The sequence below is a fragment of the Manis javanica genome, chromosome 12, assembly GCF_040802235.1.
Source record: "Manis javanica isolate MJ-LG chromosome 12, MJ_LKY, whole genome shotgun sequence".
Taxonomy (NCBI): domain Eukaryota; kingdom Metazoa; phylum Chordata; class Mammalia; order Pholidota; family Manidae; genus Manis; species Manis javanica.
Genome location: NC_133167.1, coordinates 100,139,732 through 100,211,820, shown reverse-complemented (window position 1 = coordinate 100,211,820; position 72,089 = coordinate 100,139,732). Strand labels below are relative to the sequence as shown.

Here is a 72,089-nt window from a genome sequence, read left to right as displayed (position 1 = left end):
TGCCTGGGTTTGTGATTTCTTTACTATTGTTATATATTTACTAGTCACTCATATTTCTCTTGTAAATTACCTTGTCATAACTTTTGCCCAATTTTTGAAAACTAGTGTGCTTTACTTCTCCATATTATGTCATTTTTTAACAAGACCAAATAACCTGCCCAACGTCTTGGACACAGGGGCTAGTGGGATGAGATATAACATATATTATGTTGTGGGATAACATATGTAACAGTGCCTTAATACACTCTCAAATACGATACAGACAAGCCTACCGTTACCATCATCACCATCAGCAGCATCCCTGTTACTGAGTTTGGAAGATAAGCAAGAACACCTACGAAGACTTTCTGTCCAGTCTGCTCCAAAGTTGGCATATTTCTAGTTGCCCTTTCCATAGGCTGGGTTATGCGACAGTTCGCAGAAGTTCAGTGGCAGAATGGGAACCCCCAAGTTCCCACTGGCCATTGTTGGTACCCACGTTTGTGCACTGGGATGGGGAGGGTGACTAATTATGAGTCAGCCAAAATACTAGTTGTCTCAAACACAGGCCACTTTGCAGTTTGCATGGTCGCCGGAACAACTATTCAGTATTCTGGGAGCATAGGAGATCCAGGCCTATACCCTTGGCAACTTGTACTCCCAGAAACTTTCACCTGAAAGATCTCTGTACTTTCTAAATACAAACTTTACCTAAGGCTTAGTCATCTTAGCCACACCTCTGAGAGGGAGAGAAGGATCCTGGGGGGTTGCGTCATCATAATGGGGCTCAGCGCCATAATCCCCAGAGAGGTGGGATCCTGCAGATAGAATTTTAATCCCCAGTGTTTAATGAAGTACATGTGAATAAGCTGCCCATCCCCTGAAAGGCAATACAAAAATAAACCGTATTAAAACTGAAGCGTGACTAGTGCCCTAGGAGACAGACGAGGTTGTCATAGGAATATCCTGTGGTTAATGAACAGTTGACCAAGTAAAGTGAATGCAATGCCTGCACTGGAGGAGGTTATTAATCTGACTCTGAATTGGGTCTTTCAAGATAAACCCAAATTCCTAGGTTAAATTAACACTTTAATATATGAAACAGTAAAGGTAGCACTTAATACTATGATAATATGTGGGATACAGGGTACTTCAGAGGTGCAAACCACCAAATAGCAAACGGTTCAAAGTGGATTTCCAATTTGACATATGCATGTATTTGCTTAAACTATGCAAAACAAATGAGTCTGTGGAATCTGAATAAATACCACCTCCTCTGCACTCATCTCAGCAATACCCAGTAACGGTTAGTTTGCTTGAATTAAACTAAGCATGGGGAACATTTTACATTATCGCACACTACAGAAGGGGGCAAGATTAGGAGTCAGAAGAGCTGGGTGTATGTTCCAGGATACTCATTACCCATGTGGATCCTCGGCAAGTTTGTGCTGCCCTGAGACCCAGGTACTTAACATCTTTCTTTAAAATAAAAAAGTCAGATGCATGTAATAAAGTCTGTCTCTAGCTTCTCTTACAGAGTAACTGTGAGAATCCAGTGGGAATGTTTGTTTTGAAAATGTTTTGATAAAGAAATTACACATTGTTATTTTTAAGGCATGATATTTTCATAGCACATTAGGCGATGGAGAAAGCAAGCTAGGACTGTATTTTCTTGGGGAAAAATTTATGTGCAAATTATTGTATGATTTAATAAAGGTCAACGAAGTTTCTTGTACAGAAGTACTCATAGGAGGTCTTTAGATGACATTATACATTGTTCAAATAGTCACCATGTTTCATTTTACTTCTATAATTAAAGTCATGTCCTAATGATCTCTGGGTAATAAGTGGAGGAAGTAACAAGGTTCAGAACACAGATATATTTCTATTAAAATATTTGCATTTGTACTAAATTAATGTTCTTTTTCCCCAATGATTGTATCTCAGGATGCCTGACTCAACTGTATGAAAATACCTTCTTCAGAGGGGGGGATGTAACCGCCATGTTTACCCCAAACGCCCAGTACTGTAGGATGATGTGTACCTTCCACCCTAGATGTTTGCTATTTAGTTTTCTTCCTGCAAATTCAACTAATGACACAGACAAAAGGTAAAAGTTGGTATTTCATTATTGGAAAAGCCTGTCAGTTTTTCACAATGAAACCGGTTATATGCAAAGGGGTGTAGCATTTTAGGGTCACATCAAATAGGGTTCAAAGACCAGCTTTGCTAGGATCACCTGCAGCGGTTCTTACATAAGTAGATTCTTAGGCTGCAGCCTAAGAACCAAACCATTCAGCCCATCGAACCAAAGTTCAGGGCCTGGAAGTATGCATGTTAAACAACGGTTGTATTCACTTACAGTAGTGGAAGCAAGTCATTTCTATGCTAGGCCTGAAGGAAAAAGCTTGAAAATCACTGGGTTAAGAGATTGTCTCAAGAAAGGGTCTAAAAACGGGTGGGTATTTCACCCAAGCAATTAAACATACTTGCTGCCTGTCTCGTGATTACATTTGTGGCTAGCACAGTCCTAAGAAAATGTAACAGAAGGTAAGCATTTTGAGGATATCATTAAGATCTAGACAGAGTTTGTGACCTTGGGAAAGGGTGGGCCTTACTGGTGCCTATAGTGAGCCCATTTGTGAACCCCTGGTGTACATAGTGTGTGTGAGTGCCTGTGAATGTATATTATTAACTGGCAGTTTGGAAACAAGCATGTGATGTACAATCTTCATAGGTCATAAAGTTGCCTAAGTACAGCCACAGTTTCATGATTTTAATTTTGATCAATATCCAGAATGAACATTTCTTCATTGTGCCCCTTTCCATATCCACAATTCTTTTCTTTTATCTTCTCTCTGTTTGAATTTAACAACTGGGAAGTAAACAATCGCCCCCTGACTCTACATGTTAAACCTGTGCAGAAAACCTGGACCATATGTGTGAACCATCAACTTTTTAAAACAAAATGCTGTTAGGTTCTAGAATCCTTGTGGATAACGGAAGTGTCATTAAGGTTGATATTAAAGACAGGAAAGAGGTCTTTCAAGTAGATGTAGACTACAAGTCAATAAGCATAGATCCAACTCTCACAACTAATTTAATTTCTTAAGTAAATGAAAGTACTTATAAAAATAATCACCAGGTGGGAACATAATTCCCCAAAACATAGGAAAAATCATTACCTCTTTAATATGACAGACTTTCTGTACTAAAAAAGTTGACTGTAAAGGAGAGCAATACTGAAGTTAGGGGTTACAGACCATTAGATATTATGGAATTGCCTCTAAGGATGTTCTTTCCAGCAAGTGTCAGGGAAGCTATTATTATTCCCACTATTATTTTCCTTATTTATAGCTCTATTTATTAGTGTATAAAAATGCTATACATTTCTCCAATGTTTGTTTATTATCCTACTTCCTAAGATAAGCTACTTTTAAAAACAGGTTTGGTTGCTTCTTGAAAGACAGTGTTACAGGAACCCTGCCAAGAATGTCACGGACAAATGCAATTTCTGGACATTCCTTAAAACAATGTGGCCAGCAAATAAGTGGTAAGGTGTGGATTCTTTAGCTGAATTTGAATGACTAATGGGTCTACCTACGGATGGCTCTTGCTCACACTGTACTGTCCTTTGGAAGGGCACACTCAGAAAGATCAGAGACGGGGCAGTATTCTGGATGTATCCCCTTGTGTTTATCAGTTAACACCTGCTTAACAAGCCGCTATTGTTCAAGAGGTTAGCACTAGAGTGTACGATTTGCAGAAAGTGAATACACATCCAAACAATAGCATCCCCTTGATTCCAGGTAAGATCTTAAAGAGAACAACACAGAGAGCATCTCTACCTGTTTCACTTGAGGGTAATTTGGACATCAGTGATTCTCAACCAGGGACTTAGTTCTTCCTCCAGGGGGCATTTGCCAATGTCTGGAGACATTTCTGGTTGTCACAACTTGGCACCTAGAGATCAGAGATGCCGCTAACATTCTATAAAGCCCAGGGAAGCTCCGAGGACAAAGGATTTCAGGTCCGAAACGTCGATAGTGCCAAGATTAAGAAATCATGTTAAGTCCCAAAACTGAAGGAGTGGGCTCTGAAAGTCTTGCTGAGAATAAAACTTCTTAGAAAAAAATGTGAGGACAAGAGGCCAGGAAACTAATTCTGATGCTTACTGCTACTAATGTCTTGAGAAACAATTACCAGCCATATCCTAAAAAAAATTTGAGGCAAATGAACTATTTCTCTGACATGATTGATCCAAAGTGAAAAGTACTGAAAAAGATTCTCTCAATTGATGGGCTGGTGGAACCTTAAAATAACCATGCTGTGCTTATATGTAGTCGCTACTTTACCTTTACTATCCACAGTTAATTTTGCACTTTCAAACTTCAGATGTTTTAAGGTTTTTCATCCTTTGCTCCCTCATTCATACCACTCCCTCAATGCACACACGCTCTGTGCCTGCCGGCTGTGTCATAACCAGTCCTTAGTTAAAAACATGGGGGCCTGACTTAGTCAATACGTAGTTTACCTGAAGAGTACATTTCTTATTTTGTAAGATCAGACTTACATCTTAATACAATTTAGTGTAAATTATCCAGTTAAGTGTTCTTTCCAGTTACAGTATCATAGTAAAATGTAAAGAAAAATGTGCCTTTCTCAATACACCTTAGTCATTGTTATTTTTTCCAAAAACGTAGTCTTACACAACTTAATGTTCCCTTCTAACTCTCCCCAAGTATTTTAAATTAAAATGAAAAATTCCTCGCAGGCACATAAAGTCTTTAAACTCAAGACCAATTTTAGTTTAAAATATTTAGAGGTAGCTTTATAGCTTTCAACTAATCATAAAGAAAAGTCTTAGTCTGTAAGTATCCCATCCCAACTTTGCCTGTTTCCTGTCTCACATGCAGCAGAATTGGAGATTTCTCATACATATTCTGAAAATCCGTGTGTGCACGAACCACTGTGAATAATCAACTCAATATATTGTTGCCCTACTAATTTGTATATTTTCTGTCATTCCCACCATTAAATCTAGTTTTATGACTTCTTCAACCGTACCTCTTAGGAGTAGAAAATATACATACAAAAGATCATGGCTTATACTGCTAGTTTCCTTAACCAAGGGTCTAACTAACAAATTCGACTCTTAAAAATAAAGAGCCTAAGTCATAGATTTGGATCACCATCTGTCAAAATAGCTACCTGTATTTTTAGAATAGAAGATAAATTTCAACTGAAAGGGTGCTTAAGTGGAATTTAGCACAATTTTAAAGCAAGAAGGAAAAGGTTTCATTGTTCATATACAAGTTGATATAATGACTCAATACATAGATGAGAGTGACAGATTAAATGTCAAAGACATGGGCTTCCAGATGCAATTTGCAATCAGACAGGTGTAGCTGAAGGCTGAGAAATAAGCAAAGAGGTAGAGAAGCTCCTTTACTCAATGCCAGGGGTTGAAGGCACTCTTTGATAATGCAAACCCCTAGCACACATCAGCAGGGGCCTTGTTACTATTACCCTGCGTATCGTCCACGCGCACTGACAAATTCAGCTTGCAGTATTACCTGTACTGCTGCACAGACTCTGCAGTTTGGAATGCCAAGTAATCCCTTTTCCCGGCGAGTGCGCGCCAACACATACTGGAATGTGTGTACTTCAAGCAGAGCTTTATAATTTAATGATGTGATAAAAATTCTACATCTCTTCATTAGCAGGGCAGTTGCCAAAACCAGAGTATTATCCTTTAAAACCACCCTGCCCAAACTGACGATCTACTTCTACAAGGGAAACTGACCGTGCATTTTGCTCTGTGCATTTTATTTGTACAGCTTGCCACCAAGACATTCATGAAGGAATTGATATGAGAGGAGTCAATTTTAATGTATCTAGGGTTAAAAGTGCTGAAGAATGCCAGGACAGATGCACCCATCACATTCGCTGCCAGTTTTTCACATACGCTACACAAACATTTCACAATGCGGAGTACCGGTGAGTGGCGCTCATAGTGTTTGTTCTTCCTAACGTGCTTTTAGGGTTTAACTGTACTTTTCATAACCTTTATTCACCCAACTGAAAACCAAACAGGGCTTTTAGACCTGACCCCCTCATTATTTCTTTAGTCAATTTTGGTGTCATTTTTCCAGCAGAGAATAATCTCCTTGCATGTGGAATGAGGGTTTACTAGAATAATGTCTCCTTTCCTTACCCTTCCCTCTGCAGAGGGGAAAGATGTCTTTTTGATTAGTAATACAAAGCCCTACCATTTATTATCAAAGTCTGGTTGCTTTGTCCACTGGCCATGAGTCATTTCAAGGCAAAATGCACTGCTGCATGCACCCCATGATTTAGGAAGCCCAGTAACCTCTTTGCTTCACATTCAGGAACAAGTGCCTATTAAAGTACAGTCTGCAAGGAACACCCACCAGTATAAAGGTGGTGGCTGACGTGGCATCTGGATTCTCTCTGGGGCCTTGTGCACACTCAAATCTTGGTAATTGCATGGTTACTATTTTGCTCTGTGATTGTAGTAGGCAGAATGAGAACCCCAGAGGTGTCTACATCCCAATGCCTGGAACCTGTGAATATGTTAGCTTCCTAGGAGAAGGGTTTTGCAGATGTGATCAAGTTAAGGATTTTGAGATGGAAGATTATTCTTTGTTATGTGGATGGGCCCAGGGAAGTCACAAGAGTCTTTACAAGAGAAAAAGGAAGACTGAAGGGTCAAAGTCAGAGAGAGAGAGAGAGAGACTTGAAGATGTTACATGCTGGCTTTGAGGACGGTGAGTGGATCCGGGAGCCCAGGAATGGAGGTGGCCCCCAGAGAAGCTGGAAAACGTGGGGCAACAGGTTGTCCCCCAGCCTCATGAAGGAAGACAGCCCTGCCAACATCCTGATTTTAGGCAAGACTTATTCTGGACTTCTAAGCTCCAGAATTGTGAGATAAAAAAATTGTGTTGTTTTCAGCCCCGAAGTTTGTGATAATTCGTCATGGCGCAATGGTGAATGAGTATAGTGATGGCACTGTAGAGAAAACTGTGAGGTCATTTCTTGGGGGTGTCCATTATCTAGTGACATGACTACCATAAGGAATCAGAACACTGCAGTTTCAGACACATAGGTAATTTCAACTTGGTTATCTAGAAAACTGCCATGATATTCCCCTTTAGTGGGCATTTCAGCATCTTAATAAGATGCTATTGAAACCAAACACCAACAGCCAATCCTACAGAGCTCCGGGTGCCAACTCTGTGCGGAGCCCCAACTCGGGCGCTGCGCTAGGCCCCCACTGAGCAAGGTGGCAGCAGTGCACCACACCCCCTCTTTGCCTCCTCTCCCCGCCCGCACACCCCAGCCGTGGCACGTGCTGCATCTACTGGTTCACATTTCCTGATCATTTAATGTTTAATATTCATATTTGGTTCTTTTTTAAAAATGTAATTTCTATACTTTATTGATATTTCTCGATTTGGTGAGACAGTGGTCTCGTACTCTTCTTCAGTGTTGTAGATGTGGTTTCCTTTAGCTCTCTGAGCCTATTTCAACGAGCTGGCAGTGTCCTGGTATGGCAGGTCCCATGTCTGGCCTTCCTCAGCAACAGTTGATACCGACTGCCTCTTTGCCTGTCCAAGGACCAGACTTTGTCTCTTTGCATGTCTTGTAATTATTTGGGGAAACTATCAGAACTCTTAAATACCAACACATGGCAGCTCTGGAAGGCAGATTCCCTCCTTCCCTGGGGTCTGCTGTTCCAGCTGATGCTGTTGCTGTCATGGCTGCTTGTTTGGTGACTTTGCCGAACTAAGTCTTTTTTTTTCCCCTACAGTTTTAACTTCAGTGGGCACATGGCCTGCTTTGGTTAGCTACAACATTTTTATTCATCTCTTTTTGTTAAAAATATTCAGGAAAACATAACACAAAACCTCATGTCCCTAAGGCCTAGAGTGTAGGGTGGAGGGCAATATGCACATGTCAAGTAACCAAAATATTTTGCACTTTTGGGGATGGAGCCAGGGGGCCTAGGTTAAGCAATCCTAATTCTCTGACATAGGAATCTCTCTTTTATCAGAGGTAGACTAATTTTTCCTTCTTCCAAATGGTCAACAAGTTTGAGGAGATGTTAACTGACGCTTTTTCACTTAGGATGTTTAGTGCTATGAATAACAAACAGTCATAATTTGCTTAGTTATGATGACAGAGCACAGGCAAATTTAGCGTAATGTCATTTACTGAGGGACATCTGCCCTCTGTGAGCTCACAGGTTGCCACAGGGACATTTTCCAACATCTCGCCTTTTCCGACGTGGACGTTGCCAGAGTCATCACTCCAGATGCATTTGTGTGTCGAACCATTTGCACCTATCGCCCCGACTGCCTCTTCTTTACTTTCTACACAAATGCACGGAGCCCCGAGTCACAGCGGTAAGTGTGAGTGCGTGACGTTTGCGGCTGTCCCCCCCATCACTGTGATTTTACAGTTTGAGTCTTCGAAAGGCTTTGTTCATTTTCCTGAAAACGTCTGAACCTGTAGTGTAAGTAGGTATTTTTCTGCCAGGTGCAGATTAGGTAAGAGCTTAGTGGACTTTTCCGCCTATCTTCTCTTGCTCAAACTTACCGCTGCACCCACGACCCAACAGCCAGGGGAAGAAAAGGAGCTGGTACCTTTCTTACTGATCGTCACGTTTTCCACGAACGTCAAGGAGAACGCGCTTGCTGGCAGCACATCCTTTAAGCCTGCTGGCTCTAGCTCCGTTTCAGAAACTAGATCCCTGTGTCCTCCTGCTCAAGGTTCTGGTGAGACCTTTTCACCCTTAGATAATCTGCCCTTTCCTTTCTATATGTCTATATGAGATGGAGCTACGAGAAGGGTAATATAATAGTATCAGCAGCATAAATCCTCAGAATTTGTTCTTTGCTCTTTTTTCTCTTTCAATTAAAAGGTGGAACTTTACCTTTCTCCTCTTTTCAGGTTATCTGTGCCTATCAGTTTTCTTCACAAGGAGATGTAGCTTGACTTACATTTAATCTCCATAATTTATTAGAGTCCTGTCATCTGGCTGACTTTGAAGAGAGTTTCTCAGGAGAAAAAAATGTGCAGGGGTGCTTTGTTGTTATGAAGGGCTTTTGTATTTGTCTTTAATGCAGTTTGGTTTCTCTCTCCTCCTTTATTAAAACAGAAACGTTTGTGTCCTTAAGACCTCCCAAAGCGGGACACCGAGTACCCCCACTCCTCAGGAAAACGCCGTATCTGGACATAGCCTCTTAACGTGCAAACAAACTTTGCCTGGTAATGTGACTCAGGGATAATATTACATAAAATGTGATGAATGTTATGACCTTATAACATGTCATGACAAAATAATGATACAATCCTCGGTGTGCCAGAAACTCGTGTGAAAGTGGTTTATTGCTGTTTTCATTTCGTATCTTTTTGTTTCTAACTGGCACAGAGCCCTGCCACTCCAAAGTTTACTCAGGAGTTGCTTTTGAAGGGGAAGAATTGAATGTGACCTTCGTTAAAGGAGTGAATGCTTGCCAGGAGACTTGTACGAAGATGATCCGCTGTCAGTTCTTTACTTATTCTTTACTCCCAGAAGACTGTAGAGGAGACAAGTCAGTGAAAATTTATTTTTCAAACACCACCAGCAAGACAATTTCACGAGCTTTCCCGTTGCATGAAGCCTCGATCTTTACACTGATCGTTTTCTCTAGGTGTAAGTGCTCCTTAAGATTATCTCTGGATGGTGCCCCAACTAGGATTACTTATGGGACACAAGCGAGCTCTGGTTATTCTTTGAGGTTGTGTAAAGGTCAGGACGACTCTGGTGAGTAAACCTCACTTTTTCATAGAACTGTAAGGGGATGTCCATGTCCTTTCGACAGCTTGCATAGTCCTGTATAATGGAATCATGCATCTTGTTTTCCTTGGCTGAAGAGGACTCTGATTCACCTCTAATTCCCACCCTCTTTAGTCTGCCCCAAATCAGACACACGCATCGTTGGAGGAACCCACTCCTCCTTGAGAGAGTGGCCTTGGCAGGTCAGCCTGCAAGTGAAGCTCAAGGAGCAGAGCCACGTGTGCGGAGGGGCCATCATTAGACGCCGGTGGGTCCTAACTGCTGCCCACTGCTTTGACGGGTAAGGTTTGGATGTGTCTTATCCAGGTCTTACCCGGCATTTTCAGTTTGAAGAATCTGATCACCAATGTCTCGATCATCATGTTAGTTTATTAATAGAATATTACTGTTTTAATAAGAGTCATTTTAAAGCAGGATGGTGTTCACAATTTTGAGCGACTAGTAGGGCCTCTGTGAAACTGAACAATCTGACCTGTCAGAACCTTGTGTGACCTATCTGCAGGTTTGACACTTCCTGGGGGACATTACTCCTATTTAAAGAACAATGAAAAAATGCCCCTCCTGCCCCTCTTTCACCCACCACTGCCCATATACTCCCATGGCTTATTCTTCAGGCCCATGGAGACTTTACTTTCAGCTCTTTGATTCACACATATACTAATATTAATAATAAAATGAAAATGCTGTGATTTATTGTATATATTATCCTACATATTTCAAAGAATATAATCTGATATAATATTTCTACTTTATCAAACAAATAGTGTATATATATGTCAGAGTTTTAAAGTTTTAAATACTTAGACCAGAGCTGGAGTCACAGCTCTGCCACTTACTCGAGGTATGGATGGACTTTGGGTGATTATAAGTCTCTCTTAGTCTTGTTTTCTTATCTGTAAAATATGAATTATAATAGTATCCTATTTGTAATATGATTGGAAGGATTTAACATTATTGGAAGGACATCCTTAAAATGTATACCACTATATCTGGAACATAAAAATTACTTTAAGAAACGTAAGTTGTGATCAAATAAGAAATGTAAAAATAGAGGAGATGAATATGCATAAGAGATACTAATAACCCTAAAATAAGACACTTGGTGTCTCTCAAAAAGTATTTTCCTTTCTACAAAGTTCTGCTCTTCTCTGTCTAAAAGGAACACAGAAACACTAATTTCATATTGGAAAGAAAGCCACTTTGTACCTGATATAACCATTATTTCCTCTAGCATTTTGTGAGAGCACGTCTTGCACCACACACGTAAGGATGATAAAAATTTCCAAATCTTTACACACAATAAGATTTCGATTTTGCTCATAATTTGATTTACATTGTATATACTCATATTTTAAATGGTTAATTTAAGTTTTCATGCTTTCCAAAATATAAATAGATAGAGTTTAAGTAACTCTGAAGTCCTGATAGGGCTCATGTAAGATCAGTCTGACTTCTCGGTAATTCTGAATTTCATGGGAGCAAATGCTTTCAGCATCAATGAACTGAGTAAGATTTTCCTGTGATAAATGTCTAGAATCTCTCCAGACCACAATTTCTCTCAGAATGGGACAGCAACCTTCTTGTATTTTTAGTTATAGTAAACATGAAATAATTATATAGATGTACATTTTTCAACTTCTAAACTAATCTGCAGAGATTCAGTACTGCTCCTATTGGTGATGACAAATTGCTAGGAAGAGTAATTAGGTAAGTAAAAATATGTCACATGTAGTATTTTCTTCTTAGTTCTTTTTGAGGGAAAAAATACCAGCATCAAAGGCCAGTCTTTCTGGTCTCAAACCAGTATTTATTTTTCCCTTCTAGGCTTCCCACGTTGGATGTTTGGCGCGTTTATGGTGGCATTTTAAATCTGTCAGAGATAACAAATGAAACACATTTCTCACAAATAAGAGAGATTATTATTCACCAAAATTACAAGCTCTCAGGAACTGGTCATGATATTGCCTTACTAAAACTTGAGCATCCTTTGAATTATACTGGTATGTAGCATATTTAAAGAGAAGCAAGCTGCACGGCTGAATTGCATGGGTTTAAATCTTTACAACAGTTTGAATGAGAGGGCAGAATCTGGAGAGACTGTCTTTGTTTTATGGTAGTGGAATTGGGGAAAAGGTGAGGAAAGGTAAAACATGAGTGTAAAATCTCTTATAGTTAAAGGGCAAGAAATGTGACTTTGTTCCTTTAGGTAGGACTACAGCTGCATATACATTATTGAAATAATAGATATAGGAAACATCTTTGCCATCTGGGAAACATGGCTTCCTTTGACATGAGTAGCAGAATTAGGACTTTAGGCACATTAGGAATATATGAGGGCAAATGGGCAGATATTAATTCCCAGGTGTAACCTGAGTAGAGAAGAGACCCTTGCAGAAGGAAGCTCTGGAAAGATGACAGCATCAAGGTTGGAGGGGTTGCACTGGGAGGTGAGAAGAGCCATAGGTGCTGAATGCCCAATGTGTCCATTAATGATTCTGTGACCTTAGGCAAGTGGCTTTTACCTCTTTGCACCTCTAAATTCCTCATCTGTAAAATGGGCATGATAATTACCCCATTGGCTTATTATAATAACTAAGTCAGTTGATAAGTTAAAGCACCTAAAAAATAGTGCCTGAAACAGTAGAGACACTCTGCTATTACTCTTAAAAGTATTACATACAGAGTAACACACAGGAACTTCTAAATGCTTTTGACAGTAAATTTCAGTTCTGAGTTTTAAAATATAATACAGAAATCTTAACACCAAAAATGTCATGTGAGAATGATTCTTATGGTGAGAAATTTTCTTGAATCATTCTTAGAAACTGAGCAAAAAGCAAAAGCATTTTTTTTTGTGCTACTCTATAGAAAGATACTATTGGAAAAGGAAAGTATGTATTTTTAAAGTCAATATCCAAAACTGTCTAACCAAACTCTAATTTTCTTTTCTTTTCTTTTCTCTTACCTTTCAGAATTCCAAAAAGCAATATGCCTACCTTCTAAAGATGATACAAATAGAATTTATAATGACTGTTGGGTAACTGGATGGGGCTTCACAGAGGAAAACGGTACCATGTGATATTTTAAATGCTGTTCCTAAAGCAAGTCTTACATGTTTAAGTACATGGAGTAGATCAGTTTAATTGGCCTCTGTCTAAAATGATATCCAAATTTGCGATCTTTCCAACGTATTCCTTCTCAAAAGTTTATCCAGGGATTCTTGAGAAGATGTATTTTTGTTTAGGTCTGGAACAGTTTATAAGGTAACCTTTTAAGCATATTACTTTAGAACAGAGGTCACTTATTTGACTTAAAGGATTGGTCCCATACAGGGCTAACAAGCCCACTCAAGCCCATCCCTTCCTCAGTACTAGTAGTGGTCCATGTGCCAATGTTATTGTTCTGCCTTGATATTAATGACCAGGTGTATAGGCATATCACCTCTCTTTATGGCAGGCTCTTAATCTTTTTTTTTTCATGCATCCTTCCTGCAATCTGATGAAGCCTATGAACCCCTTCTTCAATGATGCTTTTAAATGCTTAAAAACAACACACAGGATTACAAAGGAAATCAATGAAATTACAGTACAGTTATCAAAATGATTTTTAAAAGATGTGATATCTTTTAGATAAAAAAAGATTTTAAAACATATGTAATACACGTGTTTCTTCATTAATGTATTTTGTTCTAATAGCTACCATAATTTTGAAATTGTGATGAGCACAAATGATATTTTCAGTTATCTGCCATAATTGTTATGTGAAAATATCACAACTGAGATATGAAAATCTCATATAGGTGATCTCTACTGATAGGTAATGCTAATATCCCTGTGTACATGGTGGCCTCCATCCGTAGCTGGGAGGAGTGCTGCATACACTTCAGTTGGAGATTGGTGGAAATTAACGTGTATTTTGTTTTCCTCTCCAAGTTTAGGGACCAGGTGAATTCCTTCTGTGGACCCTAGGTTAACAGCTCCTGCTTATGGATACCTGGGGATGTTTCAATTGCCCTTGAGTTTTCCAGAAAACAGACCATTCTGCCTTTTCAAAATTATTCTCCTGATAGACACTACAAGGAACAATATTTGCATGATTCCTTACAAATCTGAGCTGACCAAGCTCTCTCCATCTTTCCTGATTCAGTCCCTTATTTGATGGATTCATATTTTTCCAAATTTTGGACTAGTACCATGAGAGGAAAAGAAATGAAAGTAACCTTAATTAAACAAAGAAAGCTCCCAACATATATCCAAGAGGAACCTGGCCCCTGATGGAAATGGAATTATTTGTAAATAAATTCTTCACCATGGAAAATATATTTATTTGAGGAACAAAATATTTCTCTGTTGCCAGAGGTTTGGGGTTTTTTGTTTTTTAAAAAAATCATGTTTTACAATGATCACTTTAAAAATATAAAAAACTGAAAGGTAAGACCTTCCAGGCTTTTTGTTTGTAGGTGAGAAGAGGTAATTCCTGAGAGACTTCTGAGATTAAGAGGATAGTAGGGAACTGGTCAGCCTAAGATGCTGGGGTTACATTGCATCAGAGGCCGACACAGAGCTCTCTGTGTCTGTCTCTGTCTGTGTTATGTGTGTATAACTCTACCTTCTCAACCTTTAACATTTTTATCCAAAGTTCATCATTCTGCTTTGCCTATAAGACTCTAGTCTTACTTCTATATTTATTGTATTTCCTCCTTCTGAAGCTATATATTGGTTACCTCATAGGTACAATCCAAAATACCCTACAGAAGGCAAATATTCCTTTGGTAACAAATGAAGAATGCCAGAGAAGTTATAGAGATTATGAAATAACCAAACAGATGATCTGTGCTGGCTATAAAGAAGGAGGAAAAGATGCCTGTAAGGTAATGTATTCAATTACTAAAAAAAAAAAAATGCAATAGGTTACTTGAGAAAGTTAGTTTCAAAATATTTTCTATAGTATATTTCCTTATAGTTTATTAAAAAATTCAGAGCCAAATGATCTGATAATTTTGTAAGTAACCTTTAACAAATTGAATATATGTATTCAATTATATATATACCATATATATATATAATTACATAATTACCATATATATATAATTATATGACAATATATAATTTTTGTATTTATATATTATATAATGTCACAGTCTTGCAGGGACATACTATATTCAAGGGAAAACAATTATGCATACAATAATGGTACAAAAATATAATAGCATTCGATTTTTTTGGCATTGGGATAGTGATGTCAAAATGCTTTTGTTAGAATTAACAGAAGATACAACCATACACTATGGAATTAAATAATTTTCACCATATCTAACAGCTAATGAGGCAAATGAGATACCTGAAGAACTATAAGAAATTGTATTGCATGACGTGTGCAGCATGCTGACTACAGAACTGTAAAGGCACAACTGTCGTAACTTTCTGTCATTTTATTTATCCACCCACTGTGACACAGGGAGATTCAGGCGGTCCCTTCGTGTGTAAACACAACAAAATGTGGCATTTGGTGGGCATCACCAGTTGGGGGGAAGGCTGTGCCCGCAGGGAACAACCAGGCGTCTACACCAAAGTTGCTGAGTACGTGGACTGGATTTTAGAGAAAATACGGGATGGTGATGACTGACGGAGTCGCCAGTGTGAGGAGGCTTTAGAGGGGTGGGGAAGAGCCAGTTTGTAGTATTAACTTTTGTAACCTGGTTCAATTCAAACACTGAGCCTGGGGGTCCTCATCTGCAAAGACTTGGAGAGCAGTGCTACCTCGTGTCCTTGTCGTGAGGTTAAAGACACTGCATGCAAAGCTGCTGGGGGCAGGGACTTGCAGAGGCAGGCTTCCAGCACTCAGTAACCACACTCATAATGGGAGACAGCCAATGAACATCTCCACGATTGTTTATTGTGAAATAAAATGGCAAAAGAGTATGATTAAAAAGTGTTTTCTTCTGATTGTGAAATAGAATGGGTGAGAAGGGACTCCGAACTAGCACAGTGCCTGGGAGCATTCTAGTCTTCCAGCTTCCTCGGGAACTCAATACATATTATCTCCGAGGTAATCATTTCTTGCCTGTGCCTCCCCTGCAGGGTCATTAAATCCTCCTACAGCCTTTGTCATTTGGGGTGAAGAGCCATGTAGGCTTGGGTTTTGTTCTGCCAAGTGGAAGGGTAACCTGTGTAACACTCAGTTTTCCAAGAAGGAGATGGGTTCCCTGAGCCTGGGAGGACAGCAGGGTGCCCTTTCATTCTGGCCTCCTACCTCGGTTCCCTGGTGTTGCCCAAGGCTCCTGCGGGGTGGCAGCTGTCTGGTTGCAGCCTCTGCGACGGGCTCATCTCACAGCCTTCAAAGAGGGCCAGGAATCTGCCCTGCTGGGGGTCCAGTGGATACTGGGTTCTGCAACAGTAATTCAAGAAGCATTATTAGGTGTAAAGTATTTCATCGAATTCAGTCTTGTGAATTCATGGCAGTAGGAAGTAGCCCTGGAATAAATGATATACATGCATATGCAACAAAAATTCCAAACATGCCAGTGATTACCACAACCCACGCCATCCATTTCAGTTAAGCTGACTTAACACTCCCAGGAACTGGCCACTTACAAAATATTGTAGCAGGTAAGTAGAAAAATAGAAAAGGAAGGCTTTGGAAAAAGATCCAGTTTTTCTCTCCATACTCAAAGACACACTGAGCGGTGGAAAGGGATAAAGACGGAGGGGCCTGACGGAAAGCCGTGAGGCTGGGGTTATCCACAAGCCACACAAGAGGAAACTGCGGGGTCAAGACTTCACTCCAGAAGAAAATTTCCAGATTTTGTAAAATCTGGCTGGATTCCATGAAGTAATTAAAAATAAACACAACCTCAACTTTTACCTTGCCTTGAAATAAAGAATATTAGTCTTTTTCTGTTTGGTGTTGTTTTATATTTAAAAGGAAAAAAATGGTTTGCGATGAAAATCATTTATCTCCAGCTTTTAGTATTAATTCTAAAAGGTGTTTGAACAAGACTTGGGAGAGCCTGCAGGGTAACCACTGGTCAAGGAATGACTTTGTTTGGGCAGACTGGGAGGAGAGTTTTGAAACGTGGAACTCCCAGGGGGTATAAATGATCATTTTAAAGTTGCCAGTCAGAGCCAGTGGTATTGGAATGGTTTTTCTATTACTCACCATGTCTCTGTGCACAGGGGTGAACAGAGAAGCCCTTCACACATAACTCAGGCCTCAAGGGACTGAGAAGTGTCTAAGAGGCTCTGAAAGCAAGAGGTTGGAATGACTACACGGTCCTGGGAAGAGGGAGGGCAGGAGGCACGGGTGTCCAGCAGTGCCATCCGAGACAGGGAGGTGGCAGCTGTGAGAGGTGTATGTGGGCACTACACAGCACGTGTTCACACTGGCTACAAGGTTAGCCAAGGGCTCCAACCTCGGTCTCATTCCTCACCAAGGTGTGGGAAACCTCTAGTTCAAACTTAAAACTTATACTTTAATTACTGGTTATCTCTCTTTCCTCACTAAACCATGAACACCGAAGGAGGCTCTTTTTCATTCACACTGCACATAAAAGGGCATTTGATAAACGCCTAGCAAATAAATACATCTTTATTCTAAAGATGAGGCAATGGAGCCCAAAGAGGTGGAAAGCTTAGCTCCGGGTCACTGGCAGGGACAGGGCCCGGATGAAGCTGGGCAGTCAGGACCCAGACGCTGTCTTCCTTGCCCATATCATGTTGCCGCAGACTATGAGAAGGATAAAGGATGGCGGGAGCATTTACCGCCCTCATTTGTTACTTTCAGTATCATCTAAAGAGACAACTGTACTCTCCATCCTCACCCAGGGGACATCTGGCCACGTCTGGAGACATTTTTGGTTGCCAGACCCGGGCTCGGGGTGCTGCCAGCACCTAGTGGATAAAGGCCAGGAATGATGCTGAATATCTGACAGTATGGAGGAAAGACCCTGATCTAAGGCCCACGTTAAAACCTTAAATGAAAAGGGATATTTCAGGGACAGACAGGGAGGAGCTGCAGGACTTGGGAGGCTGTGCCCCTTTCAAAGCAAGTCTTGATGAGAGAGCAAAGGCGCTTCAGGAGAAAATTTTGGGTGTTTGAACAGGACTTTGGAGAGCTTGCAGGGTAACCACAGGCGAGGGAAAGACTTTGGGCAGACTGGGAGGAGAGTTTTGAAACATGGAACTGCCATGGGGTATAAATGATCATTTTAAAGCTACTACTTAGAGCCAGTGGTACTGGAATGGTTTCTAGGTAGTGGAATAGTATACAAGGCAGGATGATGTGCGCAGTAGGACTGTGGCTGTGATGGACAAGGGCTCTCCCTCAGCTGTGTGCCTGTGTGGTCTTCCCGACAGAGGACTTTAGGTCACCCAGGCCTCTGACTTCTGACCTGCACTTGGGTCTCTGCAGACTAAGTTCTGGATTCTTCCTGAGATTTTGTCTAGTAACTTCCCATTTTCATTAGGCTTCAGAAACAGTTTATTTCACTGGGAGAAAACAAAACTTTACCTTTAAGATAAAAGTAGTTGGCATCAGAATTCTAAACTGCAGTAGCATTAGTTGGAAATGTTTTTAGCATCCTTATGTCAGTTTGAAAGGAAGGTCAATTAATCTCAAAGAGTAGCTATGCAATTAAGACTCATTCCACTTTGATTTGAGTAGACAAAAATATTTTGGAATCCTGATCTTATTTCAAAGGCCTTAGAGATTTCACTGACAAGCTAAACCACACTTAGGAAAATATTATTTGGTTTCCCAATGAGGTATTTCTCTCAGTAGAGCTTTTCTGTTTCTCTCAATACGGTTGGAAGGTTATCATTATAGTCTTTTTACTGGAGCTTTAGGATAGAGATGGGGTTTCATGGAGTAGACAATACAGGGATATAAGGATCTTATATAATTTCACTTATCAGCTTTCCATGAAAATCTGTCTTGGCACAAATTTGCCATTCTGTTTGAGCTTTATAAAAAGCAATGCCTCATAAATGTGCACTTTTTGTGTGGCTGGAATGTACTTAATTTTAAATGGGAAACTCAAGAAAGCAATTAAGAACTCTTTATGCCAAGATGGGTCATAAAACCTTGGCAACCAAGCAAATAAAAATATCTGAATAATTGCCACACAGATAGAATGTCACAATAGTGTCTTAGCACTTTGCATAAAAGCTCCTGCTAAGCCCAAATCCCCCTTAACTTTTTGCCTTATGGAACAAAATGATGACTTTTCTCTTCTTTTCAAAAAAGTCTCCAATTAGTTTAAGGGGGGCTAAGCTTCAAATTTACCTTTATTTTACTCACTACTCATTAGTATTCTATTGTCTCCTTCAGTAAAGTCTCTCTTTCTTCATATTTCCCTCTTTGTAAGAGTTTTGCAAGGGCTGCCCGGGTCATCTTTCTACATAGGCATTTGGCCACCAGGGCTTGGGTCGTCCACATTTCCAGAATCCATTGGGATGATGGCGACATTATTACAGTAGACATAAAATGAGATTGTCCCTGTCTGTCTCCAAATACTGAAATGTCCCAAGTAAACTGGCAACATTTTCTAGGTTCAAGAGGTCACGCATAACAGCACAGTGACCCAGAACAAAGTACAATACTTCCTCTGGTACCTATAACTTTAGCAAGATTTTGAATGGGCACGAAATTGTAATTTCATTTCTCCCCTCACCTTCAGACTATTTATTGAAAATTACAACTCCATTTATGAACCTCAGATCTTATTTTTCTTATCTATAGAAAATTGTAAGTCTTCCCTGAACAATAAAATTATCTGCCTCTAAAATTTATTTCGATTTTTAAAAGTTTTTTTTTACTTTTTTGGTTCTTTTAGGATTTCAGGGGACCACCTAGACATCCTTAGGGCTAGTTAGTATGTAGTTATAAATGAGGAATGTGAAGCCCAGAGAGAGAAAGCGACTGGGCCAAGGACCCACAGGTACTCGGCTTACAGTGCAAGAGGCTGGTTTCTGTTAGCATTACATAGCTAACAAACGAATTAGGAAATCTGGATAACAGAGAACATGCATCATTATGCCTTCCACAGAGCTTTTAACCCTTCGTCAAGGTCAACGGGGAGGCCCTTAACCGAAATACGTACCTGGTGAAACCCGGGAAAAAATTTTTAAGCTTTCCTCACTAGGAACTGCAACAAGTCCTACCACTAAGGGGCGCCCTCTAGGCCAAAGAGAATTGAACTATTCCTGGGTTTTTTCGATTGCTTCTCATGCAACAGCAGCTAGACTTGGCACTTCCTAGCTTTCCATTTATGCTTCAGTGCGACCCGCTCTAAAGAAAGCTATGTAAGTCCCACATTTTTTCTGTTTTTTAAAAAATTTAACTTAGACTTTCAGCGGATGCGAGATTAAAAAAAAAACAGTGGGCGGGTGGGGGGGCGGGGAGCTTGGCTCCTCACAGCTAGCCACAGCTCCATGGGCCACTGAGGAGGTAATGAATGCTGTGTAAAAGAAAGCTAAACTTAGAAGGGCAGGCACCTACCATTGCCCTTTACTTCCTACCCACCCCCCAGGACACAACAGCTGAAGTTTTGGCCTCTGCTAGATTGCTCATCAATAAGTCCATCAGACTTCCCTTGTTTTCATTTTAGACTGTGACACTAAAGTTAGGCTGGAATTAATGGTTAACAGTTGATATTTGAAAGCTGGTTAACTGCAGCTTTGGTCAGCAGGCATACTGAAAGGTGAGGCTGCTGCTCAATTGCTAAGGCACCTGGCCAAATTCAAGTTCTCTAGCCGTCTCTGTGTTCTCACTTCTTTGAATACACAGTAAAATAAAAGGAAAAAAAAGTAATGTATTGAAAAAACAAGCAACTCTACCAAGGTACATTTTAGATACATACAGATTTTAAGGGCTTTCACAGACAGGCTGTGCAAAGAGACAGTGTTGCATAATATTGGAAATCCATAAAAGTAAATATTAAAGGTACGTGAACATGAGCCACACAAGCACATTTAGAGGAGATGACGACCATTTGGGAAGAAGAAAAACACTCTTATTAAGAATTTCAGCAAACAAGCAAACGAGGTGTTTTCAGGTATGATTTCAAAAATTATTATTTAAGATTTCTCTCAAGCAATAATTCCTTGGAGTGCCTTTTTCTAACATGGGGCTTTTAAAAAACTTTCCAAGAGAGAATGAATGGTTTTTAAAATTTGTCTTACAATATATATTAAAGGCTTCTAGCTAATACCTATAACCAATTTCAGAGGAGATGCAGAATGAAAGAAGAGCAATAGTTTGTACTCAGTAACAGGCATTTACAAATTAAAAGGATTTTTAAGAGCAATATCAAAAAATGAGAAGTCTTGATTTATCTCACTGATGGTCAGTTTTTCACAGTCAGTTCAATGCTTTGTTGGGATAAGTGCATTTAGATGTGACTAAGAGGGCTTTTATTTGCAGCAGAATTTTTAAAATAGAAAAATTCCTAAGTAGAAAGCCATTTCAAGCTTTTTGATAGATATAGAGAGAGGCATCAAAGATGGAAAGAAAGGAAATAAATTGCAAGAGAAGACAAAAATGGAGACACTGGGGTGTAGAGAGGGGCCAGATGATGGCGATGAGAGCCGCCTGGTGAACAGCGGGCTGGGGCAGCGGAGGGCGCAGCGGGGAGGGACTCCGTCCCTGTCAGTCCCGGCGCTCCAGATCTGTGAGTGTGCAACGCCACACACACGGCCGGGCTGAGGACCGTCTTAGGATTTGCGGGAAAATGAAGTTCAATATTATGATGGGAACCCCTCAAGCACTATTGAATTAACTATTCCCCTCCCTCCTCATTTCTTGTAAACCCTGACGTCAGGAAACTAATGACCAACTCATGTTTTATATTCTAAATACATGCACATTTTTCTTTTTCAGGATGATTTTATTATATCAAATGGTACATTTCCTTTTATTTGCCTCAGTTTCTGGTGGTAAGTAGAGCTTCATCTTAAGTATGGACTGAAGAGAGCTTGGTCCCCCGACTTGAAGACTAGAAAAAAGAGGTTTTGAACCCAGAGAGCGAAATCACACCACGGCCCCTATACACATAGGAGAATCCCAGGCTCCCTAATTCAGGGAGAAAATAAAATCATTCTATTTATTTTCTGATTAAGGCCGCAGGGGTTTTCAAAGAAGTGGGGGGAATTGGATGATGAAATTGTTCATAATAGTACTAATCTCATCTATATCTAGATCTACATTTATTTAAAATCTACGTCACACATTTAAATGATATTTAAGAGCAAAATTAAAAAGCAGAAGTCGATTTGCCTCACTGATTAGTCAGTTTTCTATAAAGCAGTCTGTTCCATGCAGCACACACAGACACACATGCACAATGCTGGACTGAAAATGCTATGTGAATGTACAGTCACAGTTTATGCATTTCAATAATTTACCTACTGCTATTAATTCTCCACTCTAATCACATCCCCTAAATTTGTTATAAATTACCCAATATTCAGAAAGACATATCAGTATTCAAAAAGACATATTTTTAACTCCTATGTTTATTCTTTATTTAAAATGATAGTTTAAGCATTCCTTTTAAAAAAGTTACATACATTTAATTTCTACTGCAATTTCTAAATGCTTTATATATAGTTAATTTTTCTAGCATATGTGAAAAATGACAAATCTAGGTAGAGAGATTTAAAATAAATTATGAATTATAGTTAATCATTTCTTTTCCTTTTATGACAAGATTCATATCTAGGTTATCATATTGCTTCACTGTCATCACTGTGAAACAGTACTTTTATTTCATTAATAAACAAGTCAGCGCTAACTCAACATATTCTGAACACTGGACCCAACAACTGTATATAAACACATATACATTCTTTATATATGTATAGGGAACATTTACAAAAATTGAACACACATTTTAAGGGATTAAAATTATACAGAATATGCTATCCAATCACAATGGAACTGAGCTAAAAAAATAACATTAAGACAACTGGGAAATCCCCAAATGTTTGAAAATTAAGTAATACCCTTTTAAATAAATATGGGCTAAAGAAAAGATCACAATGGAAATCAGAAGATACATTGAATTGAATGATAATGAAAATACAGCATATGAAGGCTTTGGGACGCAGCTGAATCAGTGCTGAGATCTAACGTTTACACTCACACTCACACATTAAAGTAAGGAAAAGGTGAAAATGAATGATTCAAGAGCCCAGCTCAAGAATTTAAAAATAATTTGAATAACAAATTAAAAACAAAGCAACTAGAAGGAAAAAAAATAGCACAAATGAATTAAATTAAAACCAAACATGTATAAAGGAAAGTTAACTTAGTCATGCTCTGTAATCCATTTTAAAAGGTCAGTGTTATCTTGAGACCATAACCTGACAGGGACATTATTAAAGGGACATCGTGACATTATGACAAATCATAGGCCATTTTCATTCATGAACACAGATGCAAATAACATAAACAAAATATTACCAAACAACCCAGCAGTATGTTTTTTAAAAAAAAGATGATTACATTGCCGCAGAGTTGGGTTTCCAGAAGTAAAAAATTAGTTTAGTACACAAAAATCAGTAGATGCACCACTTTTGGGCATACACCTAAAAGAAATGAAAGCAGAGACTCACACAGATACATTCATAGCAACTGAATATGTCTCACAATAGCCAAAAGGTGAAAGCAGCGCAAGTATCCATCAACAGGTGAATGGATACACACAATGTAGCTAAACATACAATGAAATCCAGAGCCATCACATGCTACTAGACTGTGATCAGTCTAGAGCCCTTTTTCCCCATAAACACAGTTTGAACAAAGAGAAGCAATGGGGAAAGGGGAAAGCAGGAGGCTCCTTCTGGACTTGCATGGGATCCAAAAGAACACCTTTAGCCAGTAGAGATCTGAGAAATGATTCAACTACCCACAAAGCACCCAAATCTCCAAGACAATCACAGATAAACCCAATCCCACTGAGGCAAATGTGCCATGTTGTGACTTTCTTTCCCATGTGAGGCTGGCTGCTCATTCAATAAACTAACATAAAAACGTTGACTGCCCTGCCTTCCCAGTTCAGGCGTATTTCTTGGTAAGCAGACCGACTTCGCCTGCCTTTGTGAGATTATTATCTAATTAGATACGTGCTCACTAAAATCCAAAATGACATGTGCCATGCCTTACATCACAGAATGTGTGACTAAGCTGTTCAAAGATACCTGCTTTGAAGGAGGAGACATTACTACTGTTTTTACACCAAGCGCCAAGCACTGCCAAACTGTCTGCACCCACCACGCAAGGTGTTTGCTCTTCACTTTTATGGCTGAATCATCATCTGCAGATCCTACCAAATGGTAAATGTTTGCATTTCTTCATAGAGGAAACAGATTTTACACGACTGTTACCTACTAATAAATTTCCATCTGCCATTTTATAAAATTTAATGTTAACAATTGGAAATATATTGCCCTTCAAGTGAAATACTAAATATTACAGAAAAAAGAGACGGGGTTTAGGCAGACGCGGGAAGCACAGGCATGCCTCTCAGTATGAACTTTACCACCTCTCCTGTGGGCTTGACATTAATGGCATGCTTTCTCCCTTATTTCTCTCTACTTTTATGCTTCTCAGTCATTTTGCTGTTTGCTTTTTGGTTGATTATTGATATTTGACATTATTTAAACTGGGATGTATTCATTCCCTCAACTATTTTACTAGAAAAAAATTAAACATTTGTAAAAGTAATTTTAAAAAAACAGTACAGAATCTCCTGTCACCACCAAGATCTTTTGCCATTTGTGCCTTACTTACCTACCTATATGTATATGTTTTAACCATTTGGAATAATTTGAAATATCATAACACTTCACTACTAAATATTTCAACACACATTATCCTACATAATACAAAAGACACAAAAAATTTAACAAGAATCCCTTTATATCACCTCAGTTGTCCCCAAATGTAACTTCTAGCTATTAACCAGAATCTTAATCAAGATTCATGAACAGGATTTGACAGTTTGTCTCTATAGTCATATTTTAAAAATTTTAGGACATTCCACCCACCACTTTTATTCCTATGTTGAACTTGAAAATTCAATAATCAACTGCAGAATGGAATTATAAACATCTTTGTGTATTATTGCTGCATTCATATATACTCTCATGGTGCCCTGTACTTAAAAAATTGACTATTCTAGAATTTACGACAGGGGTTGGAAAAACTTTTTCTTAACAAGGTGGAGAGTAAATATTTTAGGCTTCACGGGTCCAAGGCAAAATCAAGAATATTATGTAAGTGCATACATGACCATTTGAAAAATAACCACTTAAAAATATCCAAACCATTCTTATTTCATGGGCTACACTAAAACAGGCAGAGGGCGCCATTTGACCACCAGGGCATATTCGCCCACTCCTGTTTCCTGTTAGGAAGGAATATTATATGTGATCTTTTAAGTAGGGACATTGGAATGAAAATCAAACTCACAGTCCTGTTAAGAAACGATTAGTTGTGGCGTGAGGGAGACTAGTCTGTTTGCTACTCCTCTCACTTTCTGTGTGCTGACTTTATGAAGACCTATTATTTTAAAACCAAACTTCCCACCTAGACATGTTGTTTTTTAAAAAACAGGTTTACTTGTATCCTGAAAGACAGTGTCACAGAAACATTGCCAAGAGTGAATATGACAGGAGCAATTTCTGGATATTCTTTCAAGCAATGCCCACACCAAATAAGTGGTAAGATGTCTTATCAGAATTAACAAATACTAGTTGTTGTGATATATACATATAGTTATATCAGGTATGGTGTACAGCTATAAAACAAAACCTTCCTGTATGGAAATAAAGTCTCCTAATGAAGTTCTCTCAGGATAGAGTGAAAAGTAGCATACATGCAGGTCTCTCCACCTCCCTCCATTATAGTCCATTAAAATTAATCTCCTAGGAGGATATCTCTGATGTACTGTATCAGTTCTCATAATTCGTTTTCTTTCTCCTTCCCAGCTTAAAGCTTTATATGAAAATCCTTATTAAATATATTAATTCAAATGAAAGGAAGCAAGGGTAAAAGCTGAGATGACAGTTGTATTAATAGTAAAACAGGTACTTGAATAATTAGAAAATCAGTCAGTGCAGTTAAGGAGACAAGAGAGGCCAGGTCAGAAAAATGAAACAGGAATTTACAAGTCTAATGTTGCTACTGTACAGGAAGGACATTGGCATTCTTAAACTGCTTCCGTGTGAGAGTAGGTATAATGCAGATTAAGATAAAAACAAAGAGCTGACAGAGTAAGTCAGGAGGGACAGTTACATGAAGTAGAATCATCAGCGTAGTGTCTGGAGTCTGGAAGAGAATCATATATTCCACTTTAATTTCCAGCGTGCCACAGAAATGTTTATATGGACCTGGACATGAAGGGCATGAACTACAATGGCTCTATTACCAAGAGTGCTCAGGAATGCCAAGAGAGATGCACAAATGACCAGCACTGTCACTTTTTTACATACGCAACAAGGCGGTTTCCCAGCGTACAGCACCGGTGAGTGAGCTTAGGCTGAGCCCAAGGATATCACATAATTATAGTATCGATGGAAAACAAAATGAGGAATGACTAAACGTTTTTTCATCAACTTGATACCAAAATTTATTTTTAACCCCTAGAAGACATTTCTTTAGTAAATACTTAACAGTGTTCTTCACAGAAAGTGCATTTAAATTCCAATTTGGATACATTTTACTTATGGTAAAGAGCTTTTCTTTGACTGACATTGCCAAATATAAAAAAATACGTACTTAACCCATCTCCTAGCTAATTTAAAAAGTGCTACCTTTTTAAATTGGCAATTTTGACACAACTACAATTGGTCTGACTCTTCCCATCCTCAGCCTAAAGATGCCCCAGTCTACCCCTACAGAATCAAAAAGAAAAACCTTCTCAGATCTCTCCAAATACCCAGGGCCTTACCTAAGACAAAAATAACTGAAGCCCATGTAAAGTGCTTTAAAACTTGCCCCATACTGGATTTTGAAATATTCTAGGGATGAATCTATTGTGTAAGATTACATAACTTATCTGATCTCTAATGATCAACGTGCTCTCTTTTAAAAAAAAAATTTAGGGAAAAATATTCACTTTTATATTTAGAAATATTTGAGATGTCCCAAATTTATATAGTAAACTACACTTACCTGGAATCCAGCAAAAAAAAAAGAAAATGCTCAAATGATTAGTTTATGGATTTTAACTTTGGATTTTAACATTCTTTGGTCCACATTCACAAAAAGGAGGTGAGTAGAAAGCAAAGAAATCTTAAAAGACTTATTTCAAAAACTACAGCAATAAAACCAAAACAAAACCCCAAATTAGTAATTATGCTTTCATGGTTTGTCTTTAGCTCAACTTGAACTATATCTTTTTACACATTTTATGTCTAAGACTTAACACAATGTGAACAGCAGGCCAGGGAATTGGGAGTTGCTAGACATAAATAAGTTAAAATGCTAAAATTAAGAAGGGCCTGAGCAGTCCTTAATTCCCACACTCCTACTCTTTGTGTCACCCCCCTCCCCCAAAGCTGTCATTTTACTGATGAAAAATAAAGTTGGCAAAATTCACAGGACTGGCAGAGCGGGGACCCAAGTCCAGCTGTCCAGCCTCAGATCAATGCTTCACGGAGCAATTTCTTAGCTGACATGCCCAGGCAGTCTCTAAATGAGAATTTCTTATCCTTTTTTTCCCCTACTTATATCTGGAAGAAAAATATTATTCTATTTTTGTTTTTATTCAGTAACACTTGTCTATTGAAGTACACTCAAATGGGGACACCATCAAGAATAACGAAGCTAAATAACGTGGTGTCTGGATTTTCGTTGAAGTCCTGTGCGCGTTCTAATCTGGGTAACTATTATTTTCTTACTGAGGTGGTTTAATCACTACATTGGTAGGTACTTATGATAATGGCCTAATGTAGGCTAATACCAGTACATGTTCACTGATGAAATGGACCAATCTTTTTTTGCCTTCTTCATATGAAAAATTTCATTATGTCCTACATAATTAAAGTGTATACTTATATTTGAATTTAAAGTTTAAAATAATCACTTGTATTTTCCTCATTTAAAAACATTTTTAAGATCCTCAGATACACAAACTTATAAAAATGTATTAAGCCTTTATCTCTTTAGACCAATTTTAGGTTTCCCATATACACCTGCCCCAATACACTCCAAGTCCCCCACAAGAATAGACATTTGTCACTATAAACCAACCTATGCTCACACATCACAATCACCCAAAGTTCATGGTTTACCTCAGAGTCACTCCTGGTGGTGTAAAAATCTGTGGGTTTGAACATACGTACAATGGCATGTATCCATCATGATAGTATCATACAGAGTATTTTCACTGCCCTAAAGTTCTGCAGTGCTCCACCTGCTCATCCCTCCCTTTCCCCCTGACAAACTTTTTTATGCGGAATTTACAAATACCATGACGAGACTGTTACTTATTCCATTGATGAAATGATTTCTTAAACATGGTTTCTTTTGTTGTACAGCGTGTATTAGGGACATTTTCCCCAGCACGGCATTCGCGGACAGCAACATTGACAGTGCCATGGCTCCAGATGCCTTTGTCTGTCGCAGTATTTGTACTCACTATCCCAGTTGTTTGTTTTTTACCTTCTTTTCTCAAGAATGGCCAAAAGAATCTGAAAGGTACAGAGTTAAGATTAAGAGTAATGAGTGTGATCTTTTAAAAGAGTGGATCAAATTCTATCATTAGAAGTTCTGAGCAAGAACAAGTTTTATCTAAATGTCTACAGGATAGATAAAAGTTGCAAAAGAATCCCTACCCTTCTCCCTTTTCATCCCCTACCGATGAACACAAACTGGTTACCCAGGAGCCCTGTTTTTCTTTAGCTCAGGGAGCTCTCTGCCCAGCAAAGGAAGAGTTAGTTGCCTAGTCCTGAAGGGATGAAGGTGATGATGGCCATTCAGAAGCAACTTGATCCAATGCCTGCTTTAAGATCACTGAACCTGGAGAAGAAAGAGCTGGAAGTATCAGTGAAAGGTCAAATCCCAAGTGGAGAGAAGTGGAAACGCAGGCTTACATCGGTGGGATTGAGGGTGATGGTGGAGGGAGGTCAGAGAATTGAGAACCTAGTGATGGGCATTAAAACAAAAAACCATAATTGAGCATGGGCAGTTTCTCTAATCATCAAAGGGACATTAGTTGGAGTTGCTGCCTTTCATGAACAAGATTTACTAAAAAAAAAAAAAAATTTTTAACATTAAGTCTGCTTTAAAATCTAGATTTTCTCTAACATCTGAATCAGAATTCTCAAAGCCTTGGCATTTGCTTGACTTGGCAGCTCGTTAGGGTGAGGGTCCTCCTGGAGCACTCCAGCCATGGGGAGCCAGTGTCCACCAAGCCTGGGGGCCTGCTGACCAGGAAGAATTCCTTCCTTCTAGGAAGGTGCTGCCTGGATATGGAGCCTGTGATAGATTTCACAGGTCCCCGTCTCAGCCTGCAGAAACTCTGGATAGCAGATTTCTGGGTATCATGAAAATTTGAATGTTTGAGATAGGTTGGGCATGTTGAGAGGAAGGATATAAAGGAAGAATTAGGAACACTGTCAACAGAGCAAGCTCAGAACATTTTTATGGAAGCAGGTGGTTTACTTTTGAAAATTTGTCTGCAACCTATGCATCATGGGGTCTGACTCAGTGATTTACGAAAAGTACTTTCGAAATGGGCAAATCTTTGCTATTAATTAAATGTCAACATGAGCTGACTTCTGTTTGTGCTGTAAAGTCTTTTTTCATTGATACATTTAATATATTTATTTTTCCCTCTTTTTACTGTTAGAAATCTTTGTCTCCTTAAAACATCTGAAAGTGGATTACCAAGCACACGCTTTAAAAAGAACAGAGCTCTTTCTGGCTTCAGTCTGCAAGCCTGCAGGCACAGCGTCCCAGGTACCCAATGAAAGCACTGTTCTCTGAGATCACCCAATTGAGCATGACGAGTGCTAAGGTTGTGTGTCTCGTGTCTGATGTGTGATTTGCTGTCTAGTGTTCTGCCACCCTTCGTTTTACCATAACGCTGATTTCCTGGGAGAAGAACTGGACATAGTTGAAGTGAAGGGGCACGAAGCCTGCCAGAAAGCATGTACCAACACCATCCGCTGCCAGTTCTTCACCTACTCCCCATCGCAGGAATCTTGCAACGGATGGGAGTAAGGCATATGAGGAGTTATACAGATGCTCCTGCCCCACCTCTCTGAGAAGTGCATTATATTTATGCCACTGTTTCCAACTTGCAGGGGTAAATGTTACTTAAAACTTTCTGCAAATGGATCTCCAACTAAAATACTTTATGGGAGAGGAGGCATTTCTGGATATACACTAAGGTTATGCAAAATGGATAATGGTGAGTTTAATGTTACTTGAAAAAATACATCAGAAGGCTTTATTCTATATGGAATGTATTGTGGCTAAGAGCATTGATAATAGACACAGAGGGGAGAAAATCAGTAAAATAACAAATGTTGATGTACTTTCTGTTATTTCACTCCTATAGCTAAGGCTGACCATGTTTTAAAAGTAAATACTTGGCCTTGGCTAAACTATGCATTGCAGAGTATTAACTGAATATGTGTTTGAATTTGACACATTTATACAACTGATTTTTCATGGTGAGACTCAGGCTTAGCCAACCCTTTTATGTCTGATTCTTCTTATCAAGGACAACTATCTTGTTATTCTTTATAATGGAAATATCAACCAGCATCTTTGTTAATCAAATTATTTAATTTCTTTCCATTGGCCATTACTTGATCTTTAATTGAAACGTAATCAACATATGTTTGAAAAATTATGTATCTATTCAAGAAACAGTCTAGTAGCTCCTTTTCAGGGGCCTTAATTCTTTCAAGTTCCTTGCAAGTGTTCTGCATAAATATGAATATTGGCAAAAATTACAGCAAAACATTATTTTACAATAATGACTGCGGTAAGGTGGAAATAAATTTTTTTCAAGACTAAACAAGGCCTATAATAACATAACAATTATGATAAAAATCAGATCAGCAGTGTTTCCATTCTAGTGGCCAATTTTTGAACATAGCAAGGGATGGTTTACAGGCAGACAGAATTGTCTACAGGATGGAATGCTCAACAGGGAATGGTCATGCTGCACACGACCCTCTATCATGACAACCTAACTATCATGACAACCTATTATGGCCTTAGTATTTATTGATTTGCATAAAACTACATGTTTTTAGACTTCTATTGCTTTATATCCAATACTATAATATGCCTTTAAGTTAAGATGCACCTAAGATTTAATGAATAAAATAGAAGTGATAATTATACTTTGTAACAGTTTTCAAAGTATTATAATCATTTGTGTCAGAATTATTTGCTCTACTGAGAAGGCAAATAAATCCTTAACCTCTGAGAACTTGTTCTGTACAATGTACAATGGTATATTATGTCCAATACTAATATCTTAACTATGAAACCATGTCTTCCTAGAGTTACAGGGGCTCTAATGGGAATCTTTGGATGGTTCAAGCTCCTTTAAAAAGCTAGTCAATTAAGTTGTATGTCATACATTCTGTTTTCCTCACAATAAATTTACCTAAGACAAGGAGCATTTACAAGAAATCTGTTATCTTAGTTCTACTAAGTATTAGAAGGGACACTCAGCAAATTTTGTCGTGATGATGACATAGTTTTTTAATTAAGAGAACCAGCACTTTGTGCCTTAAATTGTGGAGCTCATTCTCCACCCTCCCTGTATTATGTTCTCTGATGAATGTATGGATCCTGGTCTGTGAAGGTTACAGACTATATCAGAACATAGATTGACAGCTAAAGCAGACAATATAAGATAAAGGAAAATAAAATCTTGTATCTCTTCAGTGCACCTTTTGAATGAAATGAAACTAGGTAATTAGGGTTTGCTGCCCCATGTGAGATGAAATAATACCCTAAAATGGGAGGGAATACCTAACTGAGCATGTCTTACACTATCTCTGGTCTCCAATATAACAACTTTCCAAAGAAACAGAATAACTGTCATCAAAAGAAACATTTCTTAACATCTTCAGCATTTTGTTTGAACTGAGAAACAAAACAGAATGAACATCAAGACATATTATTCATCCCTAATAAGGTCTTTACTGAATTGTTTATAACACATATATTAGTTACTGCTTATCTATTAATTTCCCTAAACTTTGTCTTTCCAGCTTGTAAATTATAAGGGCTGCCCAGCAATTGCAGAATATAGTCAAAATCTTCGAATTGGTCTTCTAAAGCTAATCTCCACCTTATCTACCCTCAAATGAGAGCTCTCTCAGCAGACCAGCCTGTTTCGGCTTTTGCAAACACATCATGCTTGCAGCCAGCTAGGGTTTCCTTCAAGGCTCCTTTTCCTGTCCTCTCTTTCAATTTGGAGTCTGCCCCAGAATTACACATTTGTTTTCCTGTTGAGGAAAAAAGTCTAAAAGGATTGTTTTATGCCTTAAACTAGTGACTGGACCATTGAGGACTCGGCTTTTGACTAGTGACTCTTCTGCTAACTTCACACCCCACCTTCAGCGGAGGACACAAGGCTTCCCTCATCTGCTGAGCCTTGCTATTCTAAGGGTGGTCTGGGTGTGGCACATTGACATCGCCAGAGAGTTTGCTAGAAAGAATTTCAGGCCCCACCTAAGACCAAATCAGAAAGAACCTGCATTTTAAAAGATAACCTGGTGACTCATGCACACTAAAATATGAGAAGCACCACTCTAGAACACTTGTCTATAAACACCTTGCTCCCACTCTATCTAGGATACAGGGATGATTTGGCCGACACTCCAACCAAGAGGGTGGGTTTGGCATCCCAGGAAGTAGAAATAGAATGGACTGTCCTGCTCAGGGCAACCAAGACAGGAAAGAATCAAAGTCCTTGGCAAGTATCAAGGGTTGAGCTGAGACACCCCCAAAATGTCACAAGGCCAAGAGCAGAAGCAGTCCACAAACAGAAGAGCAGCCCTGCCTTGGATGGAGCCCAGGTGAAGCAGAAAAGATGGGACTGGTTAGTCCAAGTGGAAGAGGATAGGGAAGAACTGGGCAGAGGCCGCAAAACTGGCTGGAAGGTGATGCGCTTTTCTTTGCAACAGTAGCTCCCGAATGTTAGCAGGGCTGATTAAAACTCAGATTATTGGGTTCCACCATCAGAGTTTCTGCTTCGTTGGATCCAAAGTGGAGGCTCAACAGTATGCATTTCTAAAAAATTCCCAGGTGATGTTCTTGCTCTGGGGGCCACACTTGACAACCACTGTTTTAAAAGAATCATAGGGTTATCATATGACATATGATAAGACTGCGCTGTGATACCAGATGAGGCATCCTTTGGGGCCGTGTCATTACAAGGTGACTCACACACTCAATTTTTCTGTGCATGTTTTGCTTTGCCAACTTGATTATAAAGTTTCTTCAAGTTTACTGTGAATTATTGATTCAAGTGAAAGTTTTCTTCTCTTTGTGCATGAAGGAACAAAAAACTAACAGAAAATGGAGATTTAGGAAACTACTCATTGCAATCCTTCTGTTGTAGAGTGTACAACCAAAATCAAGCCTAGAATTGTTGGAGGAACAGGATCTGCTCCTGGTGAGTGGCCGTGGCAGGTAACTTTGCACACCACGGAACCCACCCAGAGACACCTGTGTGGAGGCGCCATCATTGGAAGCCAGTGGATATTAACAGCTGCTCATTGTTTCAAACAGTCAGTACCATTACTGTTTTTATTAGTTGCCCATGTGCACACATATATTAAGTGCCCTTCTAATGTGCCATTCTCCCACCCTCTCTCTCTCTCTCTCTCTCTTTCTCTCTTTCTCTCTGTCTCTTTTTCATTTCCTTGTCCCTGTGTTTCCAGAAACAGGAGAAATCATTCATTATGCATCTTTAAATTGGGTCAATTTCAATATTGGCCAAACATAAAAGCTCCATCAGGAGAGTATATGTATCCCAGGGAATTTTAGTTGGCCAAACTTCTTCTTTGCTTTAGTATCCTCTGGGTCGTTCCCAGTTTTGTGTGTTTGGTTTTGATCAGTACATAGCATACTCACATTATAACTCAGATACATTTCAAACCTATAGTCTCCTTTCCTTTGTACATACGGTAAAATGGAGTACAGAAAGTCCAAGTGAATTTCTTAGGGTCCCAGCCAATCAATAGTGGGGTTGAAACTAAAACCCAGACTCTGGCCCAGGACTTTTATGTGACTGCAGAACCTTAGCATGAAATCGCTTCTTTCTACCTAAAAGCTCACTACTGGCAGAAAATATTAGTTAGTAATAGCCAGTTAAATAGCAATATAGTTCAAATGTTTGGGAATTATTTGGTAAAGGCCATTTCTTTTCCTCTATTGTTTACTCCTTAGGGTAGAGTCGCCTAGAATTTTGCGTGTCTATAGTGGCATTTTAAATCAATCAGAAATAAAAGAAGACACATCCTTCTTTGGGGTTCAAGAAATAATAATTCATGATCAATATAAAATGGCAGAAAGCGGGTATGATATTGCCTTGCTGAAACTGGAAACGATAATGAATTACACTGGTATGTAGAATTTTAAGTGGAAAGTTATCTACACTGCTGTCCTAAATAAAATAAGTTTCACACTACCAGACTCATGGCCTGATCCCGAGCAATCTCAGTCTGTTACTATCATGAAAAGGAGAGGGTAGCAAAGCTAGTCTCTTAGGCTGTTAAGACTGGCCGGATGTCTTTCCTGATTATCAAATCTTATTTTGGGATGTGGGTGAAGAGATACGTTTTCTCCGGTCTTCTTCAGATGCACAGAATGACACAACTTTAAAACCTACTGGAATATTAAAGATGACTTATACCTCCCTTTTAGGGATGGCAGGATTGCAGGGCAGAACAATTGCTCAGTCCCTACAGCGTGACGGACCCTCGTTAGAGTGATGGAGTCAGTGGGGAGGCCCGGGCTCTGCCTCCTCCTCATTCCCCCGTCCTGGGAACAATTCCTGCTGCAGAATCTGTAGCACTGTGACTGTGAGGGATGCAAATGCGTGACAATGAGACAAAGAAAATACAGTAAATAGAGAACACACCAAATGATGCAAAGTGAAAGAAGAGGGCCTCACCTAGGAAAGAAGACATTTTGTCTCTGATGACTAAACTGCGATATTTTTAAAATTTAGATTCCCAGCGACCCATATGCCTACCTTCCAAAGGAGATCGAAATGTAATATATACTGATTGCTGGGTGACTGGATGGGGATACAGAAAATTAAGAGGTAAACCATGATATTTCTCTGTATGCTCCACCCTAAAGAACACAGTCATCATAATTTCTTCTGCTATACCAAGTCATAGAGCTAAAATGTGGATAAAATAATATTTGATTACAGAATGAATATTAATAAAAATGAAAAGACAAAAATCACTCACGTGAGGATGATACCACATCTGTTTGACTGGAAATCTTACATATGACAATCTCTTTAAAGATGAACGATTTTAATGAACTTTAATTTGAAACCTAGTACTTTTTTCAGTAAATGTCCTCGCCTGTTATCAAATTATCTTCTCTGGGAAATAATTCCAATTAAAGCCATAATTAATTTTGAACTTAATTAACATTAATAAGTAATGTCTTCTCTATACTCTGTAATTATAGAAGGTCTATGAGATAAACCTTATTTTTTCTTTCTAGATTTTTACATAGGTATGATTTTGATTGTAAATACATGTATTTATACTTAAATATATATTTTATTAATGTTATATATGGTCACTCCATTAACAAGCCAAAAAAATTTTTTTTTCAGACAAAATACAAAATACTCTCCAGAAAGCTAATATACCCTTGGTAACAAATGAAGAATGCCAGACAAACTACAGAGCATATAAAATAACTGATAAGATGATCTGTGCAGGCTATAAAGAAGGAGGAAAGGATGCTTGTAAGGTAACAGTCCTCCACCAGATGGATATATGCAGATTAGAATGTTCATAATGCATTTTAAGAAGGAGTCTTCTGCTAATGAGAGGGAACACAGTGCATCTGTTTTACTTTCACTGAAATCTAAAATGGATAGATGGCATGAGAAACAAATAATCAGATATTTTGAAGTTAATTAAAGGGCCAAGACAGAATTTTAGGTGGAATCACTTCAGGGAAAATGTATTTTAGACGAGAAGCTCAGTCTGAGCTGATCTGTGCACCTTTTCTTTTTCTCCCCTTGTCATAGGGAGATTCAGGGGGGCCGCTGTCCTGTAAATACAATGAGATCTGGCATTTGGTGGGCATCACAAGTTGGGGCGAAGGCTGCGGACAAAGGGAACGGCCAGGTGTATACACCAATGTGGTGGAGTATGTGGACTGGATTTTGGAGAAAACTCAAGCAGTGTGAAAGAGTTCCCAGGTGCCACTGGACTCTCTGAAGTGCTAACCAGATTGCTCCCTTGGAGAGAGTTCTGATTTCTCTGAGGAAGACTCTGTGCCATTATTTTCCTCCATGGGTTACAACACAAAGGCAGTAGCAAATGGCAGGGGCTTGATATTTGTAAGGACATGCTGAAAGGAAATAAACTGTTCTTTTCAAAATCCCTATTCTGTGAAAATCATAGTTGGTTCTCAGCAACCAGTTTCCTGCTTCTTGATCACTGCTTTACTGAGCCAAAGAAATACTAAAGGGTGATATTTCTGAAGACTAAAATATGGCCAGATAAATGAGGAACGAATCAAGGAATGGCATTAAAGGATCAGGTAGAACTGCTAAAAGAAACCACATAAAAAGATGTGCTAAATGAAAAATGGGAACTGGAGAAAATAGGACAAGGATAGTCACCATTCATTTGCAAGAACCTACACTCTGCCTATATGAACACATTTCTTTTGTCAAAGAAGAACTTGACTGAATTCAATGGCAGGTTTTCAGAATAATCAGGAGTTTCTGTTATTTCAATTTTTAATATTTTTTATATTAGTTTGGGGTAGACAAGCTATGAGTTAGTGTGGATGTAGACTCCAGAATTTCTATATGGAAAAGGATTAAAGGCAGCAATTCACCTGGAAGTGGCACCTTAGGGAAAGAATCTTACAGATGTACTTGCCTAGAAAACAGTTTTGCATAGACTGTATATTTGTCCAGTGTTGTTTGAAGAGAGGATGTGGACAGAGGGCAGCAAGCTAAAGTCTTCCTAAGACAAGCTGCCACTGTGAGTGTGGGTTTACAAATCTAAATTTATAGCTAATAAATGTACTATACAGAAATAATATAAAGTACATCCATACTATGGGGTAAAAACAATTTGGGAACAAATCGATGGTTATAGTAGAGGCTTTATTATGATCTTCAAAACAGTTCTAAGTACTGGGGTTTTCCCTTTAGTACAAATATTTACCTGATTATTGTTTCTTTTCTTAACTAGTGCAACAACCTAAAATTTTCACTGTCTCCACTAGTTTCCTGCACAGAATATGCATGCAGTTAAATCTGTAGGATATATTCCAGAAGTAGAATTGCTGAAAACAAAACAAAAAAAGGGCAAATGCTTGTGTAGCTTTGATAAATATTGTCAAATTTCTCTAGAAAAATTGTAGCAATTTTCTCTCCCATTAGCAATGTAAGAGAGGATCACACTGTAGCTCACATTATGACATAAAACTTAGGAATTATTGACAGCCAGTTAAGGAGAAAAGGTATCGCAATGTAGCTTTATTCTGTAATTCTCTTAATAGAAGTGACATTAAACCTCACAGCTTTAAGGGCACCAAATTAATGACTGCTTACTTTTTAATTTAAATATAATTTGGCTATTATCATGTAGCCAAAAAGAGAGTATGCTCCTTGCAGTCTTATAAACACAGTAAGAACTGCTGGGAAAAAAAAATGTTACAGAGCTTCTACTATTTAAACTGGACTCTGCCTCGGGAGGGTGAAAATATTGGTTGTCACCCCTTCTCCCTGTGTGCTACAGGCATGAATTTGGAGTGAAAGTGATCCCATCTCCAGTTCAGGAGTGGATCCTGATCTGTGCATCCAGCGATGTAATCTCATCTTCTCTGCCCTGGAAATTAGTTCAAGGGAGAGCAGGGGCAGCTGGCACATGGCATCCCCAGCCACTGAGATTGGCTCAGAAGTCAATCTGAGCAATGTTTAAGACTTCGGATCGAAGGAACGGCTTTCTCTTCCTCCTCCACGTGAATGAGGCAGCACTGACCTTGGTTCTAGTGTCAGCAATCTTGAGAAGATGGCCCAGGGCACACAGAAATGTGGACATGGAGCCTAAGGCCGGCACAAACTGACTTTCCTGTTTCATAGCAATAAATCCCCTTTTGAGTTTAAGCCAGTTTGAACTGGGTTTTCTATTAATTTGCAGTGGAAGCATCAGGCTGCACTGGGGCTTAGTGACTCCAAGTATTATTATGACCCTGATTCAATTAAATTGAACCTCCATTTATTAGGCACTAACTGCTGTACTATTCTATAGAATACAGTTTGTTTTTTCTTCTAATTTTAAAAGTTCTATTTTCTTGAATAATTTCAAATCTAAACATTCAAAGAAAATCAGTTCTGACTCTGAAAAGAGCAGTCTATACCCCCCAGGGAATGCGTGCATACTTCGTAATCACAAGAAAATGTCAAACGACACTGTGCTCAGTGTAAGTGGGGATGCCCATGCTCTGTGAGGATTTGTGGGTGATATCAATGCTGGGCCATTTTCAAAAGGACAGTCAGGGTGGCACTCTGACCTTGGTTGGGAAGGCACCTTAACAAAGCCTTCCTCATTACATGGAAAACAGCATCAACCACAAAATATGTGTTTTTTTCTGATAAGCCTCTTCTGCCACCATTTAAAATAATTATCCCCAGAATAAGAATGGTAAAGCAGTAAAAAGAAATAGAGACAAAAAGTTCCTTCTTCAAATACATACTTGGCTTGGTGGATCTGGATATATTTCTCAAGTCATCACTTCACTTAGTTGAGAGAGGAATTAATAAAGATGTTTTAAAGTAATATTTCTCTATCCAGTGTATTTCAACATGTCTGTAAAATGACAGGACTGTTTTTCAGAATTGGAAGTTAATTTTTTATTCAGATTATGCTTTGTGAGAAATGAAATGAAAAATCTGAGAAATCTGATATGATGGGCAGCCTTTACCCATTCTATGTGACAATCTAGCATGTGAGTTTAGCAGTGTATTGATGGCTGTGCTGGAGTTTATAAAAATAGCATGCAGCTAAACTTTAGGCTCAGATGCTCAATTTGCTCAGTGCTCTAATTAGCTGAATTCCCAGAATTACACACTTATATCTGTGGTCCTAGTCTTTTCCCTTCTGCTACTCAGGGTACTAAAACTCCTGTAAAGAGTTATTTCTGCTACCCTGGGAGGGTCAGAATATCAAGTTCCAAGTTGATCTCGTGTCTAATTAACCTACACCTTTCAATTTTCTGCTTTGACCAAAGCTTTCTTGCCTTTGGAGAGATGGATAGAAGCTGGTAGTTGGCACATGAATTCCTGGGGACCAAGAAACTGTAGAGGGGGACTTTAGTGAGCATATGCACAGACATGAACTCAAGACTGTGAAGAGACCTTTCCCAGCTCACACCACGAGTCAGCACAAGAGAGCCAGCGAACTCCAGGTCCTCTAACTATGGGCTCCAGGTCCTGGGTGCCAAGTTAGATGTGCAGGGAAGTCAGATGATGGTGTTAGATGGACAGCTGCCCTTTTGTCCAGGCATGTATTTTTCTTTGCTGCTACATACATGTCAGAAAGAAACATGCTTCTAAGATGCCACTTGCTACTTAAAGGCATTTTACATTCAGCTACTCTTCTGTCCGCACTTAGCACTGACATTGAAGGTAGACAACCCTTCTCTATTTCCTCTAACTCCAGCAGCTGCTACTATAGTGTTGGGGAACAGTGGACGTAGAAACACTTTGCAGCTTCTTGAGAAGCCTTTTAAACAATCCCACGAGGGCATGACCATAGGATGTCATTCATATCACTATCATTTCATTCTATCCAAAGAGACTGTAAATGAACAATCTAGGGTTGAGTGGACAGCTTGTTAAATATCACAGACATAAAATTCAGTAGGCCCGACAACCAGCGGTCAGTATTGTTAATAATAATAGCAGTGTTATTCCGATCATAGTATCTACCTTGTTTTGAGTGCCGGCCCTGTGCTGTGCTCCTCATTACCACCTCATACCGCTTACTATTACCATGTAAAATGAGGTATGATTACTCCCATTATAGCAAAATCTAATGTTACTGTTTTTGCAAGGGGAAAAAAAAGAAAAGAAAAATTAGCTTGTGTTTTCAACCTTATTCTCCACTTTCTCACTAGATGGCATTTTTAAACCTCTTTCTTTACATTTTACACCATAGCATCAGGAAAGAATGCACTTCAATTATAATGTATTTAAATAAATTCTATGGATATATAACATCTGGAAACACCAAATCAAATCAACTGCTTCAATTCAAATGTGCTTGACTTTTCAGATATGATTGTGGTAAATACCTGGTTCCTACGTGGTAGTTTCTCCTTCACACAATATGCTCCACAGTCCCCAGCTTTGGGGACTTCATTTCCCTTTAGTGACTAACTACTACGTTCCCCCAACAGTGGAGCACAGGGGGTCCGTGTGGACCAGACTGTGCCCCTGCAATGCCTCTGGGACTGCACACCTCCCACTCACCTGGGTCCCTCCAGCCCTTCCCTGTCACTGTCATCTTGCTGAGTGACATGGCTCAGGACTACTTGTTGCCATGTTGTTGTAGACTCAAGCTGTGCTGCCCTCCCCACCTTTCTACCACCCCAACCCTCTGGCTTCTCCCTGCCCCTCCCTCACACATGCTTAGCCAAACCTGTGTACAGAATCTCCTTCCTTGGTGATTCAGAACATTGTTAAGATCAAGCTGTAATACTTAAAAAAAACAAACAAAAGCCTTTGAATACTGAGCTTTGGTGATAACAGATAAAAAACACACACAGTTCCTCATGTAACTGTAGATCATTGATACCAAAATTTTAAAAAAGGGGTAAAAAAAACACAAACACATACATATACACTCACATACACCCATAACATGCAAACACACACACTTGACAGAGGATATGGGTACTGTGGAGAAAATGAAAGTTTCTGACCAGTATTCCCATCTGGCCTTAATAGCAGCCACTGAATATATATTTAAGAGCCTGTTTGCACATTTAGGAGATGTTTACCGGGGACAAAGCCGCTGGTCAGTCACAGGAATACTGGCCCAGCAGAGGGGTGGAGAGGAAACACCCATTCTTTCTTCTCCTCAGTTCCTGGTATCTAATTGGTCAGGCATCTGCCAGTCACCAAAGACCCGCCCACAGAGTTCCTCTCTGTGCTGGAGCAAGGAAGCAGGAGACCAGGGGGAGAGTGGAGAGAGGGCCGCCAAGAAAGCAGGAAGGGTGCCCTGAGAACCATGTGCAGCCCTTGCGCTCCTGAAGGATTAAGACCAGGCATAGGAGCAGGGAGCTTGGAGAGAGGAGGAGGGGAGCCTGCAGGGAGAACTAGGAGAGAATGGAGGCTGGTGGAGGAAGCCAGAGAGGATGAGAGGCAGACTTGCTGCTGTGAGGATAAGACTCCCCTTAAGCCCTCAGCTTCTTGCCGTTCTTTATTCAGTCTCTTTGAATTCATAGGGAACTTGCCCTGGGTGGGGAACTGCCTTCACCCAGAGCAACAGCCCAAACACAGGACTCCATAGGTCAGGATCCTCCATAGAGGTTTCCCTGCTGGCTATGCGTTGCACCAGGTTTTGTGGGGCTGAAGCTTATACTATTTTGTGACTTCGTGTGACTTAGAAAGCCTCTTAGGGCCAGAACTTTCATCAGTATCGGGTTTGTCCACTTCATGTGGACAGAGGTATGGATCTGTCCTGACTGGTGGGCAGTGTCATAAAGCTGGCCAGGAGGCTAGGAACTTGGGAAAAAATGAAATAAATAAACTGGTGGAAAGGAAGTCTGGGGGAGAGGGACAAGATGCAATTCTTGATTTAAGACACCATGAAATATTCACAGCTTCCACATATACCCACCAGAGGGAGCAGTTATTCCATGATCTGAACACCAACTCTAGACTCCAGCCAGAGTTCATCGAGAAGCAGAGAAATGGCTTAAGGCCTTAAAATGGCATTCCCTTCTCAAGTCCACCTCGCCCTGTCTTCAATTTGTAGTCCTCATGTTTTCAAAAGTTTCATGAGTCCAGTCTCAGCTTCAGCACCCTATAACAAAATTATAACTCATCCTTCCAACCAGAGATATTTAGGTATTGTAGTGGGTAGTTGTGCAGAGCCCCTGCAAAGCTGCAGATGCTATCCATTTTTATCTGCTCCCAGAAAGTGCATTGGAGACCTCAGCCATGCCTGGACATTGCAAGAATGGGCTCAAAACACTCCCCAGTTCAGCCTTTACACCATTAAGCTAAAATCGCCATCTGTGGAATTTAAAAAGGCTCCTTCATAAAGTGCGATGATGCCCCTCTGGTAAGAGGTGATGAGATATTTATCTGATTTTGGGGGTGGAGGGGAATGAAGCCTTAGGAAGTCATATTTTATGAAATGTAATCCATTAAATTGTTTAAGGGAGGAAGCATAGACTCTATTATTATACAGAGCTAATGTTTACAGGAAAGTATTATTTTAGAATGAATTTCAGTTCAAGACTTCCCCTTTAAACTCCCTAAGTAATGACTACTGCAAAGCAGAGGACTCGAAGATTCAAATATCAAACATATTCAAAACTCCCAGAGACAAGCTAATGAAATTAACTGTCTCAACCATTATCAAATTCATCCAAGAACAGTCATTAAAATTTATTTTGAGACCTGTAGCTGTCCTATTTTATTCCTGAGGGTAGGAGATAGGAAATAAACTTTTAAAACACAATTGGTGACTATGTAAATGAGAACTGTTAAATGATGTTTCATCAAGAGAACTTAAAAATGTTTTATTTTTATTTATATTTAACATTTTTCTCTCAACAGTGGGTGAGTCTAAAAGATAATGAATTCACAAATATTAAACTAAATGTCATACTTATTTAAAGATATTTTGTTGATGTTGTACATCTAAAACATAGCTTGCTGTTAATGGATCAAGTCATATCAAATTTCTGCTAAGTATTTTTTTATGTGTTTAGATGCTGAAAATCTTTCTCTTAACCTATGGAAGTTTTTGGCCTACGTTCATTACACATTACCAGAAATAACCATTTAAGCCTCTTTTAAATGTTCAGCTATTTTAAATGGTATTTTGTGAATATAAACATGCTTCCTGAGGAAAACTTGTAAAATATATCCAAATACAGATGTGAATAAAAATCACTCACAGTCCCAAGGCACTGTTCCTAGTGTGACTTAATTCTTCCCAATCATTTCTGTTTGTAGAACCTAATAATGATACTTAAAAGGGAATCTTCAGAGCAATGTCATAGTTGAATACAGATATAAAAATCCAACATGGAATATAAGCACACAGAATCGAAATTTAGATTTAAAAAATGAGATACATCCTTAGATGTGAGTGGAACTAAGCTGATTTGACCTCTCAGTAAATGTCAGGTTCTTTTGGTAACTGTCTCTCATGGTTAGAGGAAGGTTGACCGCTATACATTCCCTTCACCTCTGCTGCCTGTAAGATGGTTATGGGCCAGAGAAAGCAAGTCTTAGACCAACTGTGCCAAACACACAAATATTCATTAGCAATCATGTACAAAAACAGTTAAACCACCTATTCTCATGGTTTTTAGGTGTCTTCTGTCCTTAGGCATTGTCTTGCACCTGGCATGAAAGGTTTACTGAGAAGGGGACAGTCGACCTTGAGGTGGGGTTCAGTAGCCAAATCCAGGATCAGAGAAGGCCTTTAGCTCTGGACCTTAAACTCAACACTGAAGACACAGGTATGCGACTCTTTTTGGCAGTCTGCCTATCAGTCATTAACTGTATCCTAAATTATTTCTTTGGTCTTAGAGATTAGATCACACCCATTAGTCTGCTTTCCTTTCCCATTTGGGGCCTCATCTGAGCACCATTTGGCTCCTTTCATTACTCTTAAACACACAAGAAATGTCTGTAGAAGCAGGGGGTGCTGATGGGAAAGAGACCGCAGCCTTGGCTGCCTCCTCTGCAGCAGATGATGTGTGATACACCTTGGTGAGGATTATACTCTGGATTCCTCTCCCAACAAAGGCCAGACAAAATCCAATTTAAAACTGGCTTTGATTAGATCATGCTGCAAAATGGATGATATTGAACTAAATAATTCAAACTTCCCCTCAGAACTATAGAGAATGCATGGAACATTCGCACTCCGCTAGCATGAGCCTGTGGGTATGATCACAGCTGCTTGGTTCTCCCTTTGCAGCCAGCTTCCCACCCGGGCACTCCAGAAAGCTGCGGGCCCCTGCGGATCCTCAGGGCTCGCGGCGGGAGCAGGGGCTGATCTGCGGAGGTAGAGATCTCACTCCTTCACTTTTGATTCATCAAAAGTGAAACATTCTCAGTACAGTTTCTGATGGAATAAAACGAGCTTCCTTTCTATTGGAAGAATGGTCATCCAGCTCAGAGAGCACACAAGGAACATTCTCTGCAGGGGCACCACCTTTCCACTTCTTTCCCTTCCTGGGGTCTCCTCCAGGCCCTCCCGTTTAGGCAGACTCACCCCACCTGGCCTGGCCTGTAGGAGGCAGTGCCATTCGAGCTCCAGGGCCACCAGTGGGCCAGCAGGGGCTGCAGTCACACAGGTCTCTCTCCACATGGCCTGAGTCCTTGTGGTTAACAGCCGCATCCTCTTCCCAATAGTTGGTCTAATGCAGAAGTAAAAATAAAGTAGTTCAACAGTTATTTAATTACCCTATTTGTTAGCCTGCCCTTTCCTTTTCAACGTATTTTTACTCATGTGCGATACCTATTATGTGCAGAGCACAGAGCTAAACTCTGAAAGCAAAACAATACTTATGGAGAGCACAGCAAGCAAATGATTTCCTTTTCCAAAAATCTCTTTCAGATTTTTGGTGATTTTGAGTAAAGCTACTATGAACATTCACCTGCCAATGTTTTCTGCAGGCTGTTTTTGAATCAGTTGGGTAAATACCTAAGGGACAAGATTGCTGGATCGCATGGTATGACTATGTTCTGCTATGTGAAAAACTGCCAAATTGTCTTCCCCAGAGGCAGTACATTTGGATTCTCAGCAGCAACGTTTGGGAGTTCCTGTTGTTCCACATCTTCACCAGTAATTGGTATTATTAGATTTTTCTTTTTAGCTATTCCAGTAGATGTGTCCTGGTATCTCATTGTTTTCAGATTTGCGTTTCCCTAACAACAAAGGATGTTCAGTATCCTTTCTATGCTTATTTGCTGATGAGGTATCTGTTCAGCTCTTTGCCCATTTTAAAAATTGGGTTGCTTTCTTCTTACTGTTGAGTTTTTAAGAGTTCTTCATATAATTTGGATCAAGTCCTTTATCAGATTTGTGCACTGCTCAGTCTGTGGCTTATTTTATCATTCTCTTAACAGTGTCTTTTGCAGAGCGGAAGATTTTCCTCCTAATAAAGTGCAATTAACCAATTTTCTGTTTCATGGATTATGTTTTGGTGGTGTATCTAAAACCTCATTACCACACCCAAGTTCATGTAGATGTCTTTTATGTTTTCTCCTGGGTTCTGGACTCCGTTACATTGATCTGTGTCTATTCTGTTGCCAGTGCCATGGGCCTTGATGAGTGTAGCTTTACTGAAATTAGATAACATGGATCTTCCAACTTTGTTCTTCAGCAGTATTGTGTTGGCTATTATTATGATCTTCACCTTTTAATGAGCCTGGTGCTATACTAAAGGTCTTTTGTCTTTCCATATAAGGCAAAAAAATTGTTGACATATAAATAGCTTGGAGAATGAATTTTATAAACTAATAGGTGAGAAATTTTAAAGGATATGGAGAAAAATGATAGTGAGGATTCTGAGAATCATACACATGAACACAGTAAAAAACAGTTTAAACCCTCAAACCTCTAATTTCCTTGACTATAAATGCATGAAGCACAGTAGTTCTTTACTATTAGAACAAAGGGTTCAGCTCAAGCTCCTACATGGTTTTTTGGGTTTTTTTGGGGTTTTTTTTTTATTGTGGTAAATACATTTAATAAGATATTTACCCTCTTAAGCAACTTTTAAGTGCATAATATGGTATTGTTAACTCTATACGCAATATTGTACAGCAGATCTCTGTAACTTATTCACCTTTTATAAAAGAAAACAAATACAGAGATTAAAATAGAAGCTAAATCACTGCAATGGTGGTTTACTATCCAGATGAAAAGGGATTTTGTATGTCTGTGAGCACATGCTAGTCAGGTACATGAGCAGATTTGAGAGGTACCAGGAATGTCCCATCCCAGAAAATGTCATTCCCAAAGCCACTTCCCCCAGCTGTTTCTCTGTTGGGATAGGTTTGGCTTGCAGTGTACTGCAGAGCTAGCAACCCCATGGGCACTTTGGCACCTTTGGGAAGAAGTTAGAAAAAGGACAAAAACAAACTCCATAACTTGTCTCAGAGTCGTTCTGTAGGAGTGGATGCTCAGTCACTCATTTTTAGTAAAATAAATTTTGAACCACTGAAAGATTAGAATAATAGTTTTAGGTAGCCAAAAATGAGGATTCTGACATTTTTTAATGAGCCTGCTGATTTTAAGTTATGCTGATTTTGGAGGGATAGACTTAATCTGGTAAACTTTTATTTTAAGGAAGAAGATTCAAGCTTGAGAGTGTGCTAAACCGCATATTCCATATACAGTTGGCACTGTAAGTTGCAAATATATAGGGATTGCAATAGATAACAGGGGCTTCACTTGACAAAAATCGGGGAAAATTAGGATGGTGCTACAGCTAAACTAATGATGGTAGGGACTTATGATGTTCATCTATATTGCAGTCTCCTCTGCATCTGGGTGACTACCACCCCTCAACCTATTGCAATGGCCAAAGTCATATGATGATTCATTGCTGAAGAACTGTGACCAGAAATAATGTGCATCACTTACGGGAAGGAACATTTGCTTGTTGGTATAAAATGATCTAGAACTTTTGCTTCCTATTGTAGCAATTGTGGAAATTTGGGTAGGTATGGAGGTGTTAGGAATGTTAGGTAGAAAGATAGACATGAGCATCCAGAAAAGGGGATGATTAGGCTCAAAGAAGCAGCTACCCAGGTAAGGTTCAAAGAAAAGCTGCCCAAACTCTGCCCAGGTAGGGGGGTCCCATGTAAAGACAACAAAGGCTTTTCAGGGAGATAACTTCCTCCCCAACCAGATCACAGTCGAATGGCACGAGGAACTGCCCAAATCACACCTCAGCCTGGGGAAAGGACATGCTCACTGAGAGGGATGACTATACAGAAAGACCTGTAAATCAAATAACCCCCACCTTGCCAGTTAAAGAGGCGCCACCTAACCAGAATGCATATATATAAGCCTCCCGCCTAACAGATGGAGGCCTTTGTCTACCTTGACTCTGGCCCACTCCTCCCTTGGAGGGAATTCAAATAAAACTTTCCCTCTGCTTCGCTGTTGTGTCTCTGCCTTTCAGTTATTTGTTACAGCAGGGACGAGGACTGAGGAGAATGAATGCAACCCGTACCAGAAGAATCACACTGGAAATTACCTGGGAGACAATGGACTGGAGCACTGTGCAGACTCACAGAAGATTTTTCCCAAATGAGAAACCAGCTCTTGTGTTTCACACCATGGAGACTTAGGGGTGGGTTGTCAATGCAGCATAGCCTAGCCCATGCTGGCTAATGGACTCTCCATTTGCCTATTATCTCCAGCTTACAAGTCACACTATCATTACATGTCTCTTAAGATCCATATTGACAATTTATCTTACATTATTTTAAAAATAAGTTAGGTTTCCTTGGAAAGGCTTATGTCCTTTCTTTCAGCCTAGAAGTTCACAATTCTCAGTAAAAGTAAGCACCAGCCATAATTTTTCAAGGTATTCTTTTTATTTCTTTTTTCATTTAGTGGGAAGGAGTCAAGTTATGCTGTGCCTACTCCCACAAAGAGTTTGGAAATGGATTCTGTCACCTCTGGTTATTGAGTAGTTGGACTGAAGCTCAAGTGTTTCTGGCACTTTAGAAATAATTCTTATCTTTCTTCAATATCAAAAATGGGAAAAAGGAAAAGTGCTGTTTGAGTTCATTCACAGTATCAAAACTAGAGATATTTAGCTTTCCTCTTTTCCTCATTTTGAGGCAGCAGGGAATGAAGCTCTAATATGAATTATGCCTTATTAAGGAATTTATTGGTAAGGACAGAAGTATAATGTTATCCATTAAATGCCTGTGCTGAGTTTGGGTGGGCTGCCAAGTTCAAAAGTTACTAAATCATAAATATTCTGGTAAAATAGATGCATATATACACATATATATTTCAGAGCCATTTTAATAACAATGAAGTTATAGAATTGACTGTCAATGAAATCAATATTATTAAATGAAAATAAAATTGAATTGATGAATTACCTCATGATTTTTACATTTACTGCCTTTTATTTTTCAACAATTATGTGTTAAAAACCCTTATATTCTATTTAAATAATTTAAACTTACATTCTACAAAAATGAACATTATTTCATACAAATAAGTTTGTTTGATCATAAAGGGGGCTACTGAAAAATATTTTTGATGAACTAGAAAAACAAAATCTTAAAATAAGAAAGATAATAACAGAAAAGTTAAAAAGGGTAGCTATTTTTCTGGAAAAAAGTCCCACAGATTCATGCTATTTGAAAGAGTACCCACTGCATGAATGTGTTATTTTCTTTTTCTTCCTTTCCAGATTGAAGTGAAGAAAAGCTGGGAAAAGAGACACAAGAGAGAATAATATTCACATGAGCCTCTCAGGGCAGTGGTCATTGGTAGTTAAGGTAAATACAGTTTGAGCAGTTGGAAACTTTAGAGCAAACTCGGGAATTGTGGGTACTATTCAATCTGGGATTAAATCACATTACAGATATAGATATAGATATATAGATAGGCAGAATTAGATAAAGTTTTATATATTAACATATATATAATTACACATTAAACTTGGTTGTTATATACATTAAGTTAAAGTTAAATTACATATATCTTTATATGTGTAGATATACACACACATGTATACACATATTATGTGGGAAACAATGATCATTTTGAATATATATGTGGGTGGAAAGGAAGAAATTAATCCAGGAGGGAGGAAGGGAGAAAGGAGAGAAGGAAGGTAGGGAAAGGAAAGAAGAATATTAGATACATACTGAAACAAAATACCAAAGTATTAACAGAGATTATTGAAGAATGAAGCAATTATATAAATTACTTGTTTCTTTAAAAACTATTTCTAACATTTTTAATGACTATATTGTTTCATTAATCAAAAAATAAAACAGTAATGAATGCAAATTAAAAGGGGTAATGTGAAAGATACCAAGTTTACCTAAGTATACTTCAACAAAAAGTCTATTTCATTTTAAAATATGCCTGATTGTTTCATTGATAAACTAGTCTTATTTTAAAAACTGTACACTGAACTTCCGGTTTCCAGTCCAGCATGGAAGGAGCCTGAAGTATTGGGAAAGATGGGTGCTTCCACGACCTCTACTTAGCAGCTTGCCATTTCTTATTAGCTTCAAATGTTTCAAAAAATCATGTTTAGTGACCCCTAGAATTGCCTCATTATTCTTACTTCGGGATGAGTCGGGGACTCACCCTGGCCCCCTCTAAACTCACTCCCTGGTGCCCCAGTGCCCCAGGGGACCATCTTGGGCCTCACCGCCAGGAGTGCTCCGGCAGATGGGCTGACGGCAGCCTGCCAGGCCAGAAACAGACCAACCCAGGTCCTATCCTTGCACTGAAGTGCGTCAAGGACTTTTATTCTTGATTGTTCATCCCTTTGGAAAAATCCTAACCCAATCTCCTTGCTCTCCTTCTGTATCCAGGGTATGTTTGGAGAAGCGTAGTATCTCAGCCAAACTTAAAACAGTCCTATTTGCCTTCTTGAGGTAGTCAACAGACACCTTCTCTTTCTAACTTCACATTCTTATCTTGCATGTTTTTTTAGTTATTTTCTTTGTAAGTCACCTCAAATTCATTATAGAACAGGAGGCACAGTCATTACTGAAATGAATTAAATATAATCAATTTCCTCAATTTGGATTAGTTGGTCTTTTGGTTTATTGGTTTTATGGGAAAGGGAAATAAAATAATTACTAGGTAAATTACCTTTCATCTTACATTATGCATCAATAAATAATGATTAGGTTGGCATTACATGTCACTACACCAAGATAATGGAAATAAGCTTTCCTTTACAGAATTTGAGAGCAAGTTAATTTCCAATGACCTGTACTGAAAATCTTCCTCAGCATTTGGCGAGTTAAATGTACATTAGTTAGGAACATATGGACAAAATTTCCCTTGAAACAAGCACAGATTTAAAAATGACAATATATGTAGTTGGTAAAATATTAAGTACAGGCAATATATAAAATCTTTGAAATAGTTTAAGCCTTTTAGAAAAGCTGTAATATCACAGACCACCTCAAATGATTTCCTATGATTCAACATTAGGAGAATAGAATTTTGTAGATTTTATTAAATATGTCAGCCAAACCATGCACGGAAATCAAGACTTCCATAGGAGCAGGAGAAGACAACATGTAGTTTAACATAAAAGGCCATTTGGATGAGGTGCCCTCCCTCACGATGACACTGACAGCAGTGACACTGCACCAGACACAGAAACGGGGGAGGTGGGAGGGAAGAGGCAGTGCAGACTGTCTTGAGGTTTGGAATTTTCGGGAGAGACCAGTGAAGCAGCGAAATAATGAGCTATGTGGGACACATGGGAAAAACAAGGGGTGCACAGGTCTATGAACATTGCCTAGGAGCTTGCATTCTCTTATTAGAACCAGAATTTGGGGTCTTTAACTCTTCCCTGGACAAAGATCCTTAAGGCCCCATGAATGTACAGAGACTCGCCAGAGGTCATTTAAGCAATGCTGGGTCTCTCCCTGGCCTGTAAAGCAGACTTCCAGTGAAGTGAGCAGTGACAAGCTGGTGGAGAGCCACAGCTTTGTCCCAGCCATTCACCACGGCAGCCTTCCATGAGGCTTTCAACCCCTTTACATGCTGTGTCTCTGCCGTTTTACTTCTAGGTATTCACCACTCACCAATTTTGGAGATCCGTCTGAACACAGCGAGCTTGCTCACCTCAGCTGCTGTGCAAGCTCTTACCCCTGTTCTCAGTGCATTCAAAACCGGTAAGGTCACAAAGTTTGCCAAAAGCTCCCTTTCATTTCAATAAAATGCATAGATACTAATTATGGCACATAGATCCGCCTATGGTGGTGTACACGAAGAAATTCCCAGGATTTGAAGCCGTAAAGAAGCACGTCTGGGCACACGGTGTCAGAGGGTGGGTTGACAGATGGGTGTCACTAAATCTGAAGGGACATCATTGCAATAGGGAGCGTCCATTATAGCCACAACTTTGATACCAGGTTATTTAATATTCTTGCTAATAACTTTCATGAGGCATAAAAAGAAGCAGCTAAAGTCAGAGACACACACAAAAACAGTCATAATTATGTGCACGTACACACACACACACACACATATATAGGTATTTAGCTATTTGATTGATTTCCTTCTTCAAAATTAATCTCCAGGTGTTCCCTAGTTAATACCTCATTATTCCCCTCTGGCTTTACCATCACCAAATTTTGAGAAAAAAGTTGTTTTTCTCCACCAGTGCATGACCATGCCATTGCCTCCCAGCCTATCCTCTAGATCAGTGAGAATGATTTTAACATGTAAGCTGGCAGGGCACCTGGATGGGGTGGAAAATCCCCCAAATTCTTTCCAGAGAAGGCCCAGGGGAGTGAGGCTACCTGGCCCTTCACAAATATATGTCACTTGCACTTTCTCCTCCATGTAACACTATTTCCTCCCCTTCCACTTGTGCTGGAGAGGTTAGACCCATTATTCCAACCAGCATGAATCTTACCACTTCAATTAACACTTCCTCTGGGCACAAATCCACTTTCTCTTTTCTGTGTTCCCATAGCATTTACACATAACAGCAGAGAAGGACTTTGGATATCCGTGTTATGTCCAGTAACAAACATATCAAAAGCCTTTTAAAATACTGAATGCATTAACATGGGGAACATATAGCTGATTCTTTGTATGTCCTCAGCATCCTATCCAAAAACAGGTTCAAAAGCACAAAGCAGGTAACATGCACGGAGTCCCGATTCACTAAATGAATGCGTGTACTGAGTACCATCAGTTAAGGAACAGGTCTGTTGTAAGGGTGTGACTCAGTATGTCCAAGCTATCATTCACCCCCAGCACTAGCTTGGGTGTCTGTTTTTCTCCCCTCTTCCAAGAAAGAAAAATGGAAAAGTCAAAAGGTTTAATGTTCATCCTGTCTCTAATACTTAGACAACCTGTGCGTATGCCCACAGTAAAGAAAAGGTGAGCTGCCAATATGAAAAGCCATATCCATTTCTTCTCACCCCCGGTATTTAAGTTTTTATTACTGTGAAATGGGATATTGTTTCGGTTATGAGATTTTTCACTTATTATAACCAATGCCTACAAGTTTATGTCATTTTTAAGATTAGAGCCATCTTTAATAGTAATATTGCATTTTATCCAATGAATAGGTAAAATAAGGGGAAATTACTTTGGAAGGAGTGTATTATATGAAAGCTATGGTTAATCACACTGTTCTTTCTGTTATTTGCTTCTGAAGCATGTTCTCTGAAGGTAAACCTTCAGATACAGCAAAACACTTATAATTGACTGTATTTTATACAGATTGTCTTTCTCTGGGGGAATTAGGTTGAATTAAAAGATGATTACACTGGGAAATGTGACTTTTTTTCTTAAATAACTATTATGAAGACTTACTTAAATTGATCTTATTTTTGATTCATTGTGATATCAAGCATTGGTGATTTTAATAATCTGCTATATTCAGGTCAAAACAAGTTGAAACTTAGGTGTTTGACCCTTAGTGGTTGATGTTCTGAAAGTAACAGTTGGCTGCTTTGCATTTCAAATATATTTTATATTCCAGCTGACTTCTCTTTGTTCTTACGAAGGAAAGGGTTATTAACAGGTCTGTATACCACTTCTCTGTCCTTATGAACAGCAGAACAGATGAACCCCTTGTAAGCATAAATTGATAAACTGGGGTTTCTCAGGGGTTGCCAGTTACTCATCTAGAAATGTTTTTAGTGAAATATTCATGGTCTGTCATGAAGACTGCCAATAAACCTGCCATTTATGGGTAGCAGCTGTTGAAAAATGAACGTTTGAACCAGAAAGAGCTATATGATAGGAAGATAGAGAAGCTGAGAGACCCCTAAACTCAATGGCAGCTCTGTGCTAACCTATTCCTCACACAGCTCTCTCTCTCAGAACCAAACCTCATCTGGGCAGAAATGGGGTCTCCACTAAATCTGATGGGTTCAGGCACCCCCAGATACTGTTGTTACACATGCTATTACTTTTACCATATATATTTTGTTTATCATCAGCAACAGTCTGGGATGGATGTGACATGTATTTCGTGTGAGTTTGACTGACAATTAAGGCCTTTGTGTTCATTCAATTTAAATATCATAGAAAAATTCAACCTTAAATTGTCTTTGCACAAAGGAACAACTCTAATTGCATATCTGACTAAAAAAGTATAATGGTAGATTCCTACACTCTTCCCATTGTTTGGACCCACAAGCTGAGCTGGCTTCCTGCTCTGCTGTTACCCGATTTGCTTTTAATGTCATTAAGAAGTAAAAAGTTCTACTGGAACACAGACTTGACATTTGCTAGTAAAGATATCTGCTCAGGCTGGGACTTTTCTGACAATGGTAATGATATCATTAGTTATTTTAATAGTTTAAATAGTGCCTTGGAGGTGAGAAGATCTGCCATTAAGGGAAGAGAAAGCACAGCTGAATTGTCTCATTAATGAATTGAGCCACTCATTAGCTAATCTTGTCCAAAGTCTCTAATGATGTCCTGGTTAATGGCCACTAGAAATACAGAAGAATCTTAATAGAGGGTTCTCAATCTAACTCCTTTGCAGCTGCAACATCAGTAACTTTTTATGTAATAATAACGACATACAGAAGAGCAGCCAGCTTTTACTGACTACTTACTCTATGTCCAACATACATGGGAATACAGAATACCTGAACAGACAACCTGAATTAATTCATTTGGCTAGCCACTCAAAGTCTAACTCAAGTTATACACAAACTTATTAAATGGGGTCCACTGATATAATTGCCAACTGTTCAAAACTGTACAGATGGTGAGTGCATGCAGATCCCTAAGGTTCATGATTTATGAAGAAGATGTATACTGCATATTAACTCTATACAGGAGAAAATTCCTTTCTCCCAAGAAGCAAAAATATCCATCCTGGGGTACTAGGGAAAGTTTTATTATTGTTGTTTTTCTCTTTAATCATCGTAACTTGGTTTTAAAAGCAACCAAAAAATGAACAATGAATATTCACTTACTGATGTGAGGTGCTGTATTAGGTAGTATGGGAGAAAGAATGTTGCAGTCCGTTAAAGGTAGTGTCTGGTGCCTCCAGAAGTTGACTCTGAAGGAGGGCAGAGTTTGTCAGAGAACTTGACCCCCCTTAGTAACCTGTAGCAGACAAGCCCCAGTGTGGGGAGTCAGAAGCCTACACTCAAATTCCACCTCTGCTTTTACCAACTGTATGACTTTGGCCAAGGATTAATCTTCCAATATTTCATTTTTCTCATTTCTGAAAATGGAGACACCAGTAACTACCTCATTGGCCTGTTGTCTGAATTGAATTCAAAGGAGATGATATGTATATATATAATGTTCTATTACATGTTAAGTACCTAATAGATGGAGGCTGGTACTCTTTTTATGTTCATTGTTAATAGCAGAAGTACTACTGGGCCAGTTCATCTCAGAGATATTATGCCTCAGTTTCCTCTGCCTAAGATTTCAGCACCTCCTGCCAACCTTGGCTTGAAGCCTGCCCCAAATCTCTATTTGTCTGCTTTCAGCTCCCTTCCCAGAGGCTAGACACACTTCCTTTACATACCCTTCCACCAATCCCATTACCTCCTCCCTCCTCCCTGCCCCCAATCCTCTGGCTGTATTTCTACCCTGGAGTAAATAGGCAGAATAATGCTGAGGCCCACTTGTTTTTGAGTAAGAGCTGATGCAATGACATTCTTTTCTATTTTGCCCCACCAAACAGCTGGACACCCTCAGACTTCAGAAATAGCTTCAATCAGGGCTAAGCTTCTCTTTTGTACAATGTATCATTTGCCTGCTAAATTGGGGGCAGCCACTGTATTAGGTTGTGTTTCCCAGTCCCCTCTTCTGTCTCCTCCCTGTTGGCTTAGGTCCTAGTGTGCTTTCACATGTGAGCCTTTTATATATTAGACAATGCAAAGAAATAAAAACAGCAACTTCCGCAAAGGAGCTTACAATTTACTTTTCAACATAACCTAAAATTCTACTCCAAAAATACTTGGGCAACTGACATAAAACATTACTATTTTACTACCCACTTCTGAACCAGTAGAATTCTATTAACAAACACCAGTGCAGCATCCAACAAAAAACCTGTCTTTCGTCTTACCTTATACTGGCATGCTGGTGTGGGCAGAAGGAAGGCAGCTGAATGGGAAACGGAAGCGTGTCTCGAAATTCTCATCCATTTTATCAGCCTAAAAAAAAGCACAGCAACTGGATTTTAATACTACTGCAACATTAAATGTCATTAATAACATTCAGCATTATTTAAGCAGATGGAGTTCTAGATATTTATGAGATTAAAAAGAGCTCCTAAGCAGAAATCATAATCTTCCCTCTATAACCAACTCACACTCCAGCCTCTCCATGCTTCTCAATAGTTTCTTTTTTGATCTTAGACATGCAAGTTGATAGCCTTGTAAGTGTTCAAATATCATTTTAGCACAAATACAAATAAACAATTGGCAGTATCTTTTAGATGGCATTCTGTTGAAACTAGCTGAACGTGATTGCTCCTATAAACATCATCTTGGTGTTTTATTCCTTAACAGAAACTTTTTTTATTAAGACTTTATTCTTTTTAAAGAAATTTCAGGATGACAGCAGAATGGAGGGGAAGCTAGAGATTTCCTGTACACTCCCTGCCCCAACACCTGCACAGCCTTGCCCATTATCAGCACGGACATTTGTTACAACTGATAAACCTACACTGATGCATCATAACCACCCAGTGCCCACAGTTCACAGTAGAGGTCACTCTTGGTATTGTACCTTATGGATTTGGACAAATATACAGTGACATGTATCCATCATTATAGTATCATACAGAGTATTTTCAGTTGATCTAGAAACCTGTGATCTGTCTATTCATCCCTCCCTTCCACCTCCAACTCCTGGCAACCATAGAACTTTTTACTGACTTCATAGTTGGGCCTTTTCCAGAATGTCATTTTTTTGGGAATCATACAGTATATACCATTTTCAGATTGGCTTCCTTCATTTGATCATAGGCTTATAAGTTTCCTCCACATCTTTTCATGGTTTGATAGCTCATTTCTTTGCAGTGTTAAATAATACTCCATTGTCAGTGTGTAAGACAGTTCATTTATCCCTTCATCTACTGAAACACATCTCGATTATACAAAAGCTTTTTATACGGGGTATTTAGTGCTAGACAAGTAATATTCTGCAATCAAAGCAGTACCCCCCACCCACACACACACGCACATGGCCGCACACTGTAACAATTTTCTTTTAATGAGGTTTAGATCTAATCTAATAATGGCACTCTGCTGTATTAGGATAGGCTATCCTGTGACAAACCCCCAATCTCAGCACAATGAAGGCTTATCCCTGTTGCATAGAGTCCAGTGTGGATCTTCCTGGGAGGCAGCACTCATGTATACTTCTCCTACCCGTGGGGACTCAGGAATTCAGGCCCTTTCCATTTTGGACCCATCTCTGCATGGCCTCCAGGTTTGCTGGGTAAAGGGAGAAGGGGTTCATGACATCTCCCACAGTGACGTTCATGGCCAAGTCTGGAATTATATAATTTCTACCCTCGCTTCATTGACTAGAAACTGAAAACATGGCTCCCACATATCTGCAAGGAAGAATGGAAATGTGACTCTCCAGGGTGCCTAGTGGGGCTATTATATGGGATTGCAAACACAGCACTATCCTTGCTGTGCCCTCAACACTTAAATAATATCTGTAATGTAAATAAATTATATCTATTTAGTACTTAGTATCCATATGTCAATGTGTTTAACTGTTTTAGATTATAAAGGGTAGAACCAAGGTCTATGTGATTCTCAGGATAGAGTGCTTCGTACATGAATGGGTAGGCAGGTAAGGAAGGACTCTTCACATTGATGTTCTGGATGAAAACAATATGAACATTTGGGTATATGTTCAATAGATACAGGTGATTGTGGAGGAGAGAAGGACAGAGCAAACTGGTCCATTATCACAGCCATTGTTGATCACAACAAATCGGTGCACTGCCGAAACAAACAGGGTGAATCAGGCAATACTCTACTGCATAAATTCTACCAGAGTACTGTCTGCCGCCTCATGTGTCCCAAAGGTCCCACCCGCATCAAACCACTCGCACGTACACAAGGCCTCCGTGAAGAATGGAATTCCCCCCGCTGAGTGGATGTAATTTTGGCTGCTACCAGATGAAGGAACTTTCTAAAGCAATTGTTGACATGGAAGTAAACAAAAAGGCTTCGTGTATAGGAGCCAAAAAGAAAAGTCTAAACAACTTCATGAAGAGATGCAATAGCCTCCCAGCACATCAAACACATACTCTTGGTGTGTTTTGCTGTTTATAACCAAAAGCTTCTCTCAATAATATGGGTAATTAGCCCAGTACTCAGTTGGGGGCTCAGCTCAGCTTCTGTCTCAGTAAACAGAAGGGAGAGATTAGCTCTGGTGCAGGATACCTGCCAAATGGTAGTCCCTACTGGATGGATGAAAATAAACCATTATTAAAAAGTCTTGTTCTAGCCTTAAACATTTCTCTGTTTTTGCTGTACACTTAGGGCTCCTCAAGCTCTGCACAGTCCTAGGGGGCGCCATCCCCACAGAACTACCCTGTTTTCCGCACTGCATTTGTACATGGGAAGTCTTTAGGTGGGTAAATACATGCATTTACTCATTCCAGAATGGTCTTTTCACAAAGAGAACCTGAATATGTAATCACTTTGCTTAAAACACTCTAAATGCTCCTTGCTTAGGACTGCTTGTAGGAGAAAGACTGAAATCCTGCCTATAGCCTCTGGAGCCTGACATAATCTGGCCTCTCACGGAGTCTTCAGCCCCCTGTAATATCACTGGCCCCAGGCCCCACCTCCTGTGTTCCTCCATCGCTGTCTTCTCGTTGTGAACTCGCTCCACAGGCCTTCACATCTCCCCCAGGAATGGGTTCTGCCCTCTGGCTGCAGCTCAACTGCACTTCCTGGGGAAGCCTTTCCCGACCTTTCGGACTAGGTGAGAATCCCGAGTGTGTGCTTTCTCGCAGCCTGTACCATCTGCGACATCACCTTTCAGAAGTACATGCGTCACATACAGATGTGTTATCTTTGGCATAGGAGGTGGTGCCGACATGGGCATCTGACTTCCTTCCTGGATACTTCTCTGGGGCATGCAAGGCTGCTGGTGAGAGTAGACCAGAGGTGCAGGTGGCTGGCCTCCAGTTTGAAGAGATGTTTTACCTGCTTGGAGAGTGTCTTAGGCTCATTCTCCCTCTCAGTAGAGAAACTTAGTCAAAACCTGTAGGAATGAACCTCTAAGGGCCAAAAATGTGATATATTTGGGAACATTCTTAAACAGTGCTTAACTAGCTATGACATGGTTTTGTGAAGTGACTGTACTGATACTGTAAAACCTGGGCGTGTGATGTATCTGCCCCCAAATAAGTATTGTTTTCTCCCCTCCAATATTGCTGTGAATGGTGGCACCTATGTGGCATATGTTTGATTTTTTTTTTTTTATGTTTTATGTGGAAACTACCAACTACCGTAATTTACATGTGTTTTCGCATCAAAAATAAGGTTGTCTTCCTATCTGGATTTTCTGTGTATGTGTGTTTTACCAATTAACTACTTTTGCAGGTTTAATCCTATGTTATTTCTCCTACTTTGAGTCAAAGGGGAAAACAGTTTAAAAAGCTGGAATCACCCCCCAAAACATGTGATGTTAAGAAGACATATACAGGTTCCCTATACCTGTACAATCACATGGTTAATACCTACCTCATGTCCCAAACTCCAAGCTTCACGAAACCAGAGATTTTGCTCTGCGTGGCATTTCCAGAGCAGGCCTGGTGCCTGGGGCATTGCCGGCCCACAGTAGCACACTTCACTGAAGGCAGGGAAGGCTTAGAAGTTAATCAGCTTTGACTTTGAAGGGAGAGCCTGGTCATTCCCGGTCAGTACTTCGAAGGTCAGGGCCTAGGGATAAGGTCAGCTTCCTACAGCGGTGCCTTCTTGTGGACCGCTTGCCCTCAGTGCCCTCATCCTTGTGCCATTTTGCTAGTAGTTGCCCCACTTGCATTTTTACTCTATCTGGTAACTTGCAGGTCCCTGATCCTCCACTCAGCCAGCTCCTGGATGCTCACTCATCACAGGCTCAGTCCCTTCTGTGACTGCAGAGCTGGACACTGCCTATTTAATATTGGTACCAAGAGACGCTGATGATGGAGCCATTAGCAAACCCAGGTGATGGAGGAGCAAAGTCCACTGTTACATAAATGCTTCCCACATCTCAGCTGTACTCACACAGAGAGCTAATGCTTCCCACAGTGATTCATCTCTTTCAGGGTGTTACCCCTGTACCAACTGTTCTATCACTGTTCCATTGCATGGCTGTGTTAATAAGAAAAGGACTCATGTTTGTCAAGAAAAAGACATCCTTAGACTTCAGAGGGATTTGGACTGCTCAGAGATTCGAACTGCTTCTTTGCCCTAGCAGACAAAAACATGATAGTATTTACATATAGACAGATTCTTTGGTAAGGCCAAGGGCATGTCATTTCAAACCACATGTTCTATGATATTAACTGCCGTTGTTACCCAGGGGGCTACCAGAGGACCTGCCAGTGAGGGCCCAGATTGTATCTATGTATAGAAATGCATTAGCAGGGATAGCCCTGGCTTAAGTACAACTCAAATACCTTCTGAACTTGATCTAAATTCTAAATTAATTCTGCACCCTCCACATAACAACCCATTTGCCTTTGAGACTGAGAAGAGTGGACATTCCTAAGCCACACAACAGTCACATCAATGCACTGTCAGTTTGCCTTCAGTGCGGACTACATCAGAAGAAAGTGAGGATAAGAGCGCAGCGCTTTGGAGAGTCACCCCAATCAAGATCTGGACCCTAAGGCCTCCCCTGGTTGATTTGTCTCTTGATGGTTTTCTTATTTGACCCTTTCTTTCTGATTTCCTATCTGGTCTAGCTCTTCCTGGTTTCCTATCTGGTGCTGTTTCTTTGTACTAATTAATACTTTCATCCCTAACATGTCTTTGTCTTTTAATTCTGGCCCTTTATCAGGCTGTTCTTGATAACCAACCTTCTTGCCTTGACCCTAGGGCACTTTCCTTTGAGCTGCCTGATGGGTGAGCTCAGACCCCAGAGGGTCAAGTTCAGACATATGTAATCTACTGGTTACAATCTTTTTGTGTGGTTCCTATTAGACACCCAATCTTGGACTCATACATACTAACTCTCAGTTCCTTTCACAATAAAGTTTCTTTTTTAATGGTGAACTCATTTATACGAAAAAGTGTGCACTATGCAGAAACAAAATGGCAGATACTATTTACATCTAAGTTTATAAATATTCATCTATAAAAATTTATTTTTTGTTTTTTTTATTTTCATATTCAGATGAGTATAACATAATCACCAGTAATTTGTAGATTATCTTAATGCTTCTCAAAGATGGTGTCATGAAATGCTGGTTGGAGGATCATAGTACAACAATATAATTTCAATGCAAACTGAGATGCTTTTCAGAATAAAAAGGGGCTCTCTTAATAATTGCACTGGAGCAAGAGGCATTAAAACATGAACTGCCCTGGGAAAGCTGGATGTAGTTACCTTAGTCATGACTGTCCTGCAGTCTGCTGCAGACCATTTGAATAATAAAATTAATAAAATACTAACATATAACTATATATATTCTTTCCATCACTAAATTGTTCTAAATTATGAATAATGTTAAAAGGGGAAAAATAAATGTAGTTATGCTATATCCCAAGAACAGTATATCTAGAAGCAAATTATGTAGGAAATTTATGGGAGAAGGGTTCACAAATACTGGTGTTATGGTTATATTGATATATTTCTATGTATTATTCTCTAATAGTTTTAGGCATTTTGATTTTTTAAATCTACAATTGGATCATAAGCCCCTGAGAGGAGGAACAGCATCTAATTAATCACTGAGCAACAAAGAGAGAAATCCTAGTAAGACTTGGTACATGCACACAGTCACCTGCCCTTGTATAGCTTTCTTTCAGTCTGGGAAGTAGACAGAGCCATCTATTATGTAAACAGTCATCTACTAACAAGAGTGTACATTTAGAATATGCTTATGAATGTCAAGTAAATGCCAGCAAAGACATAGATAGATAGATAGATAGATAGATAGATAGATAGATAGATAGAGATATTAGATGTGTGTGAAAGGACATTCTTAAAGGTAATAAAGCAAATAGTAAACACCTAAGTAAGAAAAAAGGAAACTAAAGATTTATAAGAGTATTAGTGTGAATGTTACCACCAGAAAAAAAGAAAAAAAAAAAAGCAAACCTTCCCCAAACTCCAGAGAAATAAGCAACACAATTAGCATAGTTTTATTTTTAAAAAAAATCAAAGGTCTGGTTTCCAGGGGTTATGGATGAGGTAAGAGTTTAAATATAAAAGGTTAGCACAATGGAATGTTTTGGGATGATGAAATTGTGATGTATCCTGATTATAGTACTTATTGCACAAATCAACGCATGTGTTAACATTTATAGAAAATGTCATTGTAACATTTTTATGTGTGTAGGTATGCATTTATCATAAATACTATTTTAAAATAAAGCGAAGATATATTTGTCAAACAACTAGATAAATGAATGAATAGGTACCCCCACCCTGCAAAAAAGAGCAAAGAAATAGATGGCATGCTGAGAGACACATTATAAACATAATTCATACAGTAAATAGCACTTAAAATAGTGACAGAGAGATCAAATACATCAATTGTATTAATATATGTAAACTGGCTTAATTCAATAGGCAAAAAATAGCCTCCCCTCAAGATGCCCAAATCATAACCACTGAAACCTGTGAACAAAGGGAAATTTATATATCACCTATAAAATACAAAGAGTTCTAGACTGGGTTGCAAAAAAACCCCAAACTCCCTGTCATCTACAACAAATGCACCAAAAATATTCAGAAAGACTAAAAACTAAAGGTATAGAGAGAGGCACCCAGGCAAATGGAACCAAAAAGCAAAGCAAAGGGTGCTGATTTTGATATCTGACAAGGTAAGTACTGGGCCTTGAAGCATTAAACAGTGCAAAGAATATTCTTCGTGCTACAGAAAACCTCAGTTTTTCAGTGAGCAGAAAGGAAAATTTGTTTTTCACATCCTTTCAGGTTTTGTGCTATCTTTGGAAATGTCTCAGCTCATTAACTCCCTGCTTCATAAAATAAACCTCGTATTAAACGTTCCATTTTGTTTATCACAATTTGGTAAAGGCTACAGTAACTTTCAAGCAAAAAGAGCAGCTTTTTTGCTGGGCCCAAAAGATGGCCCAGAGGACAACAGACATGGCCAAAAATGTTTCAGTGGAGTCTAGGCCAGTCCAGATCACAGATACTAGGTGGCATAAATGACGACGCAGAGGCTCTTCTTGGGGTTTTTCTCTGTAGGTACAGATCACTATCTCAGAAATGGTCTGGGGCTCATCCCACTCCTGTGCGATCGAAATCCCTGATGGGTCCTGGCACTGTGCCTTTTCGCGCGCTTCCCAGTCACTTCTCATCACAGGCTACAGTCTGAGAACCACTGCTCTCCAAGTTAAAGTGAGGCAAACGCATTTCTTTATCAGCGGTTCTCAAACATTAGACTACACCAGCAAGCCATGGACCCCAGTCTCTTAAAAAATGTAAATGATAAAGGGAGAGCACCTTTCATCTCTCAGCTGCCCTAATTAAGATAATTAAAGCATAGATGAAAAGGTACAGTACATCCCACAAGCCAGTGAGCCTGCACTTGTTCATGTATTTTGTTCAAATCCTGCTAGTGAAAATGCCTCCCATCTATTTAGCATTCTTTGGCTTACTAATTCTCCCCAAATTATGCCATTTTTTTAATGAGACTACAGTTCTGCCTGTTGACTGTCTGGTTGAATTATTATACTTCAATCAATGGGAGCAAGAAGAAACAGAACACTTCCATTTACGGGTAATCATTTGTGCTGGAAAATAGCATACCTATTTCTTCCAAATGAAGCAAATATTTAAATTTGTGCTTGAATTTTTTTATTACTTTTATACACCTACACTGCCTCAGTTTCTCAGTAGGTAATCCCTGAAAGATTCTTATAATGTTTAAATGTATGCATACTTGGAGTGATGTGTAATGTTAGAAATGGCATATTTAAAAATAAATTCTTTTTTTGGTGTTTCAACTTCCATGCAATTTTATTAAGTAGTCTTTGGGAACAGAGATACTGTTTAAAAAAGAAACCCCTAAGGAGGATTTTTAAAAATAAAATAAGTTTTAAAGCTCCTACTTTTAAGTAGTTACAATTTAGCTGTGGAACTCTCCAGGTAGTATCAGCCCTCTGCAAGGCCCTCTTCGATACTCTGTCAATGTCTATTTCACTGGTGTGGGCAGTACATAAGCAGAATTGACATTCCACTGGGGATGGCCAGTTTACGTGTCAGTTTAACTCAACCACAGTCCCAATATTCAAGCAAGCACTAATTCAGGTGCTGCTGTGAAGTTCTGTAGATGTAATTGACATTCATAAGCCACTGATTTCATGTAAGGAAGAATATCCCTGATAATCTGGGTGGGCCTGGTTTAATCAGTTGAAGGGCCTTTAAAAAAAGAGTTGAGGCTTCTTGAAAGAAGAAATTTCACCTGGGGAGAGCAGCAGCAGCCCGTGCCTGAGAGTTCCAGCCTGCGCTTACTGGCAGCCTGCCCTAGGGAATTTGGACTTGCCAAAACATCCCCTACAGTCACACAAGCCAATTCCTTGCAATAAATCTTAGTATCTCGTAGTATATGTCCTACTGGTTTGGTTTCTCTGGTTGAACCCTGACTGATACACTAGTCATCTCTTTTTTCTTCATGTATTCATTCATAAATAGGTTTAACTTTTCAACATTCAATACGGCATTAAGTCTCCTAATAATGTCTATTATAAGGTAAATAAAGTGTCACAGATCACATTTATCACAAAGCAAGCCACATGACTAGACCTCACTTCAAGGGGCACAGAAGTGTAATCTTTCCATATGCCTGATGGTATTTGGTTGACAGCACTAATACCCTCACATATCTACTGATCTTGAGTTTTTGTGCCAGATTATATTACAGGTGTTAAGGATACCAGGGTACATACATTCGACAAAATGTCTTCATGAAGATTCCATTCTCATTGGAGAGAGAAATCACATAACATTTCAGGCAAGAAGAACATGCAGTTCCAGAATAAACTGTACCCCCAGAACATTGCCTTCTATCAAAAATCTCCTTGGATAGAACCACCTTGCACCAAGAATCAATTCAATCTTCACTCTAGAATTGATGCTAAAATTGAACAATACAGCTAAAGTGGAAGTGGCTTTGTGCTGATTTTATAGTCCCACTTGGTGGCAGAGCTGCTAAAGTAAAAACGCAGAGCACTTCTTTTTTGGACTTCAGATTCACATACATGGAACAAACATACAGTGGCCAAAACGTTCCCCTTTGTTTAGAACAAAACATTTACTGTATTAAATAGCCCTTTACCAGTCAGCCACTCTGCAGCCTCTGATCTAAGTTCTTTGAGAAGGTAACATACCTACTGTCACTTCTGCAAAGTGCACCAGATATACGTGGGAGTTTCACTTCAGCATAACTCATTTGAGTCATAAGTAAAAGACCAAAAAACATGGTATCCTTATTCATCTGCATTGCCACTAGCCTATCCACATGTAGAGGATTCTCTACCAACATAAGCATGCCAAGTTCAGTTCCCATGTGCTGTCCTAATACCTTTAATTATATTCTGAGCCCATGAATAGTCATACTGCATTCTTAGATTTCATTAAGAAATATACGGGAAGGAATTTTTTAAAAAAGAAAATGTATGTATTGTAAATGAATGGATTTAACTCTTATCAAGTATGTTCTCACTTACCATTAGTGCTCAAATGACCAGAGCTTTATATGAAACTACAGAAACTAGTAACTCACATTACCATTCAGATAAGCAGACACATAACAGAATGCCAACTACCACTGTTTCTGTTTGAAGAACAGAGTCAACACCAAAATAAATAGAAGGCTTCTGTAACCTTGTAACTGTGTGTGGTATCTTCCATGGGTAACAGATGAAAGTCTAGTGATTAATAATACAAAAAAAAAAAGCAATGTGGAGGAAAGTTCCACATCTCTGTAGAGAGCATTGCCTTTGGGAGTCAGGAAAGAATACAAACTGCATTGGCAGTTGCTTTTGGATAACTATGATATGAAATAGGCTCTATGTAATTAAAAAACAACAACTAATCTCAACTAAATACACTAAGAAGCAAATGCTGGCATTTATTTTAGGTTACTGAGATACTTTATTCCTATATATTCTCAAACTACCCTCTAGTTTAAGACAGTCATCTCTTGTTTGGACGCTTTCAACATCTCAATGATTCTCCTGGCTTCCCCCATATATTCACAACCAGCCTACTCTCCACACAGAGCTAGGGCAACCTTTGAGAATGATGTAAAGCCTATTAGATCACTCTCTCCTTAGAATCTTTGTGCTTTTGTCATCAGACAGATCAAAACCTCAGTCTCTTTACCCTAACTGCCAAGTCCCTGCACAACTCTGGCCATTAACTACATTTCCAATCTCATTTCACTGGTCTTTTTATCTTGCTTTACACTGTTGTGTGTAGCCATGGTGTATTTGCTTTCAAGCTGTATGGTGTTCCATTTCATAAATATGCAAATTTTACTTATTCTACTGATGATGGATATTTTAGTGGTTTCCACTTTTAGCAATAGTGAATGATGCTGCAGCACATAGTCTTGTACACAGGTGTGTATATTTGCACATTTTTGTTGGGTATATAAATAGGAGGGAAATTGCTAGTTTCAAAGGCAAGCTTATATTCAGCTATAGTAGGTAAAACCAAATAGTTATGCAAAATGGTTGTACCATTTGACACCCCAACCAACAGAGAATGAGACTTAATTTACTCCACATTCTCTCCAACATTGACTGCTGTTACTCTTGAGGTTATTGCCAACCTGTTGTTATAAATCACTGTGGCTTCCCTCCCAACAAATATTTTGCTGTTATTATTATTATTAGGGCATAATTATGTTTAGGCTGTGGCTTGCTGTTTTATCTTATTACCTATAGCCTTTGATAAGAAATTTTAATTTTGATTAAATCTAGTTGATGACTTTTTTCTTTTGTGTCTTGGGCAGCGTTCTGTCAAAGAAATCTTTGTATAACTGAAGGTTGCAAAGACATTCTACTTTTTTCTAGGAGCGGGCTGTATCGATCAATTTCCAGTTATTTTCATATAGATATGTAGCTAATTCAGTGCTATTTGCTGAAAGTTTTCCTTATTTACTGAATTATTTCTTTGCATTTTTGTGCACATCAGCTGCCCACATGTGTGGATCTATGTCTGACATGCCTATTCCACTCTATTGATCAAGCAAATCACATCAGGCCCTTTATGTTCAACTACTGATTTACAGAAGACACTGAGAACAGAGGAAAACATTGAAGAGGAAAACATTATGCATATGCGCTGTGATGCACTGTGCAACATTTAGACTACGGGAAGTTCCATTGGGAAGATAACCCACTTTCTTCAAGAAATAAGTTATAAGGGAAAAAGGAGACAGAGAAGAATCTATAGACTACAATAAATTTAAGAGGTACCTCAACCAGTCACATTAGGAAACCTTACTTGGATCCTGATTTGAACGACTTATTTTTTACATGGCAGTTATGAGACAACTGTTTGAAGTTTTAATATTGACAGACTATTTTTATGAATTAAGGAATTATTATTACATTTTTATATAAGATGATACTTGGTTATTTTATTTCCACAGGCCTTATCTTTAGAGATACATACTATAACATTTCAGAATAACATTATATAGTATCTGGACTTGTTCCAGATCATATGGGTGTGGGGAGTTTGTGGGGAGTAGATGAAATAAGATTGTCTTTGAGCTGGTAGTTTTGGAAGCTGGATGATGAGAATATGGGACTCATTATATCATTAAGTTAAAATCCATATATGTTTGCAATGGCTATTTCACTACTGGATATTGAAATGCTATTTTCATAATAAAAAGTTTAAGAGTCTACAATAATAGCAGCAATTTGAAAATTCTCAGGTTTTACTTCTTATGAATAATCGATTCAAGACAGGAACACCCCCACCCCCACCCCATGCTACACTGAATGTGAACAAAGCAGGTTCCATTCCTTGGTTGCCAAAATTCTTTCATAACCTCACAAAACTGGATAGTAAGATTGAAATATAGTAGTGTTACATTTAGGACCACTGAATTTTAAAAACTTTAAAGAAAATATTAATAACAGTGTTAAGAAATTATATACACCATATGCTAATGAAGTTGTTTTTATGAGTTTTCTAGGGTGGTGAGTCAGTCAAAATTTATTAATGTGAATGAAGACTATAATTTTTGCCAGTTATGCACAAGTATCTTACATATTAAAGAGAAAGACAGCAATAAAATGGTATTAAAACAATGCAGAAAAGCTTTAAAATTTATTGTGTAATGGGTACACAGGGTTATAATTCAAAATATATTTCCAGGTTTGGGAGCCAAACTGAGTTAACTAATATATTCTACTTTGGGCAATGTTATACATTATCCTAAAAGATCACAGACCAGGTATAGACAAAAAGCAAATACCTCTCATTTCTTTGTGTGGCAGGCTGTGAAGAGTGACTGGTGGTGTTGGGGATGGAGCATATTTTTCTCATGTCAGATAAGACTTCTGAGATTGTGGTTGGGAGTCGTGAATTGCCTTGTACTCCACCACACCACTGCTTGAAGTTCAGAGTTATTTCCCAGAGACTGTGAAACACTTTTTTAAACTCCTATTATGAAATGTCATATTGGAATTTTAAAAAATTCTATTTGTTCATGTTTTTGAGTTAAATTCAAGAAAACTAGTTTTTTCCAAAATGAAATATTTTAGTAATACAAGGATATTTGGATCACAATAATCTTTGAATACTTTCAAATATTCACATGTAAATGAAGTATAGGTTGGAAAAATTTTTGTGAACACATTTACATTTATTTAAACATGTTTGTTGTTTATTAATGGTGTAATTCGTGTTTTCCTTGTGGGATGGTATGCTGCCTTTGGATTGCAGCCACATGAAGTTCTGTAAATAGATCCAGTGGTTAATCTATCTAGCAAAACTGGAATGTGATTTACACACTTGTCAGAGACTGACAGAAGGTGGCTGAGATACTGGAGTGTGACCTTGTCAGCTTTTGAAGCACCTGCTATTTGAGTTTCTAAGAAGCTTCTTTGTCTGACACAACTGGGTGTTAGTCCAGAAATGGCTGCAGCCCTACTTCTCTTTCAAATGCCTGGATGCAAATATCCAGGCATAAAATAAGTCTACAACAGACCATTCACTTTCCTTTCTTCTCTCCTTTACATCTCACTCTCCTTTCACCTACACCAGAGAATTCTTAACAGTAGAAGAGGCTATACTTGAACAGACAAGAGACAGTGTCCTAAAAGTCTCTCTCTATGAACAATGGGAGAGATTGAGGAAGTGGAGTTAGACACTCAACTAACTTTACTAGGCATAAACTCAGAACAGAAACTCCACAAGAAATTAGGGAAGATACAGCAATGAGTTTCAAATTTTCCTGTGTAAAATATCATGCTATAATTTGTTCAAGAATGTGGATGGGGGATTTTCTAGATAATATTTCTGTTACAGTATTAGAGATAATTGCTTTTCTCAGGAGATGTGAATTGAAAAAAGGAAATTCAGAATTGGTGCTTTCTCGAGAATTAAATCAGGATCCAACAGGCTTCCAATGAGTGAAGCTTTGGAGTAAACCAATTCAGAATTATCCACACATTCAATACATAACTTTGGGATCTACTGCTAGTTCACAGCAGGCTGTTTGGTCCGAAGGGAGAACAGAACTACAAAAGTAGGGACCCCTAGGATACTCTGGACTGGGGCAATCCGCCTAGGTATCCAGCATTAGCCCTGCCAATCTACCCATCCCTGTAGCCTGAATACAAGGCTTAATCCAAGGCTCTGCACAGAGAAGCTGTGGTCAAGGAGGAGTTGTCCCTCCACACCCATTCGAGAAAACAGAAGAATGAGAAAAGCCATGGGCCAGCGTTCTTCTCCGCCATTCCTTTAGTGGAATTTAATGCCTGGATGTTGGGCATGTTTAACTGGGTCGTTCCTCACGGGTAAGGTGAAGTGGGAGGGCAAATAAGCAGTTTTCAATACAGACACAGTATGGGCTTTCTGTGAACCTGGTACATAATGCCCAACTTCATGCTTTGGGAAATACTAAGAAAGACACCACCACCACCCTTGAGCCTGACCAATAGGAGACCATGGTGGAGCGCTGTGTGACCACTGCTACGGAACGTGACCGCTGGAGATCGCCACTTGGGCCTACACTGAACTCCAAAAAAGTAACATAAGACTTCCAGCAACAGTGGTCAGCCTTCCTATGAATTTAATTAAACAACAAAAAAACCCCATCTCTTCTCACTCAATAGAAGGTTAGGTTTGGTGCTTTGTTATGTTTATTTCTACGTCCAAAAGCCAACTCTGGTTCCGACCAGAATGATCAGCTTATGTTTATCTCATATTTAATGGAATCCACTAATGTTTTACCTCTTCAATAGTTTGGCTATATGTGGAGTCCTGCTGTGCTTCTCATGAGAAAAAAAAAATCCAATTTTAAAGACTCAGATCTACAGTAACCTTCCAATCAAATCTACTCTGTAGAATTTTATATAGTTGAAGTAAATTTTTGAGTATTTGATACTGAAATCAACATGAATTGTAAGCTGTAGACTAAGATTTTTTTTTTTAGAAATTCACCTGGTTTCCTTTTAGAAAATATTTGAATTTTTCCCATTGATAAGATAATTCCTTAAATTTTAGCTTCTTAAAACAATAGAAATGGCAGCCTACTTTTTAAGGGAAGCAAAAGGGAACATCTGATTGTGAGATGCAGAGAGTGCTGTTTTACAGACTTTCAGAATCAATTTCCAAAATTTTTTTATAACTCACACAATTGAAACATGGTCCAACTGGACTTATCAAGTCATGGCTGAATTTCCCCCGAATGAGGACTCCAGCTGTTCTGCCTTATTCTCTGCAACCCTCTCTTTGGTCTTCTAGGGCTCAGCCTAATCTGTGGATGCATGTTATTACAGGTGGTCAGTCAGTAACTTGCATACAAATAGCTACATGGTTGACATTGGATGGAAAAATATTTTTAAATTAGCTGAGTTTTTTAACTTTCACCCATGTATTTTGGCCCAATATAGACTCCATTGGTGAGTTTTCAACATGTTTATTGCTGTTATGTATGTAGTATTAAAATATAACCATAATCTGAAAAGTTCATCTAGAACTATTTCACCTAGGAAATATTTTGAGAAGTAAATGTCATTGCAGAAGATGTAGTAGTATGTGGTATTTTGTTTTAAAAGTCAAAACTTTTCAGCAAAAACATGGTATACAGATAGTGAATAGTTAGTTCAGTAAATTTTAGGTCTCAAGAAAATAGTCCTCACTTAGGGAACCTTAAGGAAGCGAAGTTTATCATAAAGATATAAGGATTGGTATCAAAAGGCCATCAGGACTGAGGCAGCTGCCCTTTCCATCTCCCTCTCTCAGGAGACACATAACCACTGCAAGGTGTACCTGTACCCACTCTCTCCTTTCTCTCCCAGCTCTCTTGGATAATAACCTGTGCCCCAATTTATCACAGCTAACTGGCCCCTCTTGTCAGTTTCTCAATTCCCAATTTCTAAGAGAGGAATGTGATTTACCTAGTTTACCTTTCCAACCTGGCTTTGAATCCCTGGAAAAATTATGTCTTCGCAGCCTGGGGCAGAATACAGAGGGTTGCAAATTCTTTTCTACTCCCATTGAAAGATGAAGTCTAATTACCCTCCCCTTAAAACTGGCCTTGCTTTTGTGATTTGCTTGATGAATGGAATGCAGCAGAAGTAACTTGGAAGAACTTCCAGAGCTGGGTCAGAAGAAGCCTTGCAGCACCTCTCTGCGTGTCTGGGAGGACAACGGTCTCTCTGGGAGCCCTGAGCTGCTGTGTAAACCACCTGGCTTGAGACATAGAAAGGGAGAGGAGCCCTGTTGAGTCCAGCTTTCTAGATGCCAGTCACGGGACTAACGCCACGTTGGACCACGCAGACCAGATCAGCCATCAGCTGACTGCCACCAATTGTCCCTAGCCAATGCCACGTGCAACAGAATCGCCCATGTGAGCACTGCCCAAATTCCTGATCCACAGTTACAATTTAATAAAATGGTGGTTGTTTCAAGCCACTGAATTTTAGGGTCCTTTGTAAGGCAGCAATAGATAGCAAAATACTTCTGCTCCATTGGCTGTGACTCAAATGGATATAAAGAAAGCGGGCTAAGTCTGCTCCAACAAGGACAGTGGGAGGCAGTTTCCTTATGCAAAGCACTGCCTGTCATCAGGAGTTGTAACTGAAATTCCTAAATTAATTGCTGTCCTTAATTTCCCTTGAGGATATAAAAAGGAGGAA

At 39.1% G+C, this 72,089-nt stretch overlaps 2 protein-coding genes across 5 annotated transcripts in view; both read left to right on the top strand.

Annotated features, from left to right (window-relative positions):
* The window catches only part of KLKB1 (kallikrein B1), an 18,724-nt gene extending 2,694 nt beyond the window's left edge, over nt 1-16,030 (top strand). Inside the window, exons 2-14 of one of the 4 annotated variants that reach the window (XM_073219130.1) lie at nt 1,927-2,089; nt 3,426-3,532; nt 5,820-5,979; nt 6,372-6,481; nt 8,249-8,408; nt 9,164-9,273; nt 9,437-9,599; nt 9,699-9,811; nt 9,959-10,091; nt 11,669-11,844; nt 12,817-12,912; nt 14,575-14,714; nt 15,302-15,772. In XM_073219130.1, the coding sequence (XP_073075231.1) occupies nt 1,927-2,089; nt 3,426-3,532; nt 5,820-5,979; nt 6,372-6,481; nt 8,249-8,408; nt 9,164-9,273; nt 9,437-9,599; nt 9,699-9,811; nt 9,959-10,091; nt 11,669-11,844; nt 12,817-12,912; nt 14,575-14,714; nt 15,302-15,469 (1,799 nt within the window). In that variant the 3' untranslated portion in view covers nt 15,470-15,772. Of the gene's footprint in view, nt 1-1,926; nt 2,090-3,425; nt 3,533-5,819; nt 5,980-6,371; nt 6,482-8,248; nt 8,409-9,163; nt 9,274-9,436; nt 9,600-9,698; nt 9,812-9,958; nt 10,125-11,668; nt 11,845-12,816; nt 12,913-14,574; nt 14,715-15,301 lie in introns of those variants that run through there. The other 3 variants (XM_017659246.3, XM_017659245.3, XM_073219131.1) reach the window with 3 other exon arrangements.
* A 4,750-nt stretch (nt 16,031-20,780) lies between these two features.
* On the top strand, nt 20,781-36,472 carry F11 (coagulation factor XI). Its single transcript, XM_017659243.3, has 15 exons — nt 20,781-20,897; nt 21,722-21,777; nt 24,015-24,177; nt 25,460-25,566; nt 26,210-26,369; nt 27,619-27,728; nt 28,387-28,546; nt 29,700-29,809; nt 29,907-30,069; nt 30,157-30,263; nt 33,447-33,615; nt 34,277-34,452; nt 35,061-35,156; nt 35,691-35,830; nt 36,114-36,472. The coding sequence occupies exons 2-15, from the start codon at nt 21,723-21,725 to the stop codon at nt 36,273-36,275; spliced, it is 1,878 nt and encodes a 625-aa protein (XP_017514732.3). The 5' UTR covers nt 20,781-20,897; nt 21,722; the 3' UTR covers nt 36,276-36,472.
* Nucleotides 36,473-72,089: the final 35,617 nt, after the last annotated feature.

What these genes read in the sequence shown, in the direction of transcription:
- F11 (XM_017659243.3), top strand. Translation starts at nt 21,723, where the DNA reads ATGATTTTATTATATCAAATGGTACATTTCCTTTTATTTGCCTCAGTT. An exon ending in ATTTGCCTCAGTTTCTGGTG is followed by an intron (nt 21,778 to 24,014) that starts GTAAGTAGAGCT and finishes CTTACATCACAG; the next exon opens with AATGTGTGACTAAGCTGTTC. An exon ending in TTTCCCAGCGTACAGCACCG is followed by an intron (nt 26,370 to 27,618) that starts GTGAGTGAGCTT and finishes GTTTTTATTCAG; the next exon opens with TAACACTTGTCTATTGAAGT.